The following is a 72,089-nucleotide window of genomic DNA, read 5'->3' as shown; positions in this document are numbered from 1 at the left end:
AAGGGTTTAAGGAAGCCTTGTTTGGAAGCTTCTAAAGAAACTTCTAAGCTTCTGAACAGAAGCTTACATGGAGAGAGAAAGTAATAGTGGAGGAGATGACGATGAGGATAATGATGCTGACGATGATGATGATGGGTGGAGGCGTGGCAGCAGCGGCCCGGCAGTAGCAACCCGTGGCAGAGATATGGCGGCATCATGGCAGCCTGGCGGACATCATGACTGTCTTCTCTCTCTCTTTCTCATGCTTGAGAGAGGGGTGGTCTTATAGGATAAGGGGGGGAGATAGCCACCCACGTGGCTTCACATGCCTCCTCCCTCCCCCATGCACTACACCACTTACACCACTCCTCTCACACTCCCTCACACACTCCTCTCCCCTGCCATGCATCAGCTGAGGGGGGAGGGGTTATTAATAAATTTTTTTGCCAAAACTTTAACCATTATCCATTTGCCCTTCCCCCCCCCCCTTGAAGAGGTGTTCCCGTGCGGACTACGGGTTTTGAGCCTTAGCCTCCTACGCTCGATGCGATGAGCTGTTTATTGAAGCACATGGGGTAAGCACTTAGCCACCAACATTATTTCATTGCGGGAGATTACTTAGCAATGCTTTTGCACGAGATATGCGGGTTCTAGGACTATTAATATTTCATGGCGGAAATATTACATTCGCCATGGGGAGCTCCTGTCTTGTTTCAAAAGAAGAAGGATGGAATACTCGATCGACTACAGAGGGTTGAATCAAGTAACCGTCAATAATAAATATCCTATCCCAAGGGTAGATGAGTTACTTGATCACCTACAAGGGGAAAAAATCTTCTCAAAAATTGACTTAAGGTCGGGGTATTACTAAATCTATATCAAGGATGAGGATATTACAAAGACAAATTTCAACACCAGATATGGTCATTTTGAGTTCACAGTAATGTTCTTTGGATTAACCAATGCTCCTGCTACATTCAATAGGCTAATGCAGGATATCTTTAGACCATACCTTGATGAGTTTGTACTTGTCTTCTTTGATGACACCCTGGTCTACTCCAAGGAAGAAGAAGACCATGAGCCTCAACTTTGCATTGTCCTTGAAATCATGAGGATGCACAAGCTTTATACCAAAAAGAAGAAGCGTGCCTTCCTCAAATGACAGATTGAGTATCTAGGCTTCATTGTATCAGAAAAGGGAATCTCTGTGGATCTTGCAAAGGTTAAAGATGTATAAGAATGACCCTGACCAACACTATTAAGGAGGTGTGTAGCTTTCTTGGTCTAATAGGATGGTATAGAATCTTCATCCAAGATTATGCCTTAGTTGTGGCATCCCTCACAGATCTACTAAAGAAGCAGGTTGCCATAGTGTGGACAGCCACTGAACAAGCAAGCTTTGACCAACTCAAACATAGCTTAGTAACAACACCAATTTTGAAGCTCTCAGACTTGAGTAAGGAGTTCGAAGTTGTTACAAATGCTAGCTCACTTGCACTAGGCTATGTAGTAATGTAAGTTTAACGTGCCGAGGTCACGACACGTTTTAGTAGTCCATCGGGAGTTTGATCTAAAAGATGCCACACTCCCACGGAATGTCAAAGGGCTTGTTGGTTAGCGACTCTCGAGTCTACTCCGCAACGAAACATCTTGGCCAACCCTGTTAGGATCGACTTGAATCTTCCTAGGTTTCTAATGGTCAAGTCATTCTACAGGCTTCTAGCGTCGATCTTCCTTGCGTAGAGCATCTCAACCAAGGCAAACTCATATCGCACTTGGTTCAAAGAGAATGGAAAATGAGAGGGATGCATCGCTCGACCTCTCTACCCATAGGGTAAAGTCCCATTCCGGTCCCCTAAAATGATATGAGCAAAGGTTCTACCCTACATTATCTAAGGTCAATACGTCATTGCGGTTTGAATATCGAGAAGCCTCCTAGTTTTTTGGGACCACCCTACCATAGGACACCCATCAAGGGTTTTGCCCACCTGCTTCCCTTGATAGCTTTAGTGTTCTACTTACCTAAGGGCACATTAGTGATAACACATACAAGCAGCTTCCTGAATTAACCCATTAGTCACATGTTCCTTTATGTAATTTTATGCATTGATACGAAAACAGACCAGACAAAATTTTCCTAGTACGCTCATTATCTTGAAACATGCTCAATTAAGTTGCGATAATTAATGTAAACATTATTTTCTTCTAATTTCTTTTCCCTACTACAACGGGGTGCATCTGATTCATAAGAGATGTGTTTCCCATAGTCCCTCGATTCGTGGTCTTGTTGGTTGTGGTGGGAGTTTCAATGTTTGGAGAGATCTTTCACTTGGGGGCCATTGTCCGCAAGTGGATTCGAGAGATAAAGAAGGAGGAATGAATTTGAGATGGGAGAGCGTAAGAGAAGATGGCTTAGTCAAAGACCAAGATAAGGGGAATTGAGCTAACTCTCTCCCTTGCAGCCTCTCGGGGTACTTCTCTCTCTCTCTCTCTCAAGCTTCTTCTCGCAATATCTTGGAGGGGTATCCTTCTACCTTTCCCTCTCTACCTCTCTCTCGCAACCTCTTGGGGTCTCCTTGTGCTTTCCTAATTGCTCCCCATGCCTCATATTTATAGCTAAACAAGAGAAAATGGGTTGTGGTTGAGAAGAAGAGCTCTTTATGGAGGGGATCTTTGAAAAATCACCAATTTGATACTCAAATCACAATTTTGATAGTTCCCTTGGCTCTGAAAGGGGGGTAAAACCCCAAAACACTTGCTTAGAAATCTTCCAGATCACTCCTTCTTCTCCTTGTTCAAAGTGTTGTTTACTACCTCTGTAAACTGTGATTGCGGCACGTGTGATTTTTCCTATCCTTCTTTTTTTTGTATTAAATCTCCAAAATAAGCTGAAAAAACCACTTACTTTTTCTTACATGACATTTTGTTCTAGAAATCTTCATAGCTTTTTAGGATAGTTACAATAAGTAATATCTAAAATATGCTAGTTTTGTCCCAAAATCTAATATTTTTGGACCATCTATACTATACACATTAACATTAGTATTAATATGGCTCATAACTCTCGTTCACGTTGTAACTTCCATGAAGGGTGGCTACAATCCTTGTCAATCTGGGAAAAATGTCAGATTATGATTCTCAATTTTTAAAATATTTTTAATGAAATAAAAATGGTTAGTTATTAATGTTAGTTAGTTTTTACTTCAATTAGTCTTTAATTAGTAACCTTACTAACTTATTAATTGACTAACTAACTTTCGAACTAACCAACTAATTTTTAATTGCATGGAAGTATTACAGCAAGAGGGTCATCCCGTGGTATATTCCTCAAGGAAGTTAAAAACCCATGAGAAAAAGTATGCTACTCATGACTTGGAACTGTTGACTATCATTCATGCCCTCAAACTTTGGAGGCACTACTTGCTCGACAACAAATTCTCCTTGGTCATGGACCACAAGAGCCTCAAATGGATATTCTCCCAGGCTGACCTGAACATGAGGCAATGCCATTGGATCGAGGTGCTACAAGAGTATGACTTTGAAATCAGATATAGACTTGCCAGGGAAAATGTGATCATTAATGCCTGAAGTCGTAAAGCATTCCTCAACTCTCTCATTATGGAGGAACCTTCGAGCCAACATATCACTAGCCACCATGGTGTCAATGCCAAGCAACCCTATCCTCAAATTGTCTAAGGAAGACTCTAAACATGACCCATAACATCAAAAAATGATAAAGGAGATCCTAGAAAAGGACCAAAGTCCCAAACTCAAAGTTAAATACCAAGAGTACTCTCTCTATGAAGGCCTAGTCTACTTCAGGACAAGACTATGTATTCCTTTGAGCCAAAGACTTAAACAATAGATATTGTTGAAAGCACATGATTCCCTTTCTTTGGTCATCAAGGATATGCCAAGACTCTTAACATGGTTAATAAGAGCTATCATTGGGAAAGACTTAAGGGATATGTACTCAAATATGTCACGAAATGTTTGTCTTGCCAATGCATCAAGGCAGAGCATATCAAGATGCCTGAAAAGCTACAACACCTCGACATCCCTCTGATGAAGTGGAAATTTATCAGCATGGACTTTGTTCTTGGGTTACCTCCAATTCCAGGTGGGTACAACTCAATTATGGTTGTAGTAGATATGCTCATTAAGGAGATATTTAGACTCCATGGTCTACCCAAAAGAATCATCAATGATCAAGACTCCCTTTTCACATCTCATTTCTAGAGAGGGATACTTGAAGCTATTGGGACTTAGCTCTGTTTTAGTACAGCCTATCATCCTCAAACTGATTACCAAACAAAAAGGGTCAATTAAGTGATTGAAGATATGCTTAGAGCATATTGCTGTTATGAACCTAAGAAGTGGATCCAATATCTACCCTTGGTGGAGTTCGCCTACAATACTTCCTTCCAGCAAAGCATTCAAATGACACCTTTCCAAGATTTGTATGGGCATGATTTCCATTCTCCATTAAATTTATCGGACCCTACTTTAAGGGTAGAGGCTTCCAAGAAGATGCTAGAAGAAATAGATGAACAAGTTAAGGCCATTAGGCAAGACATCAAAGTTGCCAAGCATAGGTAGAAGGCTTATGCGGTTTTGAACAACAAGAGTGGCTCTTCAAGGAGGGGGATATAGTTTTCATTCATGTACAACCCAAGAAGAGTTCCTTATCCTTGGGAGAATTTAAAAAGCTTAGCCCAAGGTATTACGAGTCTTATAGGATCCTCAAAAGCCTAGGACCTAATGCTTATAAACTTCAACTCCTTGAAAATGTAAAAGTTCACAACGTATTTCATGTTAGTCTACTAAAAAAATATGTGCCTAATCCTAGCCATGTACTGAGTGATAAAAAAATTGTAATGCCTAGCCAAGGAGTCCTTGAGCTACAGCCAAATAAAATCCTAGATACTAGGGAGATACAATTGAGGAGTAGAACCCTTAGAGAATACCTTGTCCAGTGGAAGGATTATCTTGAAGAAGATGCTACATGGATAGATGAGAATGCTCTTCATCAACAATACCCACGGTTTCTCTTGAGATGAGGACATCTTGATTTCTCTAAGGGGAGGAGGATGTAATACTTCTACACAATTAAAAATTAGTTGGTTAGTTTGAAAGTTAGTTAGTCAATTAATAAGTTAGTAAGGTTACTAACTAAAGTAAAAACTAACTAACATTAATAACTAATCATTTTTATTTAATTAAAAACATTAAAAAAAATCTAGAGTCGTAATTCGATATTTTTCATTGATAAGGACTATAGCCACCCTTCACGAAAGTTACAATGCAAACGAGAGTTATGAGCCACATTAATCACTAGTGTTAATGTGTATAGTATGGATAGTCCAAAAATATTAGATTTTTGGGAAAAAGTAGCATATTTTAGATATTAATTTTTGTAAATATCCTAAAAAGCTATGGAGATTTCTAGAACAGGATATCATGAAAAAAAAGTAAGTGGTTTTTTCAACTTGTTTGTAAACAACACTTCTAACAGGGAGAAGAAGAAGGAGTGATCTGGAAGATTTCTAACCAAGTGTCTTGAAGTTTTATCTCCCTTTCAGAGCCAATGGAACTATCAGAATTGTGATTTGAGCATCAGATTACTGATTTTTCCAAGATCCCCTCCATAAAGAGCTCTTCTTCTCACCCACAACCCTTCTTCTCTTGTTTAGCTATAATAATGAGGCATGAGGGGCAGTTAGAGAAGCACAAGGAGAACTCGAGACGCTGAGAGAGAGAGATAGAGAGAGGGAGATAGAAGGATACCCCTCCAAGAGATTGCGAGAAGGAGAGAGAGAGAGAGAGAGAGAGAGAGAGAGAGAGAAAGAGAGAGAGAGAGAGAGAGAGAGAGAGAGAGAGAGAGAGAGAGAGAGAGAGAGAGAGAGAGAGAGAGAGAGAGAGAGAGAGAGAGAGAGAGAGGGGTTACCCCGAGAGGCTGCGAGGGAGAGAGTTCGCTCAATTCCCCCTATCTCGGTCTTCGACTAAGCCATCTTCTCTTACACTCTCCCATCTCAAATTCATTCATCCTTATTTATTCTTGAATCCACTTGTGAACGATGGCCCCCAAGCGAAAGATCTCTCCAAATGCTGAAACTCCCTCCACAACCAACGGGACCGCAACTACGGGAAATACATCTCTTATGAATCAGGTGCACCTCTTTGTATTAGAGAAAAGAACTTGGGAGAAAAGAATGATTACATTAAATATCGCAACTTAATTGAGCATGTTTCGAGATAATGAGCGTATCAGGAAAATTTTTTCATCGCATTCATCTCAGGGGATTGATTAAAATTGCACTTAGAAGCCATTGAATTGCACATAAGTTGCATGGAAATTTCATGCTAATATATATATATGAAAAGATTCAAGAATATGCATTAAAATACGATTAAGCCAGATAGATTTTATGCATCCCCATAAGTTTGCTTGGTTGAAATAATAGGAAATCCTATTACATCTCACAAAAACATAGATTGAACTTGTAATAGAATATGTAGGGTTCCTAGAAAGTTGAAAGAATTTCAAACCCTAAAATGTTAGAAGTTGAAAGGATTTTTCTCAAGGCCCATCTTTCTTGAAGTTGAAAGGAATACAAATTCCTCAAGTAACTTTATGAATTACGTGACAAACCCTAGTTCAAATGAATACATAGGGTTTCGTTGTAGGAAAGCCAATGTCCCAAATTGCAATCAACATTGCAAATATACTCATTCATTCCAAAGAATGAGGAAACTAAATTAGGTTATCTATGGAAATCTCAGATGAGAACGGGGATAAAGCCAAGACTAGATGATATCACATCAAATCTAAATTTCCTTCGGTAGAGAGAACAAGGAATTGTCTAGTACATATTGTGAACTTCTGCTTATGTTTATACGTAGGAACACTTATTTGGAGAAGGGGTCATCTAACAAAGGAATTGATAAGAAGAAAATATTTCAAATTGGATTCAATTTTAAACACCCAGGAAAGGCATGTTGAGCACCCCCAACTAGTCACCAACCCTATCCAAGGGGTTTTTAATAGCCATGTTGGGAATGTGGATTGAACCCATCGTGAGAGGTCTCTCCATAGAAAGGCATGTTTGTAAGAGGATGCTTGGGTGCTAGGGGGGATTTGGCTATAAATCCCCTGCCTGTGGGTCCTACTCAGATGGTCTACGTGACTCAAGAAGGAATCTCAAGGCCATGTTACTAGTGTAGGGGTGAAATTTTGGAGGAAAATAAGACACATCCTTACGGATTGTGGTAATTGTTCTATGGACGAGATTTGTATCTCAGTTGAAATTTTAATATAAAGTTTATTTTCAAGAAATTTGTCAGATCTGTTTTTCTGTCAGTGCATAAAATTACGTAAAGGAACATGTGACTAATGGGTTAATTAAGGAAGCTGCTTGTATGTATTAGCACTAATGTGGCCTTAGGTAAGTAGGAAACTAAAGCTAACAAGGGAAACGGATGGGTGGAACCACCGACAGGTCTGCCCTTGTAACGTGTCCACCTGTTCACTTGTAGGACACGACTTAGTAGCCCATCGGGAAGAGAGTCCAAAAAGCGCCGCCTGGCACTCCCACGGAATGTCACGGGGTTTGCGATCTAGGTCTTCCCGAGTCTGCCATGAAGCGGAAGCATTTGGGCCATTCCCACTTAGGACCGACCTGAATCAAGGTTTTCCAAGTGGTCAAATTCCTAGAATGGTAGCTAGCGTCGAACCCCAAACGAACTACTTTACGCAGAAATGTCAGGGTCGAAGCGGATTCATGCTGCACTTGGTTCAAGGAGAATGGGAAACGAGAGGGATGCAAAGTTCGACCTCTCTACCCATAAGGCATAGTCCCATTCCGTTCCCCTAAAACAGCATAAATCGGGACTCTAGTACTCTAGATTCTAGGTCATCGTTCCTTGCTGTCAATTTCCTTCGAGAAAAGTTCCTGGCCAACCGAGACCACCCTTCCATAGGACGGACCCATGGTCACATCCACCGCACTTTCCTCAGGGTTGCTTTAGTTATCTAATTACCTACCACATTTAGTTGACATGCAAAAACAACTTCCTTAATTAGCCAATTAGTCACCAGTTCCTTCACATAACTTAAGCACTGACATAGAAAAAAAATGTCAAACAAGTTCATTTTCAACAATTGATCTTATTTATCAGTCTTTGGAATACATCATATAATCCAGCCCGAAGGCTATTCCATAATCCGCCCGAAGGCTATTCCATAATCCACCCGAAGGCAATCCAGCAATCCTCAGGGATCGCTATTCCAAGTTTTCACCCGTAGACTAGTATGCAGGCCTTGAGATCCAATCTCGAGTCACGTCGGCCTCTTATGCAGGACCTGAAGGCAAGGGATTTACGGCCAGAGCCCCCCCTGACACCCAAGCGTCCTCCTACTCCAAGTAGTACCCATGGAGAGACCTCTCGCAGCAGGTTCGGTCCACGTACCTAGTGCGACTAACAACCCCCTTGGTTAGGGTCAGGCAGACAATCGGGGGTAACTAATGCTGCCTCTCCCTCCAGGCCTTCAACCTGAAGCATTAATTATTTTTCCAGCTTTAGTTCATTGAGCAAAGAAGTACAAACAGTGCTCCTAATTGTACAAACACAATCAATCCAGTGGTCGTTTGTTTGGCCAACTGCTAAGGTGTGAATTCCTTCTTTCTGAATGCATCCACTATTCTATCCCGGATCAATTGCGACTTGGCAAGATCCCCAAAGGGTTTCGTTGCTTGTTTACCCTTTTATCCTTGGGTTAGGGTTTATACCCTGTTAACCCAATTTAACAACACCTTAGGTTCCTTAAATTAAGACAGTAAATCCTGGGAAACCTCGTCGCCCCAACTTGATTGGTCAATTGCTTGCTAGGCAATACATAACTTTCCTATCTTGGCAAATTAGCCCAAGGAAGGGTGATGTAGCAGGATGACCACTCATCCTCTTGCAAGTTAGACTTGCACTAGAGCTCGCCAACCTTGTTCTAAGGAGAGGCAATTCTACTTTGTAATTTAAACACAAAACCCTACGACGTTGCAACTTGTTGCGTAGGTGTCGCACCTGACTTATGGGATTATTTCTCCCATCGTACGGTATTCCTTGGTCAAGGGTATCTTGGTCAAGATGTAGGGTTTGGGAGTCCTCTTGACTCAACCCAACCCTAATCTTGCTAGGCCAACAATGTTTGGCTCTAGAGTTCCTAAATCCATACGGAGGTCTAGTCTTTGGCTAATTGATCCTTAGGGTAAAACCCTAGATGGTTTTTGCATGGGCGTCTAACTAACCCTAACATTCCATGAATGTGGGTAGGACCTTTGAGGTTGGAATTATCAAGTCGGTTTTTCGAGTGTGATACTAAGCAGAATTTTATCGCGACTTAACTCTACCTATAGCATTGAGGTAATCATCGTTTGAGTTACATGAATGCAAGAAAATTACCTAATCGATCTAATTGTCTTGCGATAAGAGGTAATCTTTCCCTAGAAGAGATGCAAATATTTTTCCTAAGAGATGTACATAAATAAATTCAAGATACAACATTCCATGCAAGTATGCCATTCATAAACTTTTCCTTTTGTGCAACTATAAGATGTACAAGGACCATTTCTTTTCCTTGCCTAAACTATAATGATTGACAATTTTAGGGTTAACTCATATAAAAACCTACGTTGAATTTCATCAAGAACTATGCTCATAACCCTTTGCTTAGTGCATTGAATTCTAGCTTTAATATGAAATTTCATCCATTCCCAAATCCAACTTCGATAAACGAAGTCCATGCATGAATGTCATGAGACCATTATTGATTTAATTTTTCCTTCAGCACTTAGCCAACCTAGGATGCAATTTTCACCACATGCGATTTGCAAGGTACATAAATCCCTTTCATGCATGCAACTACTTGGACAACATCTAAATGGACGTCAATGATGAAAAAGTGCAAGTAGAGGGAGACTAGGATGGAGAAGAAGAAGAGGTCTAGAGCACCATGCTCACCTCCTATTCATTCACTTATCTTCTCAGAGTCAACTACAAGTGTTAACCTCCAGTGCCTCAACTTAGGGACACTTTACACATGCTTCTAGTTAGATACATACAACCATATGATAAGGCTTAGACTATGCCTTAGACTTATTTCTCAACACTCCCCCTTAAGCTCTGAATGAGCTTGCACACATAAAACTCCAAGTGCACTCCTGAAGTACTCAAACTTATCTTTACCTAATGCTTTGGTAAAGATATCAACAACTTGGTCATTGGTCTTCACATGGACCAAGTCAATCTCTCCATCAATGACTTTTTCTCTAATGAAATGATAGTGCACTTCTATATGTTTTGTCCTTGCATGATAGACTGGGTTCTTTGCCAACATAATGCTGCTGACATTGTCACAATACATAATAACTCCACCATCAATCTCTATCCCCATGTCATATAGGATCAATCTCAGCCATGTTTGCTCACATGCTGCCAATGCAATGCCTCTATATTCTGCTTCAGTGCTTGATAAAGCAACTGTAGGTTGCTTCTTACTGCTCCAACTTACCATGGATGATCCAAATGAGAATGCGTAGCTACTAGTAGATCTTCTATCCATAGAGCTACTTGCCCAGTCTGCATCTGAGTATCCAACCAGTGTAGGCTTGATTCCTTTTTCATAAAACAACCCAAATCCAGCCGTCTTTTTCACATATCTAAGAACTCTTCTTACTACATCCAAATGAGATTTGCATGGTTTCTGCATAAACTGACTTACCAATCCAACAGCGTAACTCAAGTCTGGTCTTGTAATGGTCAAGTAGATAAGACTACCAATCATCTTTCTGAACATAGTAACATCCTCAACATAAGATCCATCATCCATCAACTTAGCATTTTGATCCAATGGTGTATCGACCGGTTTGCATCCTGTCATGCCATATTTTTCCAACATCTCCAATGCATATTGCCTTTGTATCAGCCATATACCATGAGGTGTATCAATAACCTCAATACCCAAGAAGTATCTCAACAAACCAAGATCCTTTATATCAAACTCTTTATGTAACCCATACTTGACTTCAGTAATCTCCTTCTCAAGTGTACCTGTAATAATGAGATCATCAACATAGATGACCACAACAACCATACCATCTTCTGTATGCCTCACATAAAGTGAATAATCAGCTTTGCTCTGCTGAAATCCCAGACTGCATAAGAATTTACTGATTCTATCACACCATGCTCTTGGTGCTTGCTTCAGTCCATATAAAGCCTTCTTCAACCTGCATACATAATGTGGGTATTTTGGATCCACATAGCCCTCTGGTTGATCCATGTACACTTCCTCTTCTAAGTTGCCATTCAAAAATGCATATTTCACATCCATTTGATAAAGCCTCCAACCATAGATAGAAGCCAAAGCAATTACCGATCTTACTGTCGTCATTTTAGCTACTGGACTGAATGTTTCTTCATAGTCCAAACCATAAGTTTGTGCATATCCTTTTGCAACTAGCCTTGCTTTATACCTTTCAAGAGAACCATCTGACTTACATTTGACCTTATAAACCCATTTACATCCAATGGACTTCTTGCCATAAGGTAGTTTCACCAAATCCCAAGTCTTGTTTTTCCTTAGTGCATCCATCTCTTCATCCATTGCTTGTCTCCACTCTTTGCTCTCTACTGCTTCTTCAAAGCAAGTAGGTTCCACATGTTGTACATAAGAAACCATGTATGCATAATGCATCTTCATGAACCCATTATAAGTCAATCTATCAACTGGATACCTTACTCTTTCTGACCTTCTCAATTGAGGTGCACTACCGTGTGTCTCATCTGATCTAGCATGTGGTGCCACATACTTTCCTGCACTTCTAGTGCCAGGTGTTTTAACATGAGGAATGCCATACTCATCATCTATAGATTCATCTTCTGAACTTTTAGTCATTGGTCTCTTACCTTTTGCAACTTCTACACTCCTTTGTGCATTTCTCAATCTACCACTCCATGGACTGTAGCTACCACTCCTTTCCACATTCTCTTGAGGTCCTGAAGCATCTTCCACATGCTGATTTTCAGCCTTGCTGTTTGCTGAAATTTTTCTTCCATAGCCATTATCATCATTGCTTTCATAAGAATCAACATCCACTACAATTTTGGGCTTGTACCATGATTCATATTCACTAAATTTGACATCCCTGCTTATGTATACTTCCTTACTCACTGGATCATAGCATTTGTATCCCTTCTTCTCATCAGGATACCCAAGGAAAATGCAATTTACAGCCTTAGGTTCCATCTTCTTCCTCAAATCATCCGGAACATGAACATAACAGACACATCCAAAAACTCTAAAGTATGCAACAGTAGGTTTCATGCCATACATTCTCTCATATGGTGACATATTATGAATCAAGGCTGTAGGTGTTCTATTCATAATGTGAACTGCAGTATGCACTGCTTCTGCCCAATATGACAATGGCATGTTCATTTGGTTCATCATTGCCCTTGCAACCTCTGCAATAATTCGATTCTTCCTTTCAGCCACACCATTTTGTTGAGGTGTATACCTGCATGTCAATTGCCTTTTGATACCATGATCTCTCAAGAAGTCACAAAACTCATATGACATGTACTCTCCACATTATCTGACCTCAAACATTTTATGTAGCATCCAAACTGCTTTTCAGCCATAGATTTAAATTCCAAGAACTTTTCAAACGCTTCACTTTTATGCTGCATAAAGTACACCCAAGTCATCCTACTGAAATCATCAATGAAAGTGATATAGAATCTACATTTTTCACTCATGGAAACATTCTGACATGGGCCCCAAATATCTGAGTGTATTATTTCCAAAGGATAGCTGCTTATTCTCCCCCTCTTTGGAAATGGCAATCTGGACTGCTTGCCAAATTGACAAGCCTCACATACATGATCAAAATTTACATATCCTAAATGCGGTAGACCACGGACTATTTGTTTTGATTGCATTTGCTTCAATCTTTGCAAATTAACATGACCAATCCGTCTATGCCATAATTCCACATCCTTATCTTGCCCATGTCCTCTCTCAACATACATAGAGTTTTGAATCACTGGAGTACCTGCATCCAAGGCAAACAATCTCCCTTTCTTTCTACCATGAGCAATCACCTTGCCAGTTCTCCCATTATGGAACTCTTCAATGAAACATCCAAACTTATTGAATCTCACATGCAATCCTTGATCTGTCATTTGACCAACCGAAGCTAGGTTCTTAGTTATTGTGGACACATAAAGTACATCACCAAGCTTGTTCTCAATCCCATCTTTAGTAACAAGTGGCACACTACCAATATGAGTAATTTTGTGTAAACTATCATCACCAGTGGCAACATATTCATCATTTTGCACTTGCTCCTTGCTATCAAACCACTCAGCATGATGAGTCATGTGGTTTGTAGCTCCTGAATCCAAAAACCAATCATTTTCACGAGGAGGATGAGTCATGCTCCCAAGCACATGCTCCATAGCAAATAAATGACCTCTAGGCGATCCACCTCTAGGTCCATAACCTGTACCACCATAAGTGCCTGCATAGTGGCCATATTGGGTCCTTCCACGACCCCTAGACATAGCATTCTGTTTTTTATAACAATCCCTCTCAAAGTGACCAAAATGCCCACAATAATGACAAGTGCCATCTCTCTGTGAAGAAGGACTAGACCGTCCTCTACCTCTAGGGAAAGATCTCCCCCTGCCTCTATGCATGAAGTCACCACGACCAAAGTTGCCTCTTCCACGAGCAAAACCATAATTACTACGACCAAGTGAAGAGCCTCTAGCTCTAGATGAGGTGCCACGACCTCTCTGGTGATAGAAAACACTATCTCCACCTGCATTTTTGCCACTGCTAGATGTATTCAATCCCAACTTGATTTCTTCTATAAGTAGCAATCCAATAAGCTCCTCAAAGTCAAGCATAGAGCCTCCTCTAACAGAAATATAGGTATCCAAAGATTTAAAAGCTGGTCCAAGCCCATTTAGTGTTACTGACACTAAATCATCATCATCAACAGGTGCATTAATGGATGCAAGGTCTTCTGCAATTTGCTTGATTTCTGCCACATAGTCACTGATACTGCGATTGCCTCTCCATGCACCATGTAATCTCTGCTTAAGTTGTATCTTACAAGCCTCTGTACATGTTCCATACATTTTTTCTATGATTTCCCATGCCTCCTTACAAGTGCTTGCCTTTTTTATATGAGGAATCAATGTTTCTAAAATACATATGGAGATCCAATGCAAAACCTTCCTATTCTTCCCAGTCCAATCCTTGTACGCTTTCTTTTGCTCTTCAGTTGGATGTTCGGGAACTTCTGGACATTCATCATCACCTGTTATGAGGTCCCATAGACCTCTACCCATAAAAAAATTCTCCATCCTATAAGACCACACACTATAGTTGTCTTTGGTCAATTTGTCCCCCACGATCTGAGTGATCTGTGCCGTATCAAACATTATGACTGCTGCAAATTCAGAAGAAAACAACAATACAATCTGTCCAGAAATGGTATTCAACAATATGCCCCAATGACCAAATCCTGTGATGGAAGCGTATCACACACTTCTCACACTTTTGCAAGCACAACACATGCAACACCTAGCACATCAAATGCTGTCCATTGTACCGAATTGTATCCCTGCAGTAACCACTCAACTTAGAGCAGCATGCTAGTAAAACTAAATTACAAAGCAATTGTTCCACTGCATTCCACAGGAACAACTTCCAATCTTCTCAAACTCATAAAATAAATTATCACTTCATAACATACAGCACCGCATTCAAGAAATCTTCTTGCAACTTGTTACCCTGAGCCATCCATTCCTGGTCATAACATATGTCGGTGCAATCCTGAGAGAGTGCCAGCTGCAGGGGTTGCCCTTACGGAAGCACCTTCTAGGAGTGCTTCAAATCACTGGCAGTTGAGAGTTTTTTTTTTTTAATGTTTTTTTCTGCGGCTTACTGACACACCTTCCAGGGTCATTTGCAGGCGTAGCTTTAAGTCACTGGCGGTTAGAGAGCAGTATATCTACTGGCGGTTAGAGAGGTTTTATGCTGTTCTCTGTACCTCACTGAAGCACTTTTCAGATTGTGGTGTTATTTCAAGGTCAGGAGGAGGGGCGTGTCTTTCTCCAGGCGAACCGACAACGAAAAGTCCCTAATTCTTGACCCGGCATCTCTCAATCAATCAGTCGAACAATCACCATGCCTTGCAAACCACTCATTAAAGAAGAGAATTTTTAACACAGGAGTCTCTGTCCCCTCGCAATTCTAGTCCTGCATAGCCTCTCTCTGTCACACTTCTGCTATGCTTCTTTAGGTTACGTTGCCTCAGCATGTATAAACCATTAAGCTAGCTTACGCAAATAAGGAAGCGTAAGCTAGAGGCTTTTGTATTCGGGATTGTGGGGGTTTTAATACATTCGCGCTCTACACCAATTTCCTCTTGCTTGGCCTTGATGCTTGTGTGCTCGGACAGGACGGCATCCCTAGATCAGGATTGTTTCAGCATTCTAATCCGCGTATGGGGGAGGCCCTTCTTCACTTCCTGCTCTATGTACTGCATGGTGAGGCATCAAGATAAATGGCAAATCAAGACACAGTTGGAGGAGGTGCTCCCATGGCTTTGGCCTCAACTCTAGCAGCACGTGCTTTTTTTTTGCTCGCATATCCAAAACAAGCCGGCAAGCTCTCTCACAAAGCCGGCTCTGGGTTGAGCTAGTTGATCGCAGCACCTTTGCCAAGCCAGAATCACTTTCCGAAGCAACCAGCCGAGTGCGTAAGAACTGGGGCTATTTCCATGTTAGCTACACTCTGCTACTGCCATGGTTGCATTTAGCCTCATATCAAATCCTGTATCGCTTTTCCTTCTCTGTGGTCTCCTTGGAGCTTGGATCTATATGTACCTCATCCGAACAGGACCATTGGTCTTATTCAACAGAACATTGAATGAGAGAGAGGTTGCTGCTGTAATGGGAATACTAACTATTGTGATAGTATTCTTGATGAATGTTGGATCTATGCTCATATATGCTCTGATACCAACTGAAAAACTGCAAGTAGAGGGAGACTAGGATGGAGAAGAAGAAGAGGTTTGGAGCACCATGCTCACCTCCTATTCATTCACTTATCTTCTCAGAGTCAACTACAAGTGTTATCCTCTAGTGCCTCAACTTAGGGACACTTTACACCTGCTTCTAGTTAGATACATACAACCATATGATAAGGCTTAGACTATGCCTTAGACTTATTTCTCAACAAATGATCATCTCATATGGATCACAACTAGAAAATCATTACCTAAATGCATTATGTGCTATTCTTTTCTGCGAGGAAATCAAGGATGCATTTAGACAAATCCACCTTATAACCTATGCAATATGCGTTTGGGATTTGCAACTTGGAAGTGCAAGCATTTTTCAAAGGCACGACATGCACTAATTTCGTAAACGAATGGATCATTGCGTTTAAAATTTCCAAATGTATTTAACTTGACTACATGTATTAAAGACATGCTTAAATGCATTCTTTTCATGCGAAATCAATTTCTAAGAACCTGGGCATTGAGGTTCGGGGTGTTATCCACACGCGAACTCGGAGTGGAAGCTCCCGCATGTGCGCCTCGCGTCTTTTGTTTGGGGGCCATTGGATGGAGTAATTCTGTTCTAGCAACTCCCCTCGGAGTCACTCCGGGTATTGAATCTACTTCTGTCCGTTATCTCCTCCTCCTGCACAGGACACGACCTTAGGGATTTGGTTTTAAATTTCCTAGGGGAAGCACGGGGGAACCATACCTATGGAGGCTTAAGATTAGAAGCTTCTAAAGAGGCTTCTAAGCTTCTGTCCCTGACAGAAAACGTGGAAAGAAAATCATGATGATGGGGAGGATGGAGAGGATGATGACGAAGTGGATGAGGATGAAGATTATAATGATGATGGCAATGGCGATGATGCAGGCAGTAGCCTGGCAGACTATACGGTGGCGATGGCAGCAGCACGGCAGCTCACGATCCTCTCTTTCTTCTCTCCCCTCCCTCAATCTTGGGGAGGGGGTGGTTTTATAGGGCTAAGGGGGGGAGATTGCCACACACGTGGCTCTTCATGCCTCCTCCCTCCCTCATGCACTCCACCACTCTAGCTTCACTCCCTCTCACACTCCTCTCCCCTGCCATGCATCGACTGAGGGGGAGGGGTTATTAATAAAAAAATTTGCACAAAATTTAATCATGATCCATTTACCTTTTCCTGTGAAGGGTGTTCTCGTGCGGCCTATGGGTTTTTAGCCTTAGCCTCCTATGCTCGATGCGATGAGGTATTTATTGAAGCGCGCGGGGTAAGCACTTAACCCCAACATTTACTGATGCGGGAGATTATTTTAGTTTGCTTTTTGCATGGATTACGAGTCTTCAATATTTCGTGGCGGAAATATTACAGCCCTACAATAGGGTGGTCCCAGAGAATTGGGAGCTTCTTAACATTCAAATTGTGATGATGTATTGACCTTAAATAATGTAGGGTAGAACCCTAGCTCATATAGTTTTAGGGGACTAGAATGGAACTTTACCCTATGGGTAGAGAGGTTAAGCGATACATCCCTTTTGTTTTCCATTCTCTTTGAAACAAGTGCGCTATGAGTCCACCTCTGTTTAGATGCTCTATGCAAAGTAGATTGTCTAAAGACTAGAAGACAGTAGAATGACTTGACCATTAGAAAGCTAGGAATATTTAGGTCAAGATCCTAATAGGGTTGGCCGATATGTTTGGTTGTGGAGTAAACTCAGGAGTCACTAACTGATAAACCTTGTGACATTTTGTGGGAGTGTTAGGTGGCATCTTTTAGATCAGACTCTTGATGGACTACTAAAACGTATCGAGACCTAGGCATGTTACAAGATACATCATTACCATTTGACAATTTCTTCTTCCCTTTGTCTTTACTTGCAGTAGTAGATATATTTGAAGATGTGGGATGGCTCCTTAATCTCATGATCCTTGCTTTTCTTTCTATATATAACTATCATTTTCATCATCATCATCTAATGCATCACCACTAGATGCATACCAACTGCTTATCTTATAAAAAATAACATCTTTGCTCACTCTGAACTCGGCTGTGATAGGGTTATAACAATGGTATCCTTTTTTATGTATAGAGTAAAAAATAAAAATATATTTTTCAACCTTTAGATTTGCTTCTTTTGCAACTCATTTTGACACATGAACATATGCAATACAGTCAAACACTTTCAACTGTAATATACCAGGCTTCTTGCCAATAAAGCATTCTTTGGGGATCATTCCATGAATTGTAGTTGTGGGAGTTCTATTCATAGTATATACAGTAGTATGAACATCTTTAGACTAAAAATATTTTGGCATATTTTTTTCAATCATGAATGTCCGTGCAACTTTTTGCAATATATCTATTTTTTCTTTGTGCAATCCCATTTTGTTGTGGGATATACCTACAAGTAAACTAACTTTTTATTCCATGAGACCTCAAGAAGTCATTGAACTCATTAGAGATATACCTTCCCCCTCCATTTAACCTCAAGCACTTAAGTTTTAAGCCCGTTTTTGTTTCAACAACAACCTTGAAAGTTTTGAAGTGCTCAAACACATCACTCTTTTTCTTCATGAAATACACACACATCTTTCTTAAACAATCATTAATAAACATGACAAGATATTTGTTGCCACCAAGAGATATGTTCTATGTAGGCTCCCAATGATATTTATGCACAACATCAAGTATATTCCTGCTCACATCTCTATCATGTGGAAAAGGTTGTTTTACATGCTTACCAAATTGATATGCTTTAGATACTCTATGAAATTTTGCAACTCTAAAAATAGGAAACCCTTTGGATTGCATTAATTTTGGTCTTTATAAATTTACTGTTGAGAATCTGCCAATCACACCCTATGTATGCCCCTTTGTATGGAACAACTAGGCTAGGAAAATGCAGTTCATTCTAGGAAGAGAGACAAATCCCATAGGCACAGTGATGAAATGTGCTACCAAGCAATCCTATATAATGATGTACTTGACTATCACTTTCATATAATGATAATGCAATAGTACTTGTCTCTTTGTGTCAAGTCTCTGTGTCATTGTCAGTCCTACACAAGATTGTGTTCATGAGTTCAAGTCTCAATCTTGAAACCTAATTCACTTGTGTAACAGTTGTCTTCTTTGTCAATGTCAACATGAGTAGTATCTTCATCTTCCATCCTCCATAGCTTCCGCCTTTGCCATGCTCTAGATCCCGCATTTCTCACATGGTATCAGAGCGCAGCTGAGCATGGCTTAGCATATTTCAGGTCCTCTCTCTGCTCTCTCAGTCTCTCATAATCTCTATCCAGCTCAGCTCAAGTGTTTGACTTCATCTCCAACTCCATTTTCACTCTCTACCCCTTGGCAGCCATAGCCAACCTGTAACCTACCTCTGTTGGAGGAGCTGGATCTCCACTTACAGGGCATATCTTCACTTGCTTCCTTCTGGGAAAGTGTTCCCCTGCTTCTAGAGCTTCTTCTTGACACATCAATCACTGACTTTGGGCAAGCATAGCTTCAGCATTGACAATTTTCTCAATCTCTGCCCTGTGTCTGCCATAGCCAAACTGGACCTGCAGTACTTGGAGCCTCCATATCTTCCTCTACAGACCTTATCTCCTCACGCTTTCTTCTGAGAATATCCTCTACATTTCTAGGCGCAACTTCCCAACATGAAAAACGTCAACATTGTGTGTCGTACGGCTTGCCATTGCTGATCTCCCCAATCTGGCGCAGTTTTTCGCAGCTGCCTAAACGACCTGCTATAGCTCAGCATAGGGGCAGCCATTGAAGGGGCTTTTATGGGGCTTTAGTAGGCCATATAGTGGGCCAACTCCAACTAAGAGGGCTCTTAAAAATTTTACTCCTACGTGCTGCTACAATGAAAAGAACAGTCGGATCTAGGAACCCTAAACTCAGGCAGCCATAGCTTTGAGCTTAAGCTCAGAAATTCATCAGTTTCTCTCTCCTCAGGACTCAAACAAAGCTCTTGCCACTCAGATCTGACTAAACACTGAAGATTCTAACAAGGATTACTCATCAAATCACATCAAGGAGGGGAGATTTGTGCTTGGAAGATTTGAAAGAGTTGAATATCAAGCAGCTCAAGCAACAACCACATCAAGCTCCTCTTTCAACTCATACTTCTCACTCTTCTCACTCAACTGAAGGTTTTGCTACTCTGATCTACTCCAAAACTCAGTCTTCAACAAGAAATCAAAACATCAAAATCAACAAGAAGAAGGTTCAAGAAGATCCAGCATCAACATCATGCTCATCAAGAACAGTATCTATTGATACTTATCAAGTGTTATTTGACACTATTCTTCTTGTATCCTTTGATACACTTGAGTACAACAGTCTTACTGATTTATCTCAGATTTGAAGCTGATTCTTGGTCATATCAATGAAAATCAGGAAGATTTCTATGTGGATACACTTCATGAAGAGTAACATGACTTGTGTTGCTTATTTACATGACATAGAAGATGTTCTTACTCTACCTGCAGAAGGAAATGGAGCTACCTACACCAAAGAGAAATCAATGAATCCATTTGAAGATTTTGAATACATGTCTACCACTTTGCTTGAGGGGGACAACTGGAAGAGCAAACTCAAAAATGCTACAAGAAAAGTCAATAAAGGAGCAGACCAAGAAGATCATGAAGAAGAGAAGAAAGATAAGAAGATTTTCCATGATGCTGACAAAGAAATAGCATATGCTGAAAAAGACCACAAGGGCCTATCGGTCCTTGTCTCTCATTTTCTGTTTTAAAAGCATTGTACCTGCCTTAATGTTCCTTTCATAAGCTAGAAAAAAAAAACTCCTCATGTAGCCTTGTACTACAGCCTCTGTACACTTTGTGAGGCCCCTGTTACAGCCTCCGGATGTCCACCATGTTTATGGTACCCACACTTAGCCTTTTCTGTGACAGCCTCTAGTGTTTTGCCATGTTTGTGGTATGCCCACACTTTGCAGGTGCTGCTCTCACTAAAGTCTCTACACACTTTGTACTTTTAGGTTGTGATTGAGGAGGGGTGTTGAGAATCTTCCAATCACACCCTATGCATGCCCCTTTGTATGGAACAAGTAGGCTAGGAAGATGCAGTTCATTCTAGGAAGAGAGACAGATCCCATAGGCACAGTGATGAAATGTGCTACCAAGCAATCCTATATAATGATGTACTTGACTATCACTTTCATATGATGATAATGCAATAGTGTTTGTCTCTTTGTGTCAAGTCTCTGTGTCATTGTCAGTCCTACACAAGATTGTGTTTATGAGTTCAAGTCTCAATCTTGAAACCTAATTCACTTGTGTAACAGTTGTCTTCTTTATCAATGTCAACATGAGTAGTATCTTCATCTTCCATCCTCCATAGCTTCCGCCTTTGCCATGCTCTAGATCCCGCATTTCTCACATGGTATCAGAGTGCAGCTGAGCATAGCTTAGCATATTTCAGGTCCTCTCTTTGCTCTCTCAGTCTCTCATAATCTCTATCCAGCTTAGCTCAAGTGTTTGACTTCATCTCCAACTCCATTTTCACTCTCTACCCTTGGTAGCCATAGCCAACCTGCAACCTACCTCTGTTGGAGGAGCTGGATCTCCACTTATAGGGCATATCTTCACTTGCTTCCTTCTGGGAAAGTGTTCCCCTGCTTCTAGAGCTTCTTCTTGACACATCAATCACTGACTTTGGGCAAGCATAGCTTCAGCATTGACAATTTTCTCAATCTCTGCCCTGTGTCTACCATAGCCAAACTGGACCTGCAGTACTTGGAGCCTCCATATCTTCCTCTACAGACCTTATCTCCTCACGCTTTCTTCTGAGAATATCCTCTACATTTCTAGGCGCAACTTCCCAGCATGAAAAACGTCAACATTGTGTGTCGTACGGCTTGCCATTGCTGATCTCCCCAATCTGGCGCAGTTTTTCGCAGCTGCCTAAACGACCTGCTGTAGCTCAGCATAGGGGCAGCCATTGAAGGGGCTTTTATGGGGCTTTAGTAGGCCATATAGTGGGCCAACTCCAACTAAGAGGGCTCTTAAAAATTTTACTCCTACGTGCTGCTACAGTGAAAAGAACAGTCGGATCTAGGAACCCTAAACTCAGGCAGCCATAGCTTTGAGCTTAAGCTCAGAAATTCATCAGTTTCTCTCTCCTCAGGACTCAAACAAAGCTCTTGCCACTCAGATCTGACTAAACACTGAAGATTCTAACAAGGATTACTCATCAAATCACATCCAAGGAGGGGAGATTTGTGCTTGGAAGATTTGAAAGAGTTGAAGAAATCAAGCAACTCAAGCAACAACCACATCAAGCTCCTCTTCCAACTCATACTTCTCACTCTTCTCACTCAACTGAAGGTTTTGCTACTCTGATCTACTCCAAAACTCAGTCTTCAACAAGAAATCAAAACATCAAAATCAACAAGAAGAAGGTTCAAGAAGATCTAGCATCAACATCAGGCTCATCAAGAACAGTATCTATTGATACTTATCAAGTGTTATTTGACACTATTCTTCTTGTATCCTTTGATACACTTGAGTACAACAGTCTTACTGATTTGTCTCAGATTTGAAGCTGATTCTTGGTCATATCAATGAAAATCAGGAAGATTTCTATGTGGATACACTTCATGAAGAGTAACATGACTTGTGTTGCTTATTTACATGACATAGAAGATGTTCTTACTCTACCTGCAAAAGGAAATGGAGCTACCTACACCAAAGAGAAATCAATGAATCCATTTGAAGATTCTAAATACATGTCTACCACTTTGCTTGAGGGGGACAACTGGAAGAGCAAACTCAAAAATGCTACAAGCAAAGTCAATAAAGGAGTAGACCAAGAAGATCATGAAGAAGAGAAGAAAGATAAGAAGATTTTCCATGATGCTGACAAAGAAATAGCATATGCTGAAAAAGACCACAAGGGCCTATCGGTCCTTGTCTCTCATTTTCTATTTTTAAAGGCATTGTACCTGCCTTAATGTTCCTTTCATAAGCTAGAAAAAAAAAACTCCTCATGTAGCCTTGTACTACAGCCTCTGTACACTTTGTGAGGCCCCTGTTACAGCCTCCGGATGTCCACCATGTTTATGGTACCCACACTTAGCCTTTTCTGTGACAGCCTCTGGTGTTTTGCCATGTTTGTGGTATGCCCACACTTTGCAGGTGCTGCTCTCACTAAAGCCTCTACACACTTTGTACTTTTAGGTTGTGATTGAGGAGGGGTGTTGAGAATCTGCCAATCACACCCTATGTATGTCCCTTTGTATGGAACAAGTAGGCTAGGAAGATGCAGTTCATTCTAGGAAGAGAGACAGATCCCATAGGCACAGTGATGAAATGTGCTACCAAGCAATCCTATATAATGATATACTTGACTATCACTTTCATATGATGATAATGCAATAGTACTTGTCTCTTTGTGTCAAGTCTCTGTGTCATTGTCAGTCCTACACAAGATTGTGTTTATGAGTTCAAGTCTCAATCTTGAAACCTAATTCACTTGTGTAACAGTTGTCTTCTTTGTCAATGTCAACATGAGTAGTATCTTCATCTTCCATCCTCCATAGCTTCCGCCTTTGCCATGCTCTAGATCCCGCATTTCTCACATTACATGTCCAATACATTTGTGCCATATTTTATTGTTCGCATACACTCCTTTTCCTTTAGCATACATAGTAGTATTCATAGCAAGAATTCGAGCATCTAAAGTGAACGTGGCTAACTCTACTTTCTTTTGTAATAAACATACACTTATTATTAAAATCTTCCACAAGGCAGCCTTTTGCATTAAATCAAACCTGCAACCCTTGCTCTACCATTTAACCAACATACACTAAATTCTTTGTGATGAATGGCACATGTAACATATCTAACAGATCGACCATTATGCAAAGACAATGTAACTTTTTCTATGTGTAAAATTGGATAGCATGAATTATCACTCGTCTGTATACAACCTAGATTTTTTAAATCTTACATCTCTCCAAACCATTCAACATGAATGGTTATATGATTAGATGCACCTAAATCAACATACCATATATCATCATGTGTCCCCTTTCTTGCAACAACATTCACCATATGCTATATAACAAATAAATACTCATTTTCGTCTTCATTTTGTCGTGAAGATGATGCATAGTTTCTTTGCTACAATTTACCACTCCAAATATAATCATTCTTAGCATAAGAATGGGCTAATAAAATATGAATTTTCTTCCACAACAGTGATAAACAATAGCAGAATTGATAGAACCTCTGTTTTGCCATCCATATCTTCCTCTAGAGCTTCCCTTGCCTCTAAAGTTTCCATGGCATCAGTAAATTTTTATTTCAGTGAATTGTTCATTTAACTTGTTTTGCTAGTAACCACTAGCACGTCCCATACCATGGTCTCTTGAAGATGACTTGCCATGTCCCCTTCTTTGAGTAAAATGCCTAGACCTATTCACCACTTCTTTTAGATGATTCACCTTGCATCATTATCAAGCATTTTATCAATTGCTACCAAAGCATCTACACTGATTCTCACCTTCAAAACATTTTCTTTCTTCAAAGTATTAAGCTCTTGCTTGAGTTGTATCTTCTGTGTCTTTGTATTCATAGAAAATATATTTTCAAATGTGGTCCATATTGCATGTGAACTTTCTAAAATTTTGATATACCTTAGCATATTATTATCAAATGACTGCAGATAGTCAATACATCACCTTTTTGTCTTTTGCATTCCATTGTTTCCATATCTTTAATTCATCTACAGTCGTAGGGTCGCTCAACTCTAGCTCCTTTTCTTCACCTAAAACAAACTCAAATAGGCATTTTTTCAATAAGGAAATTCATTACACGAAACTTTCGAGATGGGTAGTTGTCCTTGTCCAACTTCTCAATGATGGGGTTTCCACTATTCTCTACCATTAGCACAAAATTGATACAAGATAGTAATTCTTTTATAAAAATTCACAATAAAAGTGCACAACAATACACCAAGCAATCTTTTTCACTGACTACTCAATAAAACATGTAATTTGCAACCTACTTGCAAATGGAACTAGTAATTGCTTTCCAAAAAACACCTTAAAAGTTATAGATTCGAAATCTCTAACCTATACATCCACTTTTAGTCAATACAACTAAAATCACACTATACCTTGAAATTGTTGTTCGTAACCTTACATGTCTAAAAAAAATTGTAATAAACCCCCCAATAATTTTTACCAAAATTATCACAATTTTTTTAATCTCCTCCCCCTATCAATGCCGAACAGGCCAGGGGGGAGAAGAGGAGATGATGATGATAATGATGATGATGTTGATGGGGGGGGAGGCCATGTGGCCTATCCCCCCCGGCTCCCTTGACCAATCCACAACCTAAAAAGGGAGGCTAAGAAGCCCGCCGCTAGCACCATGATGACAAGTGGTGGATGGGGTGGGATACGAGCACCACCACCACTCCACTTCCTCCCCACCTCCCCTTGTTATAAAACCCCCCTCATCGAAGGCGAGAGGGATGCCTTGGCATGCTGATAGAGAGAGAGAGGGAGAGAGAGAACCTTCCAAAAGGTTCTTCTTTTTTCTGCTCCTTAGAGGGTGACCACACGCACCTTCCCTTTTCCTTTTTCTCGCGAGCTTATTCCCTACCCCCTGAGCTTATTTTCCCACCAATTGCCCCTCTATTTGAGCAAGAGGCTGCAGAAGTTCCCGTGAGAGTTGCCCCAAAAAGAAAGGAAGATTGAGAATGCCCCCCAAGCGGGGAATGTCATGTGGAGGTGGCAATCCCACAACCAGCAACAAAGCTTCGAGCGAGGGCATCATTTCAATCCAACTATAGTATCGGACATAAGTAATATATTTCCAAATTGATAGATGCTTGCTTTGATTTCCACATGAGACACATCAGGCCCATACTATGTTGCATGAGAATAGGTAATTGAAAATGATAAATTTTATCTCAAATATTGGAGAGATGGAGTTTTCAAAATGCATGTATCAAGAGAAGGTAATTGCGTTTAGATGTTATGCGATAAATTCATGCATAGCATAAACGTCATATAAGGTTTCATAGTATTGTCAACTCCCTCTTCTTGAAAATTAGTAGTTATGTTTTCGTGACATTGAAGGTATATGTTGCTACTTGCACACGTGATGGATTGCATGGTAAGCAACCTAGTCTAAAAGAAATTTAGAAACTCTAGGCCTTTGCCCAAGCTCTTGCCAACAACACGAATTGATAGCTCATGTTTGATAGATTGGGATCTTGATGATGTGCATAGTTAGTACAAGCAATGATCCTAAGGATTAAAACTAAGATGCCTTGAGATCCATCTGATAACTACTATGTTTATCAATCCAACTCGGGGTTAGGCTAGGTATACAAAACAACTCCAAGCCCCTCAAGGGCAAGTGGAGAGCTCAAGGATTAGGAAAGGTCCCTAAGTCAAAGGAAAGACCGATACTTTTATACTTGTTAGGAAGAATGTGGGGTTGTCGATCAATGTAAGTGATCAATAGAACTTACATCTTGTATAGTTGTACGAGACCTTAACACCTGCCTTAGCTAAAGGAAGGGACATATATGCCTTAGCCGAAGGAAGGGAATGTTAACTAAAATTTTGCATAGTATTCCTCTTAAATCCCAAGGGGGAGAGCGAATATGTGGATGAAAATTTTATTGTGTCTATTCTTGCATTGTTTGGAAAAAAATATAATCAATTTTGTTGGTTGATCAAACAACATTCTAAATGCTTTTACTCAACTAATTGTTGGATTGTCGTTTGGATGATTATTCCAAGTCCTTGTGATTGATGGTAAATTCATGGCAAGGGTCTATGCTGATGAATTGCCATGGGGATAAAGGAATGTTTTCTTGGAAGATATTATTAGGGCTGACTACCTTGACTGTGTCTGATTCTTAAATGAATTAGTTAAGGAAAGGTTCTTTGCACGGGTGGATCACCTCCATGATTGCATTGCAGATCAACCCAAAAAGGGCACTTCTTGATTCATGGGCCGAAGGTCGAGTGGTGAAAAGGCCAACCACAGGAATAAGGTTTAACTCTTAGGCAGTTTGCAGGTCACGTGGAGCTCTGGACACCCCTTGCCAAGTCCAAAATGGAGTTGAAGACCTCAGCGGCCCCAACATCTGTGACGTTGGAAGGTCCTATTTTAAATAAATGATGGAAATTGTGGTGCCATGTGAATTGGACCAGTTACTTCTGCAAGGCAGAAGGGACATATAATTTCTCTTGTATGGGTAGGGGATAAAGATTAACTTGAAGGTAAGTTAAGGAACTTGTTTGAACATATTTGTCAAAGGATTTCTTGCTCTGTATTCATGTCTGTGCTATAAATTACACGAACGAACCATGTTCCCTAAAAGGCTTAATTAAGGAAGATGATTTTAAATGTCACACATAAATGTGGTAGAACCTAATTAAATAACTAAAGAATGCCTATTGAGGGAAGCAGGTGGGCGGAACCCTCGATGGGTCCGCCCTATGGAAGGGTGGTCTTAGGGAACTGGGAGGCTTCTCATAAGGTTTTACTGACAACCGACCCTCAGAAATTGTTAGGATAGAACCTTGATTCATGCCGTTTTAGGGGACTGGAATGGGACCGGAATGGGACTATGCCCTACTGGTAGAGAGATTGAGCGGTGCATCCCTCTTGTTTCACATTCTCTTTGAACCAAGTGCAGCATGGATCTACTTCAGGTTGGGTATCTCTATGTAAAGTAGGATATCCAAGATCCGACGCTAGAATGCTGTCAGGAGACCTTGACCACTAGGAACCCAAATTTCAGGTTGATCACATTGGATTTGGCTGCAAACATTCCATTACGAGGCAGACTCGAGAAACCCTAGGCGACAAACCCCATAACATTCTATGGGAGTGCCGGGCAGCGTCGCTTGGATTCGTCTCTCGATAGACTGCTAAAACGTACATGGATAACCAATATGTGGACACGTTACAAAAACAAGGCCCAAAAAAACCTTAGATGGCCAATGTAATGTCTCCATTACTTAGTTTATTTTAATAAACAATGTGCATATACATTCTAAAGAAAATTGATTTATGTTGCAGAATTTTAAAAACTAACTCTAATTATGAAACTGACTCTCATTATGAAGATAATTGTTATTATTAATGAGATATTATATGCCAATTCATGGAAGGAAGACTTGGGAGACCCTCCCAAGACTAGCTTATTAAGACTATGTTTGTAGTATAGAACAACAAAAAGAACTAGCCTAGTGGATAGTCACTTGGCTATTAAGTGCACTTGGGTGACACTGCCGGAATGGGTGACCTCCCAGAAAGATTTTCGTACAAGCTAGTGGGATCTTCTCACATGCAACCAACAGTGCCAACGAGGCCTTCGTAGCTCATTGCTAAGTATGCCAAAGCTAAGATGCCAAGGTCTATGCCTTGATCGCCACCTTAGTCACCGCCTTAGTCCTATGCCTTGGAGTGACGCCCACCCATCGGCCACGTGGCATGTAGTGCATCCTTGCCCATATATTTGTCAATTTTAATCTTCGCACTGCAAGAATGGAGCCCCTCCTTGACATCATCAATAATGTCGTTAAAAATGCTAAAAGAAAGTGTTCTCTCTTTGTCTTTGATGATGTCATCAAAAACACTAAAAAGCAGGTGCCCTCTCTTTAACCGGGGCTCCATTACTATATAAACAAAGGTAGAGTGTCACATCAAGGATACACAACAACCCATGTGGAAGTCTCTCTATTGCTATTGACGTGATGAAGCTCTGCTGCAATCAGCCTCTCTCTCTCTCTCTCTCTCTCTCTCTCTCTCTCTCTCTCTCTCTCTCTCCACTCTTACACAGAAGCGCTCCCCCGAACCCATCAAGCTTCTTCCATGGCTCCTAAGAGATGTCAAGATGCTGAGTAAGGTCACATTCAGAGAGCTCCCTAACACAAGGAATTGGTCGTTGCTGCTGCTAAGGAACTCAACACGATGCTGAAGCACAAGTGGAAGTTAACCCTGAACCCATTCAAACCGAAGAACCAATGAGAAATACGGATACGAGAACTTACTATAGGTAAAGAATCATGAATTTTTCTTTGATTTTTCCTTTCTTTGGGATGTTCGACGATGAAATTATGATTTTCACAGAAATTACTTAATGAAAGAAAGCTTAAGACAACAATTAGAGTTTTATACTCAAAATTAGTAATGTTGATAGTTTGCATAAAGAAAATTTCTTTTAAAAAGTAAATGCATGGAGTTATCGTAAGGTACTTGGTTGTAGAATCAAATGATCATAGAATCTATTGAAATTTTTTGTTGAATATCTAAATCACTTTTTCTTTTTCCATTATTCTGATTGAAATAAAAATTAGATAGTAAGCTAAATAATTCTTTGTCTGGAATTTCTTTGGTACAACTCCTTTTGATTAAGACAATATCAGATTTGCTATACTCAAATAGAAATCACAAACATAATTAAGAGTAGGTTGAGATTCAGCCATTTCAAACAATGTTTTTCCTTTCACCCGAGATACTCGGATATCCTCGATTAGAGGTAGTACCTCCAATACGAGCCCACAACAAATCGAGGTTGCCGCTATAACTTGTAATCACGATGGATGACCAAATGGAGATAATCAGGCTAGTACATAAGAAAAGGATCTTGATTATTTAGAACTTACTTAGACTTGTAAAAGCATGTTAGTATTATCAAATGCTTTTTAAGAAGGAACATGGAAATTGATAAAGGGGATAGATTCTATGCATCTCATTGACAAATGTGTTAAAATGTCTTATGGTTATGACTGCTTTTGGATTTGTGAATGATGAGTTGTGGCTCTTATGATTCCAGGCTTGCATAGCTGGACGAGTTGCGGATTGTGGTGGTTCGGGACATTGGGATCCCCAACCCAATGCTCCCTAACACTTTGTGGAGTGTCAAAAAAATCACTTGCGGGTGGGGGTCCTACGCTCCCGAGGGAGGTAGGTGTTTTTAGTTTTTGATCACTCGAGCACCTGAGAGGGCAAAGGGCCGAGTGGTAAGTGCCCTTGTTATGTAGGATGGCTCTGGAGGCTCAGGGAAGCTTAGAGGGGCTCTGAGCTAGTAAATTCGCTATTGAGCGCAGATGGAGTGCGATCATGTACATCTTAATCTCGAGGGATTGGAAGGTCCTATCCTAGGCTGGATGGTGTCTTTCTGTAGAAATGAGATTTTGTATCACTTTCCGAAGTGATGGTGAAATAAAGTATCTGATTTTTGAATTATTTGTTATGTGCTAAAGATTAATTTTAACGAACCCAATTTAACAAAGTAATAAAAGAAAGCTGATTTTATATGTCCAAACAATGTGGTAGTATACTTTACTAATTAAAAAACTAAGAAACCCCATCGAGGAAAGTGGGAGGCTTTGATCCTGATGATTGGACGCCTATGGCTGGGTGGACCTTATAAGTCCAACACTAGATAGAGCTGATTAAATTGTGACCCTCCCAATACAGGTAGGATTAGTTACCAAGTTTGACACTGTTTTAGGGGACCGAAGCTGAGGTTTTACCTTATGGGTAGGGGGATCGAGTTACACTATCCCTCGTCTCTCACTCTCTTTGAACCAAGTGTGGTGTTAATCTCACTCCTACCTTTGATTGATTACAAAGTGGTCTTTCTTAGGTGGGCATTGGATTGCTGTTAGGGGTGACTTGTCCATGCTTCCCTTGTGAAGTAGAACTAAGATTCCCATGTTCAACTAAGTCCAAGGTTTCCCATGGGGAGACAGGATGGTGATATACATGGATATGAATTTCAGTCGACTACTAGAGGACTCCTTCAGGTCTATTAGAGGAGGCACCTCACACGTGGTATCAGAGGCTAGGTTTCAAAAGAGCTTTTAGTGTAAGGTTAAGGAATTAGTAAAATAACCACAATTGTTTGAAGAATACTGTTGTTGAATATCTTGCACTAACACTAGCATACACATTGTGCTCATTAGGAATTTAGCGACGAGGAAGCTACACATTTGCGAGATATTTTTCTCATCATGTGTCAAGTAGCCTTAGGGTCGAATAAATTCTCATATTGCGAGGCTATATTTGAGATAATAGAAATGATCTTTATTCCTTCAATTGTTTTGCAACCTCATCCTAACTCATGGTACATGAGAGGTTTGTGGCCAAGGAAAATGTCACATATGGAGATATATTATGGGTGTAGCATCCTTCTTCATTACGAACTATGGAGGGTTCGATGGGCTGAACAACTAAGGATAGTTAAGATATATCTTTTGTTCAGTGCCTTTGTTGAACGGTTACTAGACGTTGAGGATGAGCCTGTATCTAAAACCTTGTGGGTATATCAAAAAGTTCTACAAATACTACCACCCGAGAGAGTTTTTGTAGTGCCAAGAAGGCCTTATTTTGGTACGGGATGTTTTGGTTATCCCCAAGGGCCACCACATTATGTTGTTTGCCATGTACATGAGAATCCACCAAGATATGAGATATAGACTGTGATACTTTTCATGAGAAAAGGATCCATGAGATGATGTATTGGTAGATCATAGTATGATCAATACATCTTTGTAAATACTTTTCATAAATATAAAGTCTTGTTATTATTTTTGAAGAGTGTGAGTTATGAGCTTATGATGATAGTTGACCTGCTTTGACAAGTTAACGATGAAGTACGCTTTATGCGAGTGATTTTTGAGATTATGTACTCCACTACTTGACAGTCAAACATGTTGGAATTAAGAGAAAGTGTAATGGCTATCTTAGAGAAGACTCATCTATGGAATTGTTTAAGCTTACAAAGGGGCTACAACTAGAGCCCAAAAATCTAGGGAAGCAACGACCCTTACATGTACTTAGACTCAACTCTGTATATGAAGATGTGAAAGTCCATCTCAAGTTGTTGCAATGGCTTGAAGAACTAGAACTAGTTCTATGTTTCTTATTTGAAGGATAGAGGGTTAATGATAATGTGATAATTAATGGGAACCCAATGACTCTACATCGTTGGGTGTATGACCAATATACAAAGGTTATCTCTCGTGATAGGATAACCCTTATATCGGGAGTGTAAATTCAAAAAAATTATGAGCTTCTAGATTATCCCAATCTTCCAAAATCTTATTGATTCCTAGAGACACCTCATTTTGTAACAAAGAAGTTACGGAGATAATCAAGATCGCCAACTAGTGCGAATTGATGAAACATACGAGGGACTCCAAGAGAAGAAGTTTCTTCTCAAGAAGACACTAACACCTAGGTTTAGCAGTGAAGGACCCAAGTGGAACAAGATGCATAAGCTTGGATTGAGGCTTTGGACAACTATTTCCTAGCCACTAAAACTACTCCTGCAAATTAGTCCATGACTGCTCATCTTCATCTTACTATCGAAGCTAAGCTTTGGTGGAAATAGTTTTACTGAGATAAAGGAGTAACAAAAGATTTTCAAACTTGGGAGGAGATCAAAGAAGCTGTGAAAGGACATTATCTTCCCCCATCTTTTGAATCAATCAAGATGAATGAATTCTACAACTTACGACAAATAAGCCTAACCTTGGAAGGATACTATTCCAAGTTTGTGAGTCTGCGCAAATATGCACCCCCAATGACAACGTCTCAACAGATTGCAAGGTTCTGCCAAGGACTAAATCCACCTTTGGACACTCACCTTGAATCAATGAGAAAAATGACTCTCGAAGATGCTCTTATGTGAGAAAAACCTATGGCCAAGGAAATCACTTGAAATGGACAAAGGAACCATCCAATAAACAACTATGGAAGAGGCTACCCAAACCGTGGTATTGACATGGCCAATGCTAGAGGAAATGGTAGAGCTAATGCAATCACCCAAGGACCAAGTGGGATAGGAATCAGGCATTGCTAGCAGTGCGGAAGGACCTGACATATAAGGGAAAATTGTCCTAACCGTCCTCAAAATCCTAGCCCAAACCCGGTTGGTGGAAGAGGTCAAGGGAACATCAACAACAACCTAGGCTGTGGACGTGGAAGAACAGTTGGTACCCAGGTAAATAACATGATTGGCGTGGAAAGGAAAGGGGTGGACCACCAATGTTCAATAATTCAATCTTCAGCTATTTACAAGGGTATGTCGTTTATAATCTTAATTGATTGTGGTAGCTTGCATTCCTTTCTTGCACCAAGGTAGTTAAAAGATTGCATCTAGAATCCAAGGGGACAAGGAAAATGATAGTAGAATTGGCTAGTGGGAAGGAAATCGCCTCAACTGAAACTATAGGGAAACTTCAATTTGAGTTAGATAGCCATATATCTGAAGCAAAATTTTGAATCCTACCACTAGGATGCTACGATTGCATTCTGAGAATGGAATGGCTTAAGAAGAACAAAGCCTAGATTCTATGTGCTGAAGAGGAAATAATATTTCAAGACTTGGAAAGAGAAACCATAAAGGCATATGGGAAAGTTGGAAGAACTAGACTCCACAAGCCAAGGCAAGTCGACTCAGGAAGGGATTGAAGAAAGGTCAACCAATCTACATGATCCGGTTTGAATAAGGTCAAAAATACTAATGTAGGCACTCTACCTTCCTAGATCAATGACTCCAAAGATGTCTTCCCAGATGAACTGACTCAACTGCCTCCAAATTGTGAGGTTGATCATGAAATAAAATTGACTTCTAGAGCCGAGCCAGTGTGAAAACGACCGTACAAAATGTCTATTTCTGAAGCTATTGAGCTTAAAGAACAATTGAGGCAATTGATAGAGCAAGGATTTATTCGCCCAAGTAACTCACCTTGGGGAGCACCTATCCTCTTCCAGAAAAAGAAGAACGGAACACTTATACTATGCATTGACTTCAGAGGACTAAACTAGGTTATGCCAAAAAAACAAGTACCCCATACCCAAGATTGATGAACTTTTAGATCACCTACATGGAGCCAGGGTTTTTTCCAAGATTGATCTAAGGTCCAGATACTATCAAATTCGAATCAAGGAACAAGATATCCCAAAGACTTCCTTCAGCACTAGGTATGGTCATTATGAATTTTTCGTCGTGCCATTCGGATTGACTAATGCCCCAGCTACATTCAATCGTCTAATGCAAGACATCTTTAAACCATATCTAGATGATTTTGTGCTAGTATTCTTTGAGGATACACTAGTATACTCCAAATCAATAGAGGAACATGAAGGTCACTTAAAGATTCCCTAGTAACACTTCATGAAAATCAACTCTATGTCAAGATGAGTAAATGCGTATTTCTCACTGATAGAATTGAATATCTTGGATACATTGTTTCAACTAATGGAATCTCTGTAGACCCTACCAAAGTGAAAGATATCCTAGAATGGAAAATACCTAAGATAATAAAAGAAATCCAAGGATTTTTGGGACTGATATGATGGTATCGAATCTTCATCAAGGATTATTCCCTCATTGCTGCACCCTTGACAAATCTTTTAAAGAAAAATATAGTAACCCTTTGGACCATTGAGCATCAAGAAAGCTTTGATAAGCTTAAAGAAGCTATAACCACTACACCTGTATTAAAACTCCTTGACTTCAATCAACCATTTGAAGTGATCATTGATGCAAGTGGACTTGCAATCGGGTGGGTGCTAGTACAAGAATGAAGACTAGTGGCATATACTTCCAGAAAATTGAAACCCTACAATTCCAACTATGCCACTCATGACCTTGAGTTACTCATAGTAATCCATGCCTTGAAATTGTGGAGACACTATCTATTGGGAAGGGAATTCACTTTAATGACAGATCATAAAAGTCTTAAGTGGATCTTCACCCAAGCTGACCTAAACATGAGGCAAAGAAGATGGATAGAGATACTACAAGAGTTTGATTTTAAAATCAAATATCATCCAAGGAAGGAGAATGTTGTTGCATATGCATTTAGTCAAAAAGCCTTTTGTGAGGTGCCCGACCATCGGCTTTCTAGGCACTCTTTTAGCGGTCTATCGAGAAATGAATCTAAGCGTCGCTGCTCGGCACTCCCAGGGAATGTTCCGAGTTTTGTCGCCTAGGGTTTCCCGAATCTGCCTTGCAACGGAACGTTTACGACCGAACCCACTAGGATCGACCTGAAATTCGGGTTCCTAGTTCTCAAGGTCTCCTGTTAGCATTCTAGCGTCGGGTTTTGGACATCCTACTTTACGCAGAGATACCCAATCTGAAGCAGATCCATGCCGCACTTGGTTCAAAGAGAATGGGAAACGAGAGGGATGCATTGCTCAACCTCTCTGCCCATAGGGCATAGTCTCATTCCGGTCCCCTAAAACAGCATGAATCGAGGTTCTATCCTAACAATTTCTAAGGTCGAAGACGATAAATCTTGTGAGAAGCCTCCATTCTCTGGGACCACCCTGCCGTAGGACGAACCCGTTGGGGGTTCCGTCCACCCGCTTCCCTTAATAGCTTTAGTTTTCTAATTAGGTCCTACCACATTTATGTGTGACACTTAAAGCCAGCTTCATTAATTAAGTCTTTTAGGGAACAGGGTTCGTTCGCATAACTTATAGCACAGACACGAAAACAGAGCAAAACAATCTATTGACAAACAAGATCAAACAAGTTCCTTAACTTATCTTCAAGTTAATCTTTGTCTCCCGCCCATACAGGAGAAATTATGTATCACTTCTGTCCAACAGAAGTATCCCTTCTACCCTGCAGAAGTAATTGGTCCAATTCACATGGCACCACAGACTCAATCCTTTATCTAGAATAGGATCTCCCAACATGCCCAGATGTTGGGGGCCACGGAGGTCTTCAACTCCATTCTAGACCTAGCAAGGGGTATCCAGAGCTCCACTGACCCGCAAGCTATCTAGGAGCGAAACATCATTCCCATGTGGTTGGCCTTTTCACCACTCGACCTTCGGCCCATGAATCGAGCAGTGCCCTCTCGGGTTAATACGCCGTGCGACCATGGAGGTGATCCACCCGTACAATATATCCTTCCTTAATTGAATCCTTTAAGAATCAAGCACAAACAAGGCATTCAACCCTAATATCATTCTCCAAGAAAACATTCCTTTATTCCCATGGCGACTTGTCATCACAGACCCTTGCCATGCATTTACCATAAATCACAAGCACTTGGAATAATCATCCAAACAACAACTAACAACCAGTTGAATGTAAAAACATTTAGGATGTTGTTCGATCAATCAACAAAACCAATCGCATTCTTTCCAAAACAATGCAAGAGTAGATGACATAATATTCCTCATTGCGTATTTGCTCTCCCCCTTGGGATCTAAGAGCAATACTATGCAAAAATGTTCTTAACACTTTCTTCCTTCGGCTAGGGCATATGTTAAGGGTTCAAACACTATTCATGATGTAAGTTCTATAGGTCATATACCTTGATTGATAACCCAACCCTGGATTTGGATTGGCAAAAGTCATCATTATCCAACGGATCTCAAGACATCCTAGTTTTAACCCCTATGATCAATTTCTTGTACTAGCTCTTAGTCAAGTCATGAGGCAACTAGAAAATTATCCTCATATATCAAACATGTTATAGGCATAACGTGTGAATACTTAATAAGATAAGTGCGAGATGATCTCAAGTAATTAGACTCCAATAGGCCGTGCATTGAGCTAGAATCTAGTTTTTCTTAATATTTGGGCTCTTAGGCTAAGAACTTTTGAAGTATCTAGACTTTAAACTAGTACTTCTCTATTCATGATTCTTAATGCCATATTATTTTAGCAATTATGCTATTTATAACCCTTGACTATAGCACTTATATGCCCAATCTTTTAATGTCGTTCTTTTGATGACTATGCCATTCATAACGCTTGACTAATTCTTCCTTGTAATTGCTCTACTAGCAAATAAGTCATATGTAACTAGGTGCAATTATCTTCCCTTGATATATGCACTTCACAAACTCCATCTTCCGAGTAGGTGAGATGAAATTTATCCTTTCCCATGACCTATACTCGTGCAATAGTATGGGGCCTAACGTATCTCATACAAGAATCAAAGCAAGCATCTATCAATTTAAAAATACATTACTTACGATCGGAACCGCAGTTGGATTGACGGTGATGCCTTTGCCCGAAGCCTTGTTGCTGGTTGCAAGATTGTCATCCGCACGCGACATTCTTCGCTTGGAGGCCATCGTCCGCAAGTAGACTCAAGAGATTAAGAAGGTGGAATAGATTCAAGATGGGAGAGCGTAAGAGAAGATGGTTAAGTCGAGGATCGAGATAGAGGGAATTGAGCTAACTCTCTTCCTTGCAGCCTCTCGGGGTGACTCTTCTCTCTCTCTCTCTCTCTCTCTCTCTCAATCTCTCACTCACAATCTCTTGGAGGGATATACTCTCTCTCTCCCTCTCTCTTGCAGCCTTTCAGGGTCTCCTTATGCTTTTCTATGCCTCTCCCATGCCTCATATTTATAGTGAATTAGAGAAGAGGGCTTGTGGTTGAGAAGTGGAGTTCTTTGTGGAGGGGGATCTTGGAAAGATCAGTGATCTGATGCTCAGATCATAAATCTGATGGTTCCATTGGCTCCGAAATGGAGGTAAAACCCCAAGACGCTTGATTAGAAAGCTCTCAGTTCACTCCTTCTTCTTTTCTCTGTTCGAAGGGCTGTCTACTGCCTGTAAACTGCGATCGCAGCGTGTGCGATTTTGCCAGTCACTCTTCTTTATTTTTCTTTTTATAAAATCTTCAAATTAACTAACACATCACTTGTTTTTTATTTTAAATGACGTCTAGTTCTAGAAATCTCCATATCTCCTTTAAAAAAAAAAATAAGATAATCTCTAAAATATCTAAAATATTCTAGTCTTATCCAAAAGTTTAATATTCTTAGACCATCCTTATTATGCATATTAACATTAGTGATTAATATAGCTCATATATCTTGTTTACGTTATAACTTCCATAAAGGGTGGCTACGGCCCTTGTTAATTCATAAGAAATATCGAGTTACAACTCTCGATTTTATTTATTTATTTATTTATTTTAGTTAGTTATTAATGCTAGTTAATTTTTTCTTTAGTTAGTAACCTTACTAACTTATTAATTGAATAACTAACTTTTGAACTAACCAACTAACTTTTATTGCCTAGGAATATTACATCCTTCTCCACTGTGAGGTGTCCGCTAGTCTCAATCCACAGCACACCTTTTAGTAGTCCATCAGTAGGTTTTCCTGTAAATGATGCCACTCGGTGCTCCCTTGGAACATCACGGGGTTGTCACTTAGGCCCTACCGAGTCTACTTCGCAACGGGAGAGTTCCGGCCAAACCCACTAGGATCGACCTGAAGATTTGGGTTCCTAAAATCGGATGGGTCTCCTAGCAGCCAGCTAGTGTCAGTAATTTCGAGTTTCACTTTTTGGAGGATTACTCGATCTGAAGCAGACTTGCCATTGCACTTGGTTCAAAGAGAATGTGAGACGGAGGGGAGTGCGGTACGTCAACCCTCCTACCCATAAGGCAAAATCCCATTCCGGCCCCCTAAAACAATGCAAATCGGTTCTACCTAATGACTACTTGGTCAATTTATTGTCTTTCTATTTCTATTTCCGATGTAGAAAAGCTCCCAGCTAACCGGGACCACCCTACCATTGGACGGACCCGTCAGGGGTTACGCCCACCTGCTTTCCTCTGATGATGGGTCATCTTTAGTTTTTTAATTACCTACAATACATTTATTGGAACATATACAACCATCTTCCTTAATTAGTCCATTAAGTCACATGTTCCTCCACATAATTTATCTCACTAACACGCATACAATTCGAACAGTAAAGCAAACTTCTTTATTATATTGGAAGTTTATTACAATTTCCATCATTCCGTCCCAGCGGAAGATACACAAAATTCCATGAGGACATTCTGTCCACTAAGATTCCACCCACATAACTAGTATTTAGGGTTCTAGGATCCCATCCTGGGTCACGAAGGGGCTCGTCAGATTCTTGGAACAATGCAGGATTTACAACCAAAGCCCCCTCTGGCACCTACAATTCCTACTGCCCGAGACTATCCCTACTGACAGACCTTTCGCCTACGGAGCCGGTCCAAGCCTCTAGTAGCGATAATCATGACCCCCTTGGAGTAGGGTCTCGCCACTAGCTTGGGGGTAGCCTAGCGCGATCCTTCCTTTTATTCTGTTTGACAATAATTTCAATCAAAAATCTAGATTCTAGCAAACACAAGTAGTCCTTTCAAATATGTATGGAATAATGCAATGACAAGTCTTATCCAAAAGTTTAATATTCTTAGACCATCCTTATTACGCATATTAACATTAGTGATTAATATAGCTCATATCTCTTGTTTACGTTATAACTTCCATGAAGGGTGGCTATGGCCCTTGTTAATTCATAAGAAATATCAAGTTACGACTCTCGATTTTATTTATTTATTTATTTATTTTAGTTAGTTATTAATGCTAGTTAATTTTTTCTTTAGTTAGTAACCTTACTAACTTATTAATTGAATAACTAACTTTTGAACTAACCAACTAACTTTTATTGCCTGGGAATATTATACCTTTCTTAATAGCGTTGTAGAAGTTTGAAGCTTAAGAACCGTATCCATACCTGAAACCTTGTACTTGAGCTTGTATGCCAAGCTATTTCTCAAGATAAGGAATATGAAGGTCTCATGGCTAAGGTACTTCAGGAACAAAGCTCTGACAAAGAAAGGTCTAAGATTAAGGATTATCATGCTAGCAATGGTTGTCTACATTACCATGACCGTCTTTGCATCCCAAAAAGACCAGAGTGAAGGCCAAGATCTTATTGGAAGCACATGATAACCCATTTGCAGGACATCCAGGGTATGCTAAGACACTCAACACAGTTTGTAAGAGCTATCACTGGCCAAGATTAAAAAGGGATGTATTAAAGTATGTAACTCAGTGCTTGACTTATCAAAGAGTTAAGACAGGTGGGATCAAGATGTCTGGAAAGTTACAACCCTTGGAAATTCCACAAATGAAATAGGAGTCAATAAGTATGGACTTTATTATTGGATTACCTACTAATGCTAGTGGATATGACTCCATCATGGTAGTGGTTGATAGATTGACAAAAGTTGCACACTTGACCCTAGTCAAAACAACCTATAAGTCATCTGACATTGCTTGAGTCTTTATCAAAGAAGTATTTAGGTTACATGGATTACCAAATAGCATAATTAGTGACTGAGACTCTTGATTCACCTCTAAGTTTTGGACTTGCATATTCCAAGCAATTGGAACCAAAGCTATGCTTCAATACTGCTTATCATCCTCGAAATGATGGCCAAACTGAGAGGGTGAACCAGACCATTGAAGATATTCTAAGGTCCTATTGTGGCAAAGAACTGAAATGGTGGATTGAACATTTACCTTTGGTGGATATTTCTTATTATAACAGTGCCTTTCAACAAACAACCAAGATGTCACCATTCCAAGCCTTGTATAGGCAAGAATGTCGTACACCTCTAAACTTCTTAGATTCCACTTTCAAAGTAGAGGCTTCTAAGGCTATGCTTGAAGAGATGGACCAACAAATCCAATTGATCCAACATGACATCCAAGCTGCTCAAGATTGGCAAAAATCCTATGCAGATCTTGAAAGATCCATAAGAACATTCAAGGAAGGTGACATGGTGTTTCTAAGGGTAAGACTTGAAAAGAGCTCGTTATCCTTGGGGAAATACAAAAAGCTTAGTCCAAGGTACTATGGACCATATGAAGTAATCAAAGTAATGGGAAGGCAAGCATACAAGCTTAAATTGCCACCCCATCTCAAGATTCACAATGTATTTCATGTAAGCCTACTGAAACCTTATGTACCAAACCCCGATCATGTGCTTCATAATGAACAAATAGTCATGCCTGCCCAAGGAATTCTAGAAATGCAACCCGAGAAGATTCTAGATACAAGGGAGAAACCTCTAAGAAGCCGAATCCTAAGAGAACACCTAGTACAATGGAAGGATTATCCTGAAGAAGATGCCACTTGGGTCGATGAGGCAACCCTTATGAAAGAACACCCCCGGTTTCTCTTGAGATGAGGACATCTCAATTTTTCTAAGGAGGGAAGAATGTAATGTCCCCATTACTTAGTTTATTTTAATAAACAATGTGTGTATACATTCCAAAGAAAATTGATTTATGTTGCAAAGTTTTAAAAACTAGCTCTAATTATGAAACTGACACTCATTATAACGATAATCATTATTATTAATAAGGTACTATATGCTAGTTCATGGAAGGAAGACTTGGGAGACCCTCCCAAGAATAGGTTATTAAGATTATGTTTGTAGTATAGAACAACAAAAAGAACTAGCCTAATGGATAGCCACTTGGCAGTTAAGTGTACTTGGGTGATGACACCATCGAGATGGATGACCTCTCGGAAAGATTTTCCTACAAGCTAGTGGGATCTTCTCACACACAGCCAATGGCGCCAACGAAGCCTTCATAGCCCATTGCCAAGTATGCCAAGGTCAAGATGCCAAGGTTTATGCCTTGGTCACCGCCTTGGAGTGACGCCCATCTAGTCATGTGGTGCGCAGTTCATCCTCGCCCATATATTTGTCAATTTTTATCTTCGCGCTGCAAAAATGGAGCCCCTCCCTGACGTCGTCAAAAACACTAAAATAAAGCGTTCTCTCTTTGTTGTTGATGATGCCATCAAAAAAGCTAAAAAGCAGGCTCCCTCTCTTTACCCCCCCTTCCCCCCCTCATTACTATATAAACAGGGGCACAATGTCACGTCAAAGACACATAATGATCCATGCGGAAGTCTCTCTACTGCTATTGATGCGACAAAGCTTTGCTACAATCACTCACTCTATATATATATATATATATATCTCTCTCTCTCTCTCTCCACCCTTACGTGGAAGCGCTACCTAAACCCATCAAGATTCTTCCATGGCTCCTAAGAGATGTCGAGATGCTGACCAAGGTCATGCTCAGAGAGCTCCCCAACATGAGGAAGTGGTCGCTGCTGCTGCTGAGGGAACTCAACACGATGCTGAAGCACAAGTGAAAGTTAACCCCGAACCCATTCAAATCGAAGAACCAACCATCCCACAACAAATCGAGGTTGCGGCTATAACCCATAATCACGATGGATGGCCAAATGAAGATAATCAAGTTAGTATATAAGAAAAGGATCATGATTAGTTAGAACTTACTTAGACTTGTAAAAGCATGTTAGTATTATCAAATGCTTTTTAGGAAGGAACACAAAAATTGATGAAGGGGATAGATTATATTCATTCTCTCTAGGAAGTAGCTAGCGTCGAGCTCCAGATGAACCACTTTGCGTAGGAACAACAGAGTTGAAGCGGATTTATGCTGCAGTTGGTTCATGGAGAATGGGAAACGAGAGGGATGTGAAGCTCAACCTCTCTGCCCATAAGGCATAGTCCCATTACGCTCCCCTAAAATAGCATAAATTGGGATTCTAACTCTACTGACTCTAGGTCTTCACAATTTCGTTATTACGTCTTTTGAGAAAAGTTCCCAGCTAACCGGAACCACCCTTCCATAGGACGGACCCAAGTCATGTCCACGAGCACTTTCCTTGATAGCTTTAGTTGTCTAATTAGGTCCTACCACATTTATCTGCGACATTTAAAATCAGCTTCATTAATTAAGCCTTTTAGGGCACAGAGTTCGTTCATGTAATTTACAACACATACACAAAAACAAAACAAGCAGTCCTTTTATCAAATAAGTTCCTTAACTTATCTTTAAGTTAATCTTTGTCTTCTGCCCATACAGGAGAATTATGTATCCCTTCTGTCCAACATAAGTACCTGGTCCAAATCTCATGGCATCGAAATTTCCATCCTTTATCTAGAATAGGATCTTCCAATGTCCCAGACGTTGGGCTCACAGGGATCTCCAACTCCATTCTGGACAGGCAAGGGGTGTCCAGAGCTCCATCTGACCCACAAACGGTCTAGGAGTGAGATGCCATTTTCGTGGTTGGCCTTTTCACAACTCGACCATCGGCCTGTGAATCGAGCAATGCCTCTCAAGATAATCCGCGATGTGATCTTGGAGATGATCCACGCATGAAAAATATCATTCCTTAATTAATCCAATTAAAATTCAAGCACAATCAAAGCAATCAGCCCTAATATCATATTCTAGAAAAACATTCATTTATTCCCATAGCAACTTGTCATTACAAACCCCTACCATGCATTTGCCATCAACACAAGCCTTGGAATATTTATCCAAATCACAATGCAACAATCCCTTGATTGAAAGAAAAACATTTAGGGTGTTGTTCAATCAACCAAAAAAACTAATTGTATTTTTTTCAAACAATACAATAATAGACGCAACAATAATTCCATCACATATTCACTCTCCCTCTTGGGGCCAAAGGGTAGAATTTACTTAATATTCCCTCCTTTAGCCTAAGGCATATGCTAAAGGTTCCAACACTATACATGACATAAGTCATATCATTCAAATGCAAATTAATCAATCTAGCAAGAGCATTTATGCCTCTTCTCTAAGTGACAATTATATTTTAGCATTTCCCTACTATGCAACATTTTTTCTTGGCTTTATCTTCCTTTCTCCTAAGGCAAGGAGTCGCATGTCATCGATGTAAAGTTTACATAATCTCTCCCATACATGTACCGTGTATATGCATTTGTGAAATTACAAAATATTATCCTCGGTAAAGATTAATCAAAAACTCATTGATGCTCAATACTTTAGTGTCCCATATGTTGCTTATGCTATGCATGGATTCATCACATAGCAACTACGTGCAATTTAACTCCCTTTGATACAAGAACTTCACAAACTTCATCTTTGAATATTTGAGATGCGATTTATCCTTTTCAATGACCTATTCTAGCACCACAAGGTACGGAGCCTAATGTATCTCTTGTGAGCATTAAAACAAGCATCTATCAATTTGAAAATACATTACTTATGACTTGTACTGCAATTGGATTGACAGTGATGCCTTCGCCCGAAGCTCTGTTGTTGCTGGTTGTAGGATTGTCATCTGTACGCGACATTCTTCATCGTCCGCAAGTAGACTCAAGAGATTAAGAAGGTGGAATAGATTCGAGATGGGAGAGCGTAATAGAAGATGGTTAAATCGAGGATCGAGATAGAGGAAAATTGTGCAACCTCTCGGGGTAACTCTTCTCTCTCTCTCTCTCTCTCTCTCTCTCTCTCTCTCTCTCTCTCTCTCTCTCTCTCTCTCTCTCTCTCTCTCTCTCTCTCTCTCTCTCTCTCTCTCTCTCTCTCTCTCTCTCTCTCTCTCTCTCTCTCTCTCTCTCTCTCTCTCTCTCTCTCTCAAGCTCTCTCTCACAATCTGTTGGAGGGGTATAATCTCTCTCTCCCTCTCTCTTGCAGCCTTTCGGGATCTCCTTATGCTCCCTTGTGCCTCCCCATGCCTCATATTTATAATGAATTAGAGAGGAGGGGATAAGTCTGACAACAAGAGTGGAGGGGCTCTTAGAAGACTCAGTGATCTGATGCTCAGATCATAAATCTGATGGTTGCATTGGCTCCAAAAGGGGGGTAAAACTCCAAGACACTTGCTTAGAAAGCTCTTATTTCACTCCTTTTCTCTGTTCGAAGTGTTGTCTCTGCCTGTAGACTGCGATCACGGCGCGCACGATTTTGCCAGTCACTTTTCTTTATTTCTCTTTTTATAAAATCTCCAAAACCAACTAAAACATCACTTGTCTTTTCTTTTAAATAACTTTTAGTTCTATCTTTTTAGGATAATATCTAAAATATAATAGTTCCCCCCCCCCCCCAAGAATCTAATATTTTTGGACCATTCAAACTATACACATTAATACTAGTGATTAATATGGCTCATAAGTCCTGTTCACATTGTACTTTTTGTGAAGGGTAGCTACGGTCCTTATCAATCCGAGAAAAATGTCAGATTTATGACTCGATTTTTTTAAATATATTTTTAATTGAATAAAAATTATTAGCTATTAATGCTAGTCAGTTTTTACCTTAGTTAGTCTTTAGTTAGTAATCTTACTAACTTATTAATTGACTGACTAACTTTCGAATTAACCAACTAACTTTTATTGCGTGGAAATATTACACTTGGCAGAGGCTATATAAATAGCCTATGGGTCACTATCAAAAGTAGGAGAGTGTACCCAAGTTGTACTTGTAAGCAACTTAGTAAACAAGATGTTAATCTTGTACTTTGAGCTCTCTCCTTCCTCTTGTGCACACATTCCAATGTTGCAACTCTGATTTCTCACATGGTATCAAAGCCTCCTCTGATCCCTTTAGCTTCCTATACCCTCAGCCTCACTAAGTGCACAAGATTTTCCATCATCTTCATCTTTTACCTCTTGCCTCCATAGCCAAACCAGACCCACCTCTGATAGAGGATTCGGGGAGAATGAAGGATGAGGTTTCATCTCATGATTCCTTCTGAGGAACTCTTTAGCAACTCAGGGCGACTCAGCCTGGCACAACAAATGCTAAGATTAGTCGACGTGGTGGATGACATTGCAGAAATCACAGATCTGGCGTAGTTTTTGCAGGTGACCTGATTCGAGCTGAAGTACGTCCGATACATGGCGCAATAATGGCGGCTACCTTAGGGATATTGTAGCCCCTATAGAGGACTATACTCACCTAAGAGGGTTTGTACTAATTCATCTCCTAATCAAAACCCTAACTGTGGGTCCCTGACAAGCATAGCCAGGAGCTTCAAGCTTCATCCATTTTCAAATTTTTTCAATGTTTGGTCATCAACAATGATTTAATCACCTCTTCCAGAGTGAGTTTTGAACCTGGGAACTTCATTTTAGTGGTTTCTCTACTCGAAGGGTCATCATCAAGACTGACATTTATAATCTCTAGCAACATGAGCTACATATGAGTGCTTGTAAGCACTAAGGCACATTGCCTAATCATCGTTGCTGCTAATACTTACATAATCTGAATGTTTTTCATCAAGAAAATAAAACAATTAAGTACCCTGCTTCAAGTTGTAAGGCTATGTGTACAACTATAAACACATAGACCATCATGCACTAGAAGTGTATTGCATATCTTGAGTGATTTCTTCTTCAGTATATTGGTCAATGAAATTAGAGGGATGAGTGTCATTGTACTCTCCTCAAAATCATCAGCAACAAGCATTGAAATCATAGACCGTCCTTGTCCTACACAAGGGTCATCCACACTGAACCATACCACAAAGAGGAGCCCAAAGTCTAGTCTAGGTTCAACTCATTGAAGCCTAAAAAGACCATTAAACCTCAGAAGAAGCTTGCCCCTAAGAAAGAACCACCAAAAGTCATATTTTGAAATATTACATATGTATGATTTTTAGCCCTTCTCCTCATTGCAACTTTGAATTGCTTCTGCATTTAGTGAGAAACTTGTAAGGGACTAGACACTGCCCTTGTTCTAACAAGTGGTAAGACCTTCCCAATGGCCACAACATATGCTGATGTCTGTCCTCAAATTCAAAAATTTGATGGCAAAGATTTCCACCCATGGCAGGTACTTATCAAGTATAAAATGATGGAGAGAGGGTATTGGCCTCTCATTCAAGGCACTAGAGTTATTAACTCTGCAAATCTAGTTGATATAGAGGATGATCAACGTGCCCAAGCAATCATTATGTTACACTTAGATGAGTCATTGATTCATCATGTTGATCAACTAAATATTGCTAAATAAAAATGGGATTAGCTTGAAAAGCTCTATGGAGCCAATGGTAAAAACACTAAAATATTCCTTAAAATTGAATTCTTTAGCTTGAAATATCGATCAGGAGAAGACTTGGGAAAATTCATCTCTCACATGAAGGGATTTATGGCACAGCTTGCCTTAGTACAGGCTCCAATACATGAAGAAGATGCTATAGCTATTCTCCTAAAAGTTGTAAAACAGGTGTTTCCTACTCTTGTAACCACTCTTACCAACATTTGAGATTCCACATTGGCAAGTACCATCCAATCCTGTTTGGATGAAGAAAAGAGGAACCACAAAGAAAACAGCAATAGTCAGGCATCTTCAACTTTCCATGATCAAGTATTGGTACATACAGCTCTCACTAGATGTTCTTTCTGTAAGAAAAAAGGACATCTTGTAAACAACTGTTGGAAGAAGTATCCCGAGAAAATGAAATGTAACAAATGCAAGAAGACAGGACATATCACTAGTAAATGCTCCAACACTCATGATGTACCCAAAGAAATGGTGGCCAATTATGCCTCCAATTCATCTAAAGATCGACTTTTTTGAGTTTTTAAACCATCTACCTAAAAACAATCTTGTAGCCTAATTTATAAAGGCATCCCAGCTGTTTAAAGGGGGGGGGAGGGGGGGGGCATCTTACATGCCTTGTAATCCAATGCCACCCTGGCATTGAGGGGGGTGTTAGAAGATAGGCATAGGAACCCACTGTAAGCAAGGGTACATAAGGAAAGATGGGTGTGAATAGCCTTAGAGGCCAGGGGAAACCCTAACCTTAGCTTGGCAGAGGCTATATAAATAGCCTATGGGTCACTATCAAAAGCGGGAGAGTGTACCCAATTTGTACTTGTAAGCAACTTAGTAAACAAGATGTTGTTCTTGTACTTTGATCTCTCTCCTTCCTCTTGTGCACACATTCCAATGCTGCAACTCTAATTTCTCACAGCATAGAGCGTCACCTCAAAGACACACAATGATCCATGTGGAAGTCTCTCTGTTACTATTGATGCGACAAAGCTCTGCTGTTGCAATCAGTCGAGGCTCTCTCTTTGTCTGTTTGTCTCTCTCCACTCTTACGTGGAAGCACTACCCAAACCCATCAAGCTTCTTCCATGGCTCCTAAGAGACGTTGAGATGCTGAGCGAGATCATGTCCAGAGAGCTCCCCAACACGAGGAAGTGGTGACCACTGCTGCTAAGGTAACTCAACACAATGCTGAAGCACAAGTAGAAGTTAACCCCGAACCCATTCAAACCAAAGAACCAACCATCCCACAACAAATCAAGGTTGCGGCTATAACCTCATCTTTGTCTTACTGGCGAAGCTAAGCTTTGGTGGGAACAATTTTGTTGAGATAAAGGGGTAACAGAAGCTTTCCAAAATTGGGAGGAGATCAAAGAAGCTGTGAAAGGACGTTATCTTCCCCTATCTTTTGAATCAATCAAGATGAATGAATTCTAAAACTTACGATAATTAAGATTAACCTTGGAAGGATACTATTCTAAGTTTGTGAGTCTGCTCAAATATACACCCCTAATGACAATGTCTCAACAGATTGCAAGGTTTTGCCAAGGACTAAATCCACCTTTGGACACTTACCTTGAATCAATGAGACAAATGACTCTCAAAGATGCTCTTATGCGAGCAAAACCTATGGCCAAGGAAATCACTTGAAATGGCCAAAGGAACTATCCAATAAATAACTATGGAAGAGGCTATTCAAACCGTGGTATCGACATGACCAACGCCAGAGGAAACGGTAGAGCTAATGTAACCACCCAAGGACCAAATGGGATATGAATTAGGCAATGCTACTAGTGTGGAAGGACTAGACACCTAAGGGAAAATTTTCATAACCATCCTCAAAATCCTAGCCCAAACCTGGTTGGTGGAAGAGGCTGAGGGAATAGCAACAACAACCCAGGCCGTGGACGTGGAAGAACAGTTGGTGCGCCTCAGTAAATAACATGATTGGACAACCTGAGGAATGCATGTTAGGTGAAGGAATTGAAAGTGGATCCATTCATGCTATCGTGGAAAGGAAAGGGGTGGACCACCAATGTTTAGTAATTCAATCTCCAGCTACTTATTACAAGGGTATGCCATTTATAATCTTAATTGATTGCGGTAGCATGCATTCCTTTCTTGCACCCAAGACAGTTAAAAGGTTGCATCTAGAATCCAAGGGGACAAGGAAAATGATAGTACAATTGGCTAATGGAAATGGAATCGCCTCAACTGAAACTATAGGAAAACTTCAATTTGAAATTAGACAGCCATATATCTGAAGCAAAATTTCGAATCTTACCACTAGGATGCTACAATTGCATTCTGGGAATGGATTGGCTCAAGAAGAACAAAGCCCAGATTCTATGTGTTGAAGGGGAAATAATCTTTCAAGACTTGGAAAGAGAAATTTTAAAGGCATATGGGAAAGCTAGAAGAACTAGGGTCCAACTAGCTAAGGCAAGTCCTCAGGAAGGGATTGAAGAAAGGTCAACCAATCTGCATGATCCGATTGAATAAGGTCGAAAAGACTTACCTTCCTGGATCAACGACTTCGAGGATGTCTTTCCAAATGAACTGACTCAACTCCCTCCAAATCGTGAGGTTGATCATGAAATAAAATTGATTCTTGGAGCCAAGCCAGTGTCAAAACAACCGTACAAAATGTAAGGTGTCTGCTAGTCTCAATCTAGGGCACACCTTTTAGTAGTCCATTAGTAGCTTTTTCGAAAATGATGCTTCCCAGTGCTCCCTTGGGACATCACGGGGTTTGTCACTTAGGCCCTACTGAGTCTACTTCGCAATGGGAGAGTTCTGGCCAAACCCACTATGAAGGACCTGAAGTTTCAGGCTCCTAAAATCGGATGGGTCTCCTAGCAGCCAGCTAGCATCAACAATTTCGAGTCCCACTTTTACAGGATTACTCGATCTGAATCGGACTTGCCATTGCACTTGGTTCAAAGAGAATGGGAGATGAAGGGGAGTGCAGTACATCAACCCTCCTACCCACCATAAGGCAAAATCCCATTTCGGTCCACTAAAACAATGCAAGTTGGTTCTACCTAACAACTAGTTGGTCAATTTACCATCTTCCTATTTCTATTGCCAATTTAGGAAAGCTTCTAGCTAACTGGGACCACCCTACCATTGGATGGACCCGTTGGGGGTTACACCCACCTGCTTTCCTTTGATGATGGGGTCATCTTTAGTTTTTTAATTACCTACAACACATTTATTGGAACATATACAACCAACTTCCTTAATTAGTCCATTAAGTCACAGGTTCCTTCACATAATTTATCTCACCAACACGCATACAATTCGAACATAAACAGTCCTTTCAAATGTATATCGAATGATGCAATGACAATCACCCCATCATGCAATTCACAGCTTGACATAGCCAAGGTAGACCTTATCCTAAGGTAACCTTACATTCTAATGTGGATTCTCCTCCCCATAAAGAAGTGTTGAGTACATCTCTTATAACATGTTAAGCAAGGCATGAATTTCTCGTTTGGGCTATCTTACCCAACATAAGCGAAATTTCTTAAAGAAATATATTGTGCCAATAGCTCAACAAGATGACTTATAGGACTCTTAAATAGACAATCAGTTTCTATAACCATGTCTAGTCAACTCTTATCCTTATCACATTTGATCATAACTGTATCGAATGCACGTAAAGACATATGTACAATAACATTTGGCCATTAATTCTAACATGATTCTATGATGTAGAATCTCAGTTAATCTAGCTGCAATTCATAACGATTAATTATTTATGCTTGTACTAATATGTTTTCTAGATGAGTTATCAATTCATGTGAGTAAAGAATATGGAAGCTAATAACTTATGTAATTACTTTATATAGCAAAATAATAATCTAGTAATGAATAACCTGGTTTGGCAGCATGACGATATTAGGAATTTCATCTTTACTTGTGCTTGCATTAGCCACACCCGATGTTCCATTGGTGGTGGCAACTCCGGCAACCTCGAGCACTCCCGTATCATTGGAAATACCCATTGCTTGACCAGTTGCATTGGTCCCCATGGTTTTTCCACTTCGTCACTTTGGAGCCATCGTCCATGAGTGCTTTGAGAGATAGGGAAGGTGGAATAGATTCGAGATGAGAGAGCGTAAGAGAATATGGCTTAATTGAAGATCGAGACAAGGGAATTGAGCTCTCTCTCTCTCTCTCTCTCTCTCTCTCTCTCTCTCTCTCTCTCTCTCTCTCTCTCTCTCTCTCTCTCTCTCTCTCTCTCTCTCTCTCTCTTTCTCTCTCTCAAGATTCTTCTCGTGGCCTCTTGAAGGGGTATCCTTCTACCTCTCTTTCTCTACCTCTCTCTCACAGCCTCTCGAGGTCTCCTTATGTCTCCCTAACTGCCCCCCCCATGCCTCTTTTTTATAGTGAATTGGAGAAGAAGGGTTGTGGCTGAGAAGAAGAGCTCTTTGTGGAGGGGGATCTTGGAAATATCTTGATCTGATGCTCAGATCATAAATCTGATGGTTCCATTGGCTTTGAAAGGGGATAAAACTCCAAGACACTTGTTTAGAAAGCTCTCAGTTCACTTCTTTTTTCTGTTTGAAGTGTTGTTTTCTATCTATAGACTACAATCGCGGTGCGCACAATTTCACCAATCTCTCTCTCTCTCTCTCTCTCTCTCTCTCTCTCTCTCTCTCTCTCTCTCTCTCTCTCTCTCTCTCTCTCTCTCTCTCTCTCTCTCTCTCTCTCCTCTTTTTTATAAAATCTTCAAACTAACTAACACATCACTTGTGTTTTCTTTTAAATGACATCCAGTTCTAGAAATCTCCATATCTTTTTTTTTTAAAGGATAATATCTAAAATATCTAAAATATTCTAGTCTTGTCCAAAAATCTAATATTTTTAGACCATCCTTACTATACACATTAACATTAGTGATTAATATAGCTCATCTCTCTTGTTCACATTATAACTTCCGTGAAGGGTGGCTATGGTCCTTGTTAATTCATAAAAAATATCAAGTTACGACTCTCGATTTTATTTATTTATTTATTTTTAATGTTAGTTAGTTATTAACATTAGTTAAATTTTTTACTTTAGTTAGTAACCTTACTAACTTATTAGTTGACTAACTAACTTTTGAACTAACCAACTAACTTTTATTTCCTAGAAATATTACACAAAATGACTATTCCTGAAGCTATTAAGCTTAAGGAACAACTTAGGCAACTGATAGAGCAAGGATTTATCCGCCCAAGTAACTCGCCTTGGGGAGCACCTGTCTTCTTCCAGAAAATGGATGGGACACGTAGACTCTACATTGACTTCAGAAGACTAAACCAGGCTACGATAAAAAACAAGTATCCCATACCCAGGATAGACAAACAAGTATCCCATACCTAGTATGCCCAAGTCGACTCAGGAAGGGATTGAAGAAAGGTCAACCAATCTACATGATCCGATTTGAATAAGGTCAAAAATACTAATGTAGGCACTCTACCTTCCTAGATCAATGACTCCAAAGATGTCTTCCCAGATGAATTGACTCAACTGCCTCCAAATTGTGAGGTTGATCATGAAATAAAATTGACTTCTGGAGCCGAGCCAGTGTGAAAACGACTGTACAAAATGTCTATTCCTGAAGCTATTGAGCTTAAGGAACAATTGAGGCAATTGATAGAGCAAGGATTTATTCGCCCAAGTAACTCACCTTGGGGAGCACCTATCCTCTTCCAGAAAAAGAAGGACGGAACACTTATACTATGCATTGACTTCAGAGGACTAAACTAGGTTACACCAAAAAAACAAGTACCCCATACCCAAGATTGATGAACTTTTAGATCACCTACATGGAGCCAGGGTTTTTTTCAAGATTGATATGAGGTCCAGATACTATCAAATTCGAATCAAGGAACAAGATATCCCAAAGACTGCCTTCAGCACTAGGTATGGTCATTATGAATTTTTAGTCATGCCATTCGGATTGACTAATGCCCCAGCTTCATTCAATCGTCTAATGCAAGACATCTTTCGACCATATCTAGATGATTTTGTGCTAGTATTCTTTGATGACATACTAGTATACTCCAAATAAATAGAGGAACATGAAGGTCACTTAAAGATTGCACTAGTAACACTCTGTTAAATTTAGCTCTATGCCAAGATAAGTAAATGCGTATTTCTCACTGACAGGATTGAATATCTTGGATACATTGTTTCCGCTAATGGAATCTTTGTAGACCCTACCAAAGTGAAAGATATCCTAGAATGGCCAATACCTAAGACAATAAAAGACATCCAATGATTTTTGGTACTGACAGGATGGTATCAAATCTTCATCAAGGATTATTCCCTCATTGCTGCACCCTTGATAAATCTTTTGAAGAAAAATGCAGTAATCCTTTGGACCATTGAACATCAAGAAAGCTTTGATAAGCTTAAAGAAGCTGTAACCACTATACCTGTATTAAAACTCCTTAACTTGAATCAACCATTTGAAGTGAAAGTAGTAGGGTAGCTCTAAAGGGATAATGCAAAGTATATAGTGCTCAACTTATACACCAAATCTCACAGCAATATGAGATTTTTGCGTTGCCCTACTTCCAATACCTCTAGAGGCACTATCTAAGGGTGGAATAATGGGAGAGCTTCTTAGCCATTGCTTGCTTACTCAATTCCTTACTTCTTCTTCTTCACTTTAGCCTTCAAAATTAGCTTCTCTCAGTGGTGCCGCTTTAATACCATCTCAAGAATTGCATGGTGGAGTCACTTGCTTGAGTTGCAATTCCAAGCATACATCTACTAGGGAAAATATAGACTCAAAAATGGCATTATAAGAAATTTATTAGGAATCCTTAATCTTGGATTAGTCTCTATTCCATGATCATCATTGCATGCTTTTTTGTCCCTTGGCTCCCCAACATTCCTAGGATCCACTTATAAAGGAGGAGGTCTCCTTTTCTTTTCACCCTAGTAACTAACCTTTTTCATTCTCCAACCACTCTTCCAAAAGTGACATATCAGTAATTTGGATTTATTTTTATCCCAAAAAATGGCTTTTAAAAATTTCTCATAGAAAAGGTCCCCAATCATATTGTAAGTTGAAATACTATGTTTTAATACACCTTTTTGCATTAAATAGCCTCCAAATCAATTTATATTTTTTAATACCCTCATAAGTGCTTCTTGGGACCTTGTAGAGGTAGTTATATACCCTCTTTATGTCCCACTACTACTCCAAAGTTCCACTTCAACAACACGGATTACTTATGACCCCAAAAAGTGACCTTTTTTCTTTCCCTCTCAAAAACTAGTATTTTTAACCTCTAATGGTGCTTGATCATATTATTTACATATCGAAACATTTTCACACATTTTTTTACTCACTAATCATTTTAAATTATTATTATGGTGACAAATTTACTCTAGTACTCCATCCACTTACCTACCTTGCATTTCCTAATGGAACTGCTTTTAGGGACATAAGTAATTGTAAGATGAAAGTGGATTTGCATGTTCAAGGGGATGAAGAGTATGCTCTTACAAAGACCCCTTATAGCAAGCATGGCCCAAATGTTGTTAGAAGTGGTCATATCACAGGTTCATAAGCACCCATGTCCTAATTTATGGGCACTCTCTATTTGTTTACTTGGTAATTGGCCAGCCTATTTTATGGTAGGAGAACTCCTTTATTTTTGTCTATAAAGGAGGGAGTGTGGCCACAGTCCATTATTTTTGTCTATAAAAGGAGGGAGTGTGGCCACAATCCATTATCCATAATTCAAGTACTTTCAGATTCTTGGTGTGGAGAGAGGAAGCTTGTGGAGAGTGTGAGCTAGCACTCAACCATTGTACTCTTGTCATAGTGGATTCCTATTCTTGGTTACATCTTGCATGTTGTCTCTTTCATCGATCTTGTGTCTTTCATGTACGTGTGTTGCTCTTCTAACATGGTATTATATGTTTAGGTCTTTTGAAGGAGTCATGCTTAAGTTTTTTTTGTGACCTAGGATTGGTTTCATGGAACCTTTCTATGTGAACATGTCTTATGTTTCTCTATAGGTTTGATCCGTACGTTGCATCATCATCTTGTGTGAGGAAAACTTGTTGTTTGTTGTGTCCTTATCCATTGTATACAGGTTTTCATTTTGCACTAACTACAGTTGACTTGGTGAAATCGTGATAATGCATTTTGTACTAACTTGCTATTGGCTAACCAAAGAAGGAGGTGTGATGCTTGTTCTTGCCAATGACCTCACATGTCATGCTATGTATATTTTGATGTATGTGGCTAGTCCCTCCACTTGGTTGATATTGCAATGTGTCTTAATTGCATGCTTGTGACATCCATTGTTCTTAACATCACCCTAAGTTCCCCATGCTTTTATGAAGTTTTGGTTGTCGACTATTGTCATTTTATGACTAATGACCTTTGCATTTATAGTCAATGACTCTTGTTGAGTGCCATACATTTGGTTCTTGCCTGCGTTGATGTGAAATTGTGTGTTCATAACTTGCATTTCTTATTTACAAACCTTCTACCCTTTCTTGCAATATTTGCATTGATTGCACGTTGTCTAGTTATGGTTTACTTGTCATTTGATCTTCATTCCTGTGCATTGACCTATGTATTGTGTCTAGGCTCTAGTTCATATGGCAGCCTACTAATGCTTCTCATGATGATTGGCATTTTTCGTGTATCATCTTGCATTTTTTGCCCATCATTCAACTCTCATGCTACTATCGTTTGATGGTATTTTTCGTCTAGCTACATTGATGTGTTGTCATCAATTGCTTGTTTGTTGATCTTCTTCATTTGATCACTCCTATTTTCTGAACCCTTATATTACCTGCGGAGTCCTTTAGCCATTGTACATGTGTCAACCTTAATGTGATTGATATGAGTATCATATTTTGGTTTGAGCTTAAGTATTTGCAAGTGTTCATTATCCCTTTGCTACTCTCTCCTTGCTGATGTATATGTGAGAAATTTTTCATTCTCATTTCATTTCATTACAATCATCTTGGTGCCCTTGTGATTGCAAGATTCAATATCCTAACATATTTTATGGAGATTTGGTTGTGTTCCTATGTTTACTAGTGCTTTTCAAAGACAGTATCGGATTCCTCTAGCCTATGGAGGAGTCTCTAGTTCTATCACGATGCATCATAGTTGTGATCATACATATGAAGGTGAAGAGATGGAATGGTGTAGCATACTATCACATTTCAAGAGAAGGAAGATACAAAAGACATACTACTACTTTATGTGGTGGATCTCATGGTTGTTCTTGGTGGAGCACAAGGCTGTGCGCATGCCTATATCATTGTGATTCACTCAAGACCTACCAATGGATTGAGTGGATGTTTCTTCGCTCTAGTGATATTGCATGCCCGCACATGCTCCTAGCTAGAAGGGGCAAATGTGGAGGCGGAGAGAGGGAATGTTGATGCTATTTCATTATTGGAGGGTTTGAGGTGTGTCAACAAGTTTACATCTTCTACCAAACCTTGGACTAGTGTGTCTAGTGATGCCAAGTTCATGCTGGGACAAGTGACATGATGTGTTCATGTGGTCTCAGATGAGGAGACCCAAAGGGCATGCTGATGCTTTAGTGGAAGAATCTTTGTGTCACGGTGAGTTATCCATGGATCATGTGTCGCTAGCTCCAATATTTTGCTTTCAGAGAGGGCTTATGGCATTGGGACTCTTCAAGGTGCTTTCTTACCAAGGACACGAGCAATGAAAAGGACAAACCTCACAATCTAAAGACAAAATGACAAGGAGTGTTGATTAAGATGTATGACTTTGCCTAGGTGCTAAAATTGACTAGAAATTTTGATAACACATGACCAAGCACCAAAAATCCCAATCCATACCAACAAAGCACTTTGAAGCTTCACACAATAATACCGAAGATCTTGAGTTATAATTAAAACCTTACATACAAGTCAAGATGAAATGTTATTGCCTTCCTAGTTGTCTTTTCTTTTAGGCACAAAGAAACTAATTCTATCACACTTTGTAAATCATCAATACACTAGTATAATCCCCAGCAAAATTTTAAAATATAATGGCATAGAACATAGAAAATTCTCATATCTCAAATCTCAATAGTCGAGACACATCAAACAACAAGCTATTCACACCGTTGTTGTAGAAGTTCCAAAGGATCAAAGACTCTTCTCACCAACTATGGCCTTAAGCCACTTTTCTCCGTCTAAACTTTTAGATGTGAACCCCCTCTCTTCTTCACACTTGTTACTTGAGAAAAACAAGAGAAGGGGACCTATAGTTGAAAACATCAAGAGCTTTCTGTCCATAACCATGCTTAGAGTAACTTGCAATCAAGACATTCTAGGGTACAATATTTCTTCTAGGCAACTTGTCAAAAACCAAATGTGCTTTGTCTATGCATCCATACTTGCCATACATTTCTATAAGAGTACCTACATATACTTCAGTTTCAAGGCCAAACTAGCATGAATCTATTTTTCCCATTCTCCATCTCTTGAGTTTGTGCATGCTTTCAGCATGGAGTTAAATATGATAGCATTGGGTGTTACACCATCTTTTTCATGTACTCAAAGCAACAAAAAGCTTCCTACTAATACCCATTCTCAGCTAACATTGAAAAAACACTCCATGTCACTACTTTTTTTGTGGGTAACCTCCTACAACATCAACATAGTTGTGTCCTTGCCTCCAAATAGCTCTTTTAGCTTATCAATTTTAACATATTATGGAATATTAGAAATATAGATCTTGAAATGGTCACATAAATCTCCACAATTGGCATAACATTGCTTGACTCTGACACCTTCTAACTTTCATAGGACATGTATATTCCAAGGATATTCATCTAGCACTACATAAGCAAATATAAATCTATGACAAGAATAATAACTTCCAAGCCTCCTTTTTTGGAAGAGATATATTTTCCTGATGTACTTGTTTTTGTCTCAATGCAATGTGTCCTAGCAAAAAATATGCTTTGAAAATAAACTTTATGCATAATCACACATGATTTGAGAAGAAGTGAAAAGTTGAAATTCATGTCATACAATCACACAATCAATGAAATACATGAAAAAATGGATGCACTAAAAAATTAGTGCTTAGACTACCTACAAGTGCGCCTACATCATGCAAGATGCAAATGCAATTCCTTGATTATTTTTTATCCTTAGCCTCATCTCTCAACTCTCAGCGATGAAAGAAAGAAATGTTTCACTCTGGTCCACCCACCCAAATCTCACAAACACTCAAGAAACAATGGTCCTCATGATGTGGACCAAGTAAATGACCCATCTCACAACTGAAGGCATCCTTCATAATCCTCAAACTCTTTCAACCTCCTTTTTCGCTCAATTTGATGTTCCTAATTCTTTGATGTATATCCCAGTTGTCGTGCATGCAAAGAACAATGCATCCACAATAAAAGATGCTCTGCATACCTCTAATATTTACTGCATATGGCTATAGTGGTGGGCATCATACCTAACTAGTGCTCAATGATGGTGAAATAAGTGCACTAACCCAAACCATGGCATGGAAAGAATTTTAAAAATCAAGAGGCAATCCTTGAGTGCATTGCATTACAAAAGTGCAATGTGAGCCCATCCTTATCATGTGCAAAGATATTGGCGAGAAAGTATACTTGATTTAGGATATCGAATAGCTTCGAACAAAATCTAGCTCCAATCTATCCAAGAAAATACCAATCTCGACAAAGAATATCAAGTTTTCAAGCACAACAATTCCAAAATAAAGACTAAAAAATTTTCACCAGTGGAAGTAGATGCCATCTCTGCCATGCTAAAGGGTGACTCAAAGGCCAGAATTGATTATGGATCTATAAAAAAATGCATTCCTTGTCCTGAGGATGAGTGTGACTAGATGCATGTGTTGGCAACCATTGATCTCCCATTCTCAAAGGATAAGAGTGACTATAGACAAGTTGTAGATTCAACTAGTAAACCCAACAAAGCCACAACCTCAAACCTACCCACACTGCCCCCATGCATGATGGATAGGAGTTCCATTAGCCGACCAACACCAATCACTTATCGTGTCCCAACTAACAAATTAGAACTCCGTAGAGTCTTCGAGTACTTATCAAGTGAGCTAGCTAGCAACTCAGCTGTCCTGCAAACCTAAAGCCCCTCAAGGATCTCATGGAGAGTAAGGAGTGGCAATGACCTAAGTTGCATGACTTAAACCTGTCATACAATTGGACTTTCAAGACAAGTGAGAAAAAGCTTGAGAATAGGAATCTTGGAAACAATGCACAGTTTCAGTATGAGGATTCTAATGATGAGTACAAAGACTACAATTCCATCACTAAAGGAAGAAAAGAGGAAGTGAAGCAACCCTTCTAATCTCAGGAGTTGGCTATGATGAGCCCACATGGGAGGACGTGCCAAGCACAAGTGCAGTGATAGAAGAGGCAAAACAAAGACTAGTATAGCAAAAGGCAAGGGAAAAGTCCCTTCACATGCAATCCCACCAATCATGGTCACCTCGACAATCACCCCAATGCAAGGAACCACTGAAGGGGTGAATGAAAGCAATGTCATGGATTGGGTGCAGTATTTAGTGAGAAAAGTGTAAGAACTTGTGCATGCACCGAGAAAAGGAGCCCCCTGCCTTGTAGGAACTAAAAGGCCAATTGCAGGAGCTAATGCGGAATTATGCCAAGGGCCAAAGGTACCCTTCTTGGAAGTATCAACTACTTTAGTGCCATCAACCATGCGCAACACAGAAGAATATGATGAGTTGGTAAAAGAACTTTAGAGCCACTTGATAGAATGATTGAAGAAAAAAAGGCCACATTACAGAGCTGAAAGAAGAAAAGAATACCTTAGCAACCTACAAGTTAGAGAAAACGAGGGTGATGACCATCATAAATAAGAAAATGATTGCATTAAAAGAGGCTCTAAAGGCAAGGCAAGGTGAAGAGAGCCTCAAAGACCTATATGATGAGGAAAGGGACAACTGTAATGCTCTAGAGGAAATATTGCCTTCAACTCTAGGGAAAATAGATGCCTAGAGCTAGAACATGAGGAGTTGAAAAGCCAAAGAGAGGAGGCAAGAAAAGAGCTCCATTAAAAAAAAACACAAAAAGATGAAGAGGCCACGAAAAAGTTGGTGGAGCTACATAACCAACTTCTAGTAGCTCTCCACAAACACATGCAATCCTAAAGGAACAAATAGAGCGCCGGAACTAAGAAAAAGAACAAATGAATATATTATGGCAAGAGCATGAGTAGGTAATCACCACTCTAGCCCAATATTAGAATCAAGGTTTGGAGCAGATGAAAGAGAAAGAAGAAGAATGGGCAACCAGGAATGAGGATAGAATTAAAGACTTAGCTTACCGATTGGCCCATTCAGAGAATGAATGCCTCGTGGTAAAGAGAAAAGTTGCGGTGGTAGAGATGTGTATGCTAGAGTAGCAACAGCCCTTTTTAAACATAGTGCTAAATGTAATCCAGTCAAGAGAAGACGGAACCCTTGAGGAAGTCAAAAGAAAATTAGAGCTAGCAAGGAGAGCACTTCAACATGGACTCCATCCCAAGGCACCCAAACCTAGCATCAGCTTAGGAGTGGAGGAGCAACGAGCCCATTTGATCTCAGCTAAATTAACCATGCAAGAACTCAAATTGCTAGGATTTGGGGAGTTGAAGCAATGAGCATAGCCTCTCCCACAAGAGTCGATAGAGCCAATCCATAAAGAGGGGCCATACTTTGACCATGACCAGGTGGAGGAAGAACAACTGATGAACCGAGCCTCCCTCTGCAACCACTTGCACAACCAAAAGAGCAAGGGGAGGAAGCTATAACACCTAAAAGAATGGTAGAAATGAGGCTCAAATGAAGAGAGTAGATAGAACTAGCACGTAGAAAGCTCCAAGCCAAGCCGCTACAAGTTCCACATGTGGGAATCCCTCAAGAAGAGGAGTGTGACCCTATAAACTAGGGCCAGGAACTTGCAATGTGGGAGCAATGGGAAAATTGCAGCTAACCCTTTGAAATTGTATTCACCCTCCCTCAAGCACTAGACATGGTATTATCTCCAAGGGTGGTGGAGAACGTAATAAAGCTCTTGGCAAGGTTGGGGAGGAGATGGTTGGAGGAAAGAATGAGACACCCCATGAGGTGGCAACACAGGCCTACAGATTATTGGAAAGACAAGGTGGTAGAGGTGCCTAGGAGAGTGGAAGGGTATGAGCTCAACCTAAGTGGTGCAAAAACATCTAGGACTCTAACTTAAAGGCATGGACGGCTTTTTGTAGCACTCTACCACCATGAGAGGGATGATCCCATATCTACATGCTTACCCAAGCAGGATTGGAGTTGATTTCAAGTGGGAGGTGCATGGTAGGCATGACTTTCCTATGATCTACAATGTGAATGCCTCGTCTCCTGAAGAGTGGCTAACCTTCACTGAAAGGAAACTCCACCCATCAATAGCAGGCTTCCTCTCAGAGAATTGTCCTCATGTCCAGATCTTGCTTTCATTACCACATGTAATTATATTCACCTTTTGCAAATATTGCTAAAACAAAATCCTACTATAGAGCAAGAGTGGTTACCATCCCTCTTTTTTTATATTAATGTGGGAATAGATAGCTGTGCAATGGCCCACCTCATGATGAGAGCCACTCTTTTGCTAGAATTTTGTATGAGCATATTAGAGGATATGAGTGACAGTAGGTTCGCTAGGTGCAACCACCCATTTTTTTCATCTACACCCCTAAATGTAAGAGTTAACTTAAAGGGCTACATGAAAAGTAGGTCCGTCCTAAGCAAATCCCTTAAGCCTCCACGTAGCTTGGACCCTACCATGAACAGGATGCCACTTAGTGTGCTCCCTTTGTAATCAATAAAAAGAAAAAAAAAAGAAAAAGAAGAAGAATAGAATAGAAAAAGGAGAGAAAAAGAAAAAGAAAAGAAAATAAGAGAAGAGAAAGAAGTGGAAAAGAAAAGGAACACAAAAATGAAATCTGTCTATCTATACTCTATGAGTGTCACAATCACTGTACCTACTATGGGACCACCCTAGCCCTCCCCCACTTCACAACTTAGGGCATATCAAGGGCAGGGCATTTGATAGACCTACCTCCCTAAGTCACTCACAACACCTTCCTTTACACGAACTAGATCCTCAAGTGTTGGAAAATTCCTTAGGCTTGGTTCAACCCATCTCCCAGTTCCACAATCACTAGCATAGTACACTACACAGTAAGATAGGAACAACCCCCTAGGAAGTGCACTCTTCTTCTTTTCAAGTACATTATATGGAAGTCCATGAAGCCAATAAATACAGAGGCATTTTTCAACCAACCATCTATCTCCAACATTGACAACCTTTAAAACCTACTTCATAGAGTGTTTCCAATATGACCTATCTCTCCAAAGACACCATGAACCATTCCACACCGATTCTCAGCATTTTCATCCCGTACAATCAAGTGCCATAAGAATGACACTCAACTAGAAAGGGGGTAATGTTAACCCTTGGAAGACCAAAAAATCCAAAAAATTTGGAAGTGAAAGAAAATCCGAGAGGAAGATGGAGCACAAAGACAAACTCAGAAAAATATGAAGACACAAAGCACATGAAAAATTATAAATGTAGGAGGAAGTGTACAAGAATAAGTGCACCTTAATATTTTTGCAAGAAGAGTAGCAAGCATAGTGTAATTCATTTTGTAAAAAAGCACATGGCTCTCTTCTATGCAAGGTGTAAAGAATGAGAGGTGCGGGATAAGGCTAATGCTAATAGGAAGGAGGAGGAAAAAAGAGTGGAGGAATGGATAAAGGCTGGACCAAAAAGGGGATGGCTGCCCAAGGAGGAGATAGAGCATGTATAAAAGTCAAAAAGTGAATGGAGAAGCTCATTCTAGCCAAACTTGTTCTCTCCTTGCTTCTTGCTATTGCTTCCTTCTTGTGCATGAGAGAGGGAGTGTAAGAGAGGGAGAGAGTATGTGTGGGTGAGAGATCATGGAGAAGCTCTTCTTCTCCTCTCTTCATCTTCCTCTCCTTCTCTTCTCCTTTCTCGTGTGTATGGCTATGGAGGTCAAATCTTGGAGCTTGGAGATGGAGCTTGTTTGAGAGTGCATCTTGGATTGTGGAGCTACCAACAGATTCTGGGAGGAGGAAACTTGATCAGATTCAAAGGTAAGTTCACTACATTTGTGTGTGGAAGAGTGCGCACAGCTATGTGAGAGGTAGCCATAACTCTCAGCTTGAAATGCTTGAAGCAATAATTGATTCATGGGTCTTGGCGGTGTGCTCACAAGAGCGGCAATACTATATCCATGTTCTACATAGCATGCAATTAATGTGCTCCAAATAATGAGGACTTGATTATGTGATTTGTTAAACATTATATACACATAAGCAAGGCTATCATCATAGTCTATGTATATTCCAATAATTGAGCTACCCATGAATACATTGAACTCAAAGCCACAAGCTATGATCTAGATGTGTATTTGTCTACGCCCAACTAAAGCAGCTACATTTGCACATGCTTTTAGATCCCAAACACAAGTTACTATGTTTGGTTTCAAGCCTTCTTCTTTCATTTTGTTGAATAAATCAAGAGCTTTCTTTCCATAACCATGCTTAGAGTACCTTGCAATCAAGACACTCCATGGTACAATATTTCTTCTAGACAACTTGTCAAAAACCACATTTGTATAAGAGTGCTACCTACATATATCTTTGTTTCCCCCATCCTCCAGCTCTTGAGTTTGTGCATTCTTTTAGCATGGAAATAAATATGATGGCATTGTGCTTTGCACCATCTTTTTCATCTACTCAAAGCAACAAAAAGATTCCTACCAATACCCATTCTCAGCTACAGAAAAACTCTCCATGTCATTACTTTTTGTGTGGGTAACCTCCTACAACATCAACATAGTTTTACCCTTGCCTCCAAAGAGCTCTTTTGGCTCATCAGTTGTAACATCTTATGGAAGATTAGAAATATAGATCCTGGAATGATCACAAAATCTCCACAACTATTATACCATTACTTGTGACTTTGACACATTTAGACTTTCATAGTACATATATATACGAGGAATGTTCATCCAGCACCACATAAGCAAATATCGTATATATAAAGTTGACAAGAATAATAATTTCCAATCCTCTTGTTTTAATAGAGATCTATTTTTTAGATGTACATGCTTTTGTCTCAATGCAATGTGTCCTAGCAAAAAGTATGCATTGAAAATGAAATTTATGATGAATCACACATGATTTGAGAAGAACTGCAAAGTCAAAACCCATGTCATACAATCACACAATCAATAAAATACATGAAAATTTGGATGCATTGAAAAATTAGTACCCAACATATCTACAACTGCCCATGTGTCATGCAAGATGCAAACACAGTTCCTTGATGATTTTTATCCTTAGCTTCACTTCTCAACTCTCAGTTAAAGAAATAAATGTTTCACTCTGGTCCACACCCATCCAAATCTCACAAACACTTAGGAAAAAATGGTCCTCATGATGTTGACCAAGTAAACAACCCATCTCACAATGGAAGGCAGCCTTCATGACCCTCAAACCCTCCCAACCACCTTTTCCACTTATCATGAGGTTCCTAACTCTATGATGCATATCCCAACTCTCATGTATACAAATAACAATGTGTGCATAATAAAAGATGCTTTCCCAAGTGCACATGTCTCTAAGATTTACTACATATATATGTAGTGGGTATCATGTTGTGATAATGCTCAACTGTGGTGCAATAAGTACATTAACCCAATCCATGGCATGGAAGTAATTGAAAAAATCAAGAGACGACCCTTAAGTATAATGCATTCAACAAGTGTAACACGAAGTGCTCTTAAACCCATCATTGTGATGTGCAAAGATATCGGTAAGAAAGTATACCTGATTTAAGATGTCTAGTAGCTTCAAACAAAATTGAGCTCTAACTTGTCCAAGTAGATACCAATCTCAACCAAGACTATCAAGTTCTCAAGCATAAAATTTCCAAAATAAAGATACAAACAATTCCAACTCCAGATACACACAAAAAAATTACCTAAAAAGCATCAAGACCAATCACATAAACAACCAAACATAAAAAATCCTACCAACAAGAAACAAATTTAGGGGTTTTTAGTTTATGTGAAAATGCATGACAATGCCTCGAGCAGAGTGCATTCTAATGGAATATCCATGGTGCATCTTGGGTATTCTTATTCATTACTTGTTTACATGTACTCTAAGAGAGGGCATTAAAAGTGGTCATATTATCACAGGTTTACAAGCACCATGGCCTAATTTAAGGGTACTCTCTATTTCTTTATTTGGTAATTGGCTAGTCTATTTTATGGTAGGAAAAATCCTTTATTTTTATTTATAAAAGGAGGGAGTGTGGCCATAGTCCATTATCTATCATTCACGTACTTGCAAATTCTTAGTGTGGAGAGAGGAAGCTTGTGGAGTGTGTAAGGTGGTAAAAAACCATTGTGCTCTTGTCATAGTAGATTCCTATTTCCAGTTACATCTTGCACATTGTCTCTTCCATTGATCTTATGTCATTCATTATTCCATTGGGTGTTTTGCTCTTCTAACAAATATAACAACTGCTTTCCAATATCATTCAGAGGGAAAGAAAAATATCGATCTTTGGGTAGACGATTCCTTGTATTCTAATGAACCTAGCACTAGGATAAATCAGCCTTTTAATTCCACTTCTTTGTTGCTCACTGTTGTTGGGGATGGTCTACTAAGTTATTGCAAATGCCTTTCAGTGGTGGCAATATTTAATTGTATCAATGTTATATAACACTCACCAATCTTTGTACAATCTAAGGTTCTCTAAATGTGTTGCACAAATCCTTTCAAGGTTAGGAAAACAAAGTGCAGAAACTTGAAGAAGAATTGAAGCAATGAAGAGATAAGGAACAAGAGATGGTAGAGGGCATGTGACAAACTTCAACCTTGGAAGAGGAGAATGCTTCATTAAAATCATGTTTGGAGCAAATGGGAACATCAAGCCCTCTACCTTGTTGCTTTGAATGAGGTTCTTAAGGATGTTATTAATAGCTTATCGATGGAAGAAGTTCAAATTGCATGTGATACAACTAGGGTTAGCCGATAAGGTTACGAGGCCATATACGACATAATACCAAATGCACTAGCTCACAACAAGATAAAACATATGGTCTTGCCACGTCCATTTTGACTTAGATTGATGTGATGAACATGAAATGTATCAATTGGAGAGTCAATAGAACAATAATTTTTTATTGTGGAGTGGATGGAAGTAGGTAGTGAATCCCAAAAAATAATTTCCTTCAAGTATGATGAGTTCAACAATAGGCCTCTCAACTGGAGGGGGTTTTGGGTCTAGGTATATTTTCTTAATGATCCGGTCATTAGTATCATAGTCTATAAAGTCTGACTCAGAATCCTTGTTGTCATAAATTGACAGGTAGCTCTCAGAGCCACTCATTTCCTTAGCATTTATTCCTTACTCCTACATTAGTGAGACAACGTGATCATTATGAAAATAAAATAGGACTTTAGGCCTGTTGTCCATTGCTATGCGGGGTTCGTTCAAGAGTTTTTTAAATATGGTCGGTTAGTATTTGAGTGATTACAAAAACATAGTCTCTCCACTAGCTAAGGATCTTACATAGCACAAGCTTGTCTATTGGTGTTAGATATGTCAAGAATCGCATGGTGGGGGGACTTGCTCAAGATGATGCACCAAACACACACAGAATGCACAAGGAGAAGCTCACTCAAGAGACAAGAAGAGAGATGGAGGCCAAAACGTTTTCTTGCTAGTTTCTTCTTCTTCTTCCACACACTTTACAATGTACACAAAGTATAGATAAGATACAACATAAAGGAAAGTGGTCTACTAAGTCAAACAATGCATAACCGACTACACTAGTCAACTGGCACTATAACTATGCCAGTTGTAAATAGGTGTAACAACCTGAATATAATAAGTAATGAGTCAGTGGCCATATGAGAGTCATAATGACCACCGACATGCTAAGTGTAGATGTGTGGACCCATCTAACCAAGCGGTCCATCATCAATGTCTGCATGTGTTGAGCTTGTCATCTCAACACTCCCCCTCAAGCTCAACTACATCTCTGCAACTCCAAGTAAGCTTCGAAACTTTTGAAGCTTCTCTATACCCAATGCCTTCGTGAAGATGTCAACTATCTGATCCTGTGTGCTGACATACACCAAGTCAATCTCACCTGCTAGTACCTCCTGGCATGGAACACAGGGTTCCTAGCCAACTGTATACTGCTCATGTTGTCACAATAAATGACAACTGAACCTTTCATCTGCACATCCAAATCAGCCAATAACTTTTGCATCCATACTACCTCACATGCTGCAATAGCAGCACCTCTATACTCAGCCTCTGTACTCGACAAAGCAGCTGTAGATTGCTTTTTGCTGCTCCTAGCAACTACTGCACTACCAAGAGAGAACATGTATCCACTAGTAGATCTTCTATCAGACATACTACCAGCCCAATCTGCATCTGTGTATCCAAACACCTGTACATCTGTACCTACCTCATAGAAAAGTCCATAATGTAATGTGGACTTCACATATCTCAATATGCGTCTGACTGCATCCAGATGTGGCTTTCTAGGTACTTGCATAAACTGACTCACAAGACCAACAGGGTAGCTCAAGTCTGGCCTTGTAATGGTCATGTAGATCAAACTCCCCACTATCCTCCTGAACATAGTAGGGTCTTCTATCTCATCCCCAACATCAGCACTCAACTTTACATTCTGCTCCAATGGGACTGAAAGTGGTTTACATGATGTCATACCATACTTGGACAACATATCCAAGCCATACTGTCTTTGGGACAGCCATATACCATCATCACATCTGATCACCTCAATGCCAAGAAGTATCTTAACTCACCTAAATCCTTCATCTCAAACTTCTTCTTCAAAAAGTCCTTGACTTTAGCAATCCCACTATCACTATCACGTGTAATAATCAAGTCATCCACATAGATGACTATGATGACCAAACCTGCATCTCCCTTTCTCACATAAAGTGAGTGATCAACATTAGAAACATAAAAGCCAATATTGACAAGATACTCTCTGATCTTGTCAGACCATGCTCTAGGTGCTTGCTTGAGCCCATAGAGCGCCTTCTTCAACCTACACACATACGTGGGATGCTCTAAATCTTCATAACCTATTGGCTGATCCATATACACTTCTTCCTACAAATCACCATGCAAGAAGGCATTCTTCACATCCATTTGCTGCAACCTCCAACCTTTGGCTGCTGCCAAAGTAATCACACATCTGGCAGTTGCCATCCTAGCAACTGGACTGAAGGCTTCATCATAATCTATGCCATATGTCTGGGCATAGCCTTTTGCAACCAGCCTAGCTTTGTATCTACTAATAGAACCATCTACATTGTACTTAATCTTATAAACCCACTTACATCCAATAGCTTTCTTGCCCTTCGGCAATGATACTAGATCCCAAGTCTTATTGGCCTCTAATGCAACCATCTCCTCATCCATTGCTGCATCCCAATGAGCATGACCAACAACCTCCTCAAAACATGTGGGCTCAACATCCTCAACTAGTTTCACCATATAAGGATAATGGTGAGCTGCATAACCTTCAAAACCAAATCTTTTAACAGGGTATCTGACCCTACTAGATCTGCGTACCACCGGATCACTCAATGGAGCCTTTACATTATTATGAGCTCTCTGTACACCTGGTGTCCTCATTGAAGGAATGCCAAGCTCATCATCCAATCTCTCTGAGCCACTGGAGTCTCCATCAAGAACTGCATGAATGCCTTCTAACACTTTACTCTTTCCTTTGTCTTTACCTGTAGTGCTACTAGATGCACCTGAAGATGTAGAGCTACTCCTTAGTCTCCCAGACCAAGGACTACCAGATGATGTCTCTGGTCCACTAAGGGTCCGTGATTCTTGCTTTTCAGCCTACACATGAGTGTCATGATCATCATCATCATCTAATGCATCACCACTAGATGCATACCAACTACTCATTTCATCAAAGATGACATCCCTGCTCACTCTGAACTTACATGTAACAGGGTTATAACAGCGATACCCTTTCTGCTCTAAAGAGTATCCAATAAAGACACCCTTCTCAGCCTTTGGATCCAGTTTCTTCCGCAACTCATCTAGCACATGAACATACGCAATGCAGCCAAACACTTTCAAGTGTGAGACATCAGGCTTCTTACCTGTAAAACATATCGGGGGTCATACCATGAACTGTAGTTGTGGGAGTTCTGTTCATAATATAAACAGCAGTATGAACAGCCTCAGACCAAAAATGCTTTGGCATATTCTTTTCAGCCATCAAGGCACGTGCAACTTCTGCAATATGCATGTTTTTCCTTTTTGCAATCCCATTTTGCTGTGGGGTATACCTGCATGTGAACTGTCTCTTTATCCCATGAGACCTCAGAAAATCACTGAACTCATTTGAGAGGTACTCTCCCCCTCCATTTGACCTCAAGCACTTTACTTTCAAGCATGTTTCTCTTTCAACTGCAGCCTTGAAAGTTCTAAAGTGCTCAAACGCTTCACTCTTTTCCTTCATAAAATATACCCACAGCTTTCTAGAATAATCATCAATGAATGTGACAAAGTATGAACTACCTCCAAGAGATACATTTTGTGTAGGCCCCCAAATGTCTGTATGCACAACATCAAGGATATTTCTACTTACATCTTTGTCATGTGAAAAGGGTTGTCTTGCCTGCTTACCAAACTAGCATGCTTCGCATAGCTTATGAAATTCTACAACTCTAAATGTAGGCAAAACTGTAACCAACCCTTTGGACTGCATTAATTTCAGCCTTTGTACATTTGCATGTCCAATGCGTTTGTGCCAAATTTCAATATCTGCAACAACACCTTTTCCTTTAGCATACATAGCAGCATTCATAGTAGGAATTCTTGTATCCAAAGTTAACATACGTCCAACTCTACTTCCCTTTGCTACCAACATGCACTTATCATTGAAGTCTTCTACAAAGCAGCCCTTTGCATTAAATCTGACTTGCAGCCCTTACTCCGACTGACACCAAGTTCTTTGTAATAGATAGCACATGTAATACATCTGAAAGACTCTTTGTCTTACCATCATGCAAGGACAAGGGAACTTTTCCAATGTGTGAAATTGGGTGACATGAATCATCACACGTCTGCACATAACCTATATTTTGCAAATCCTGCATCTCTCCAAACCATTCTGCATGGCTGGTCATATGATTGGATGCACCTGAATCAACATACCAAACATTATCATGTGTTCCCTTTCCTGTAACAGCATTCAGCATATGCTGCATAACAAACAGACGTTCATTTTTGTCTTCATTCTGTCATGAAGATGATGCATAGTTTCCTTGCTGTAACTTACCACTACGAATATCATCTTTCTTAGCATAACATTGGGCTGCAATATGACTTGTTTTGCCACAGTAGTAACACACAATACCAGAGTTGTTAGAACCTCTGTTCTGCCATCCACCTCTTTCTCTAAAGCTCCCCCTGCCTCTAAAGTTACCACGACCTCCTGAAACCTGCATATCGCCAAATTGCTGATTAAATCTGTTTTGCTAGTTGTCACTACCACATCCTGTGCGGCCTCTTGAAGAGAACCTGCCACGTCCCCTTCCTGAACTGGAGTAGAAAGCTTAGACTTGTTCACCACTTCTTTCAGATGTCTCACTCTGCATGTTGATCTCTTTAGTGATCATAAGGGAGACCAACTCATCGAAATCTGGAAATGGCTTTCTGACATATATGGAAGTTACAAAAGACTTCCAAGCCTTTTCATTATTAAGTCCATCCAAGGTAGACGACACCAAATCATCATCATCGGGCATTGTATCAATCGCTGCCAAGGCATCTGCAATGCTCCTTACCTTCAGTACATACTCATTGATAGATATCTTTCCTTTCTTCAATGTATTCAACTCTTGCTTGAGTTGAATCTTTCGTGCCTTTGTATTTATAGAAAACATACTTTCAAGTATGGTCCAAGCTGCATATGAATTCTCTACATTTCTAATGTGTCCCGACATATTATTGTCAATTACTGCAGACAACCAATACATGATCTTCTTGTCTTTTACATTCCATTCCTTCCGTGCCTTTGTCTCTTCTGCAGTTGGAGGATCACTCACCTCTGGCTCCTTCTCTTCACCTGAAACAAACTCGTAGAGGCCTTTTCCAATAAGGAAGTTCGTGATACGGAACTTCCATGAAGGGTAGTTGTTCTTGTCGAGCTTCTCAATGATGGGGCTTCCACTGTTCTCTGCCATTATCACAAAACTAATACCAAACAGCAAGCAAATCTTCTGCAACCCTCGACCTGTAGTGCACAGCAATATACCAGACAGCCTTTTTCACTGTCTGCTCAACAATACATGCAATCTGCAACCTGTTTGCAGATAAACCTTATGTTTGCTTCCTGCAAACACCTCAAGAATTACAGATTCGCAATCTATAACCTGCGCACCACTTTCGGTCAAAACAGCCGAAATCACAATGTACCCTGAAACTGCTGTCTGCAACCTTGCGGCTCTAAAACGGGGCCTGAAACAGCCTCAGATGCCCAAAATAATTGCGGGACAGACCTAAAGGGCTAATCTACAAAATACACAATGCTCTTCGCGCACACCATATCTCACTACAATGTGAGATTTTTGCTCTGCCCTGCTTCCGGTGCCTCCACAGGCACTATCCAAGAGAAAGAGTGGAAGAATGGGAGAGCTTCTTACCCGTGGCTTGCTTGCTCGAACCTTGCTTCTTCTCCTTCACTTCAGCCTTCGAAATCAACCTCTCTCAGTGGCGCGGCTCTGATACCATGTCAAGAATCGCATGGTGGGAGGACTTGCTCAAGATGATGCACCAAACACACACAGAATGCACAAGGAGAAGCTCACTCAAGAGACAAGAAGAGAGATGGAGGCCAAAACGTTTTCTTGCTGGTTTCTTCTTCTTCTTCCACACACTTTACAATGTACACAAAGTATAGATAAGATACAACATAAAGAAAAGTGGCCTACTAAGTCAAACAATGCATAACCGACTGCACTAGTCGACTGGCGCTATAACTATGCCAACTGTAAATAGGTGTAACAACTTGAATATAATAAGTAATGAGTCAGTGGCCATGTGAGAGTCATAATGACCACCGACGTGCTAAGTGTAGATGTGTGGACCCATTTAACTAGGCAGTCCAT

The sequence above is a fragment of the Lygodium microphyllum genome, chromosome 14 (assembly GCF_053477565.2).
Source record: "Lygodium microphyllum isolate KBCC chromosome 14, Lygodium_microphyllum_v1.1.10, whole genome shotgun sequence".
In the NCBI taxonomy this organism is placed as follows: domain Eukaryota; kingdom Viridiplantae; phylum Streptophyta; class Polypodiopsida; order Schizaeales; family Lygodiaceae; genus Lygodium; species Lygodium microphyllum.
Note: the sequence above shows the minus strand (reverse complement) of the source record.